This window comes from Rana temporaria, chromosome 11 (genome assembly GCF_905171775.1).
Source record: "Rana temporaria chromosome 11, aRanTem1.1, whole genome shotgun sequence".
In the NCBI taxonomy this organism is placed as follows: Eukaryota; Metazoa; Chordata; class Amphibia; order Anura; family Ranidae; genus Rana; species Rana temporaria.
In genome coordinates, this window is record NC_053499.1 from 118,860,688 (window position 1) to 118,921,635 (window position 60,948).

General features: G+C 42.6%; 1 long non-coding RNA gene across 1 annotated transcript; it reads left to right on the top strand.

The window, feature by feature from the left end:
* Positions 1 to 28,836: 28,836 nt before the first annotated feature.
* On the top strand, positions 28,837 to 39,618 carry LOC120916928. Its single transcript, XR_005744143.1, has 3 exons — positions 28,837 to 28,905; positions 29,005 to 29,062; positions 39,547 to 39,618. It is a non-coding gene; the product is annotated as an uncharacterized LOC120916928 (long non-coding RNA).
* Positions 39,619 to 60,948: the final 21,330 nt, after the last annotated feature.

Here is a 60,948-nt window from a genome sequence, read left to right on the forward strand (position 1 = left end):
TGTCTGTTGAATGCACCATACTAACCATCCGAAAATCCACAGACAGCTCGTCTTCAGATTTTTCCCTTCTGATTTTCCTACCGTGTGTACAAGGCCTTAGAAGGACCGAAAAGGGGGCTTTTGGTCAAGTCAGTTCCCTAAAGCCTCACACAAGGCTCAAAACACACATGGCAAAACACACAATGCGAAATTTGGAAGGGGATTGTCGTTTAAAAGGCTGTTGTCGGAAATTCTTACTGTTAGTATGCTCCTTTCGACAATTGTTTTCCAATTTTCGGAAAACAAATGTTGGATGGCAGGCTAGTAAATTTTTGGCAAACGACAGCTCCACATCTGATTTTCGGATGGTCGGTACACAAATCCGTCACACAAATGTCGAAAGTACAAACACGCATGATCGGAACCAAGGAACGAGGAGGAAGCATTCGGTTTTGTAAACTAGTGTTCGTAATCGACAAATGTCGAAATGCAGTGCACATTCTCTTTTTATTTAATGGGATGATAATGAAGCTGCTTTGCTGGTGATACTAATGGAGTTATGCCAAACATATTTTAAAAGGCATTTTTTTTCTAGTGATATCAATAATATTATTATTTTTATGCTTGTTGTTTGATTTTTTAGCCAAGTTACCACAACACCATTATTCCTGAGTTTTTAAGATCAAAGATACAACTATGTTGGTATCCCTTGTTAATTTTACATTGTATTTTTTTTAATGTAACTGCCTACTCCCAAACTGTCATTTGAAGAAAAAACACATAGCCAAGTATTATGCTACAGAAAAAAATAAAAATAACACAAATTCAATTAGAAATGCTATCTGCCATCCAAATACAAATAACTTAACAAAGTGCATTCCATGCATCCAAAAATATAGAAAATATAACAAAAAAACATTATTCCAAAAAACACAAAATAATAGAAATTAGTAAGGGGGGATAATCCCCAGACCAGCGGGGTTGGGTGGGGTGGCTGTGGTGGGTTGACTGTGGAGGTGGTGTATGTGGGCCCACATTAATCACACAGGTGGGTGATGGCATAGATGATGGGGAGCTGCAGCATGAGACCCTTGCACCTTCTTCTCTGGTCACCGGCCATCCCCTTTAACCTATTGGCCATCACCACGCCAAATCCCTCGCACTCATCTGGGTCTGTCCGGATGGCAGTAGTGGCCTGGCTGAGGAAGGCAGCTGTGGCCTCTTCCAGATTCCTGCTCTTCCTGGCCCTTTTAGCAGGAGGGCATAGGGGAGGGTTCTGGGACTGGCTGCTGGCTCCTCCAGACTAACACTTTCCTGTGTATGAAAATGGGACATAATTCGGGATTTTCCTAGCTAATAGGACGGAAAATCTGAGTTATATGATGACAGGAGGCGAGTATCTTGCATTAAATCTTTCTTTTAATGCCCATAGCAGAAAAAATCAGAACATTCATTTCTTTTAATAATAGAGAAAAAACTTCTTTAGAACTACAATACCCAGCAGCCCCGGGGTCCCCTCCCCTAGGCCATAGTCCCTATATAAGGGGCTGTCTGGGTCTCCTCCTCCTCTTTCTTTGTGCGATCCTGGAACCTCACGTAACCTCTTCGCTATGGACCTCGTTCAACGTTGATCGGGGACTCCTCCTCCGACACTGGAAGCAGGGCCAACTGGGCCATTTTCAACTATGTTCAACTGATCGCCTTCTATTCGATTGGAACCGTGTTCAACTGGAACAAAATAGAATAACCGTCATTCGGGAACTCCAGAACGTTTCATTATCGTCCGAACAGACGTAGACTCCACCCCTCAATAAGCTGAAACGAGAAAACATATCGTGATAGGGGTGGGTAGGGTGGGAAGATACTCGCCTCCTGTCATCATATAACTCAGATTTTCCGTCATATTAGCTAGGAAAATCCCGAATTATATTTCAGACAGGAGGCTTCATGTCTTGCAAGTTTAAAGCTAGCATACATTGTACAATACATGCAAGTATAACATTAAAGTATCGAAGTAGAGACATGGTCTTGTGGTCGGAAATAATACTGTCGAAAAGTCGTTTCCGACGACCAATCTGCCGCTAGTAATAGGTCCGAGAGTGAACGACCTGACGTGACCACCTTGGTAGCCATGGCACCCCTTGAGGTATGAGCTCCAAAGAGCGAGATGTCGATCCCGGCCATTTCCATGGCCGTTCTCACCCACCTGGCCAACGATGCCGAGGACACTGGGAGGTGAGGTTTCACATATGAAATCAATAGTTGGTTATGAGCGGTTGACCGTAGGGTTGCAGTCCGAGACTCGTATTGCTGCAAACATCGAACCACACAAATGTGTGGATGGTCAGGAAAAAAGGGATAAAACACTGTATGAATTCCCGTTTTCGTCCTACGAACCACGGAAAACTGCACTCCTTCTGGCGAGAATTGACGCCGGGATATGTCAAGTGCCTTAACATCTGAGACCCTTTTGATGGAAACCAGGCATAAAAGGGTAGAGAGTTTGATAGAAAGATTCTTCAAAGAGAGGACGTCATTGTCCTCCCAAGTGGCGAAGAGCTCCAGAACCCGGGCGACATCCCACGTAGACTGGCATCTAGGACGAGGGGGGTGTTTGAACTTTACCCCTCGGAGGAGCCTACATACCAAAGGGTGTTTACCTACAGGTAAAGCTTCCACTGGACAGTGATAAGCCGAGATGGCAGATCTATAGACATTCAGTGAACTATAGGATTTACCAGCCTCATAAGAGTCTGCTAGATAGTTCACTACAGCTGATACAGGTGCATGAACGGCATCAATTTGCCGTTGATCACACCAACGAACCCACAGAGTCCAGGCAGATCTGTACGCCGATCTAGTCCCTGGGGCCCAGGCCAAGGCGAGGAGGTCTCTAGCCGATTGTGAAATAGTGTTATCGGCGTCCTCGACCCCGAAACCAACCACGCTAAGAGAGGAAGGCTGCCGTTCAGTATCAGTGGGTGATAACCCTTGGTCGCGTTCGACAGAAGATGAAGGGAGAAGGGGAGTAATCGGGGGTAGTCGATCGACATTCCCAGGAGAAGGGGAAACCATGGTTGTGTCGGCCACCAGGGGGTGATCAACACCACCGTCGCCTTCTGACTTGCCACTTGAAGAAGGGCTCTGGTGATCATATTGAACGGAGGGAACGCATAGTGCGTCCCCCGCGTCCAGACTTGTCGGAACGCATTGACTGCTGACGCCTCCGGGTCCGGCCTCCAGCTGTAAAAGTGGGGTAGTTGCCGGTTGAGGCGCGAGGCGAAGAGGTCCATATGAAAAGGACCCCACAGGGTTTGTAGTGTAAGGAAGACCGTACGATCCAGCGTCCAGTCGCTGGAGTCCGTAAGGTAGCGAGAGTTCCAATCTGCAACTGCGTTGGATATCCCGGGGAGGTATTCCGCTACTGGGGTGGTATTTACTGAAAGACAGAATTGCCAAAACACGGACGCAATGTCCGCCAGCACCTTGGATTTCGTGCCTCCCAAGCGGTTGACATACTGCACCGCTGCCACGTTGTCCATGCGTAATGCCCCGTACACACCATCACTTTATGTGATGAAAAAAAACGACACTTTCTGTGAAGTAAAAAATGACGTTTTTGAAACTTCAATTTTCAAAGACGAAGTTGCCTACACACCATCATTTTTCTCACAATGATCTTGCAAAGTGAGGTTACGTTCCACCACGTTTTACCATTGAAGCTTGCTTCTGGGCATGCGTGGATGAAAAAACGTCTTAGAAAACGACGTTTTTTGCTACACACGGTCAATTTCTGTGAAGTAAAAAGTGCACTTTTGAAAAACGACACATAAAATTGAAGCATGCTTCAATTTTTTTTGGTCGTTTTTTAGAAGACATAAAACGACGTTTTCCCCCACACACAGTCAATTAAAGTGACGTTTTTAAAAACGTCATTTTTTTTCATCACATAAAGTGATGGTGTGTACGCGGCATTAGAGTACGCATCTGTTGGAAGTATGAGGGAGAAAGCTTTTGATCGCAAAATACGCTGCCAGGAGTTCTAGGGCATTGATATGGAGGCGAGATTCCTCTACGGACCATTTCCCTCCGGTGGTAAATTGTCCGCATCGGGCACCCCAGCCTTGGCGACTCGCATCGGATTCTATGATCATGTCGGATAGGAATTGAAGATTGTTCTGCCGTTCCATGCCACGGCGTAGCGAAGCCACCACAGCAATTCCTCTATTGCTTCCGGGTCTAACGGAACTTCGTCCGCGTATCGTAGCCCTTGGCGTAAATGGAGCGTTTTGAATCTCTGTAGAGCCTGGTAGTGTAAGGGAGCTGGAAATATTGCTTGGATAGAGGCCGACAAAAGGCCTACTATGCGAGCAATCAAACGTAGGGATACTAGACCTTTGCGTAATGTGGCTCTGATTTCCTTGCGAATCAGAGCCAGTTTCGATTTCGGTAATAGAAGCATAGCCTGTTTGGTGTCTACTAGAAACCCCAGGAATTCCATCTCTTGAGAGGGATCCAGGACGGATTTCTTGTAGTTGATGAGGAATCCGAGTTCCATCAATAAGGAAACCGCCCATTGGCTGTGTAAGAAGGCTTGTGTTCTGGAGCGTGCCAAAATAAGCAGGTCGTCCAGATAGATAATGAGGCGTACACCTCTGCTCCTCAGAGCGGCTACTACCGGTTTGAGTAGTTTGGTGAAGCACCAGGGGGCCGATGACAATCCGAATGGGAGGCAGGTGAACTGCCACATTCGGTCCTTCCACTGAAATCTTAGGAAAGACTGAGATTCATTGTGCATAGGGACAGTAAGGTACGCGTCTTTTAAGTCTATTTTTACCAGCCAGTCTCCCGGCCAGAGGAGATCGCGTAACAGGTGGATACCTTCCATCTTGAAATGGCGGTAGGCCACGTGCTGGTTGAGCTCTCTCAGGTTTATGACAGGGCGGTAGCCGCCGTCCTTCTTCTTTACTAAGAAGATGTTGCTGATAATGCCGGGTGAGAGGGGGTCTACTTCCCGAACCGCCCCTTTGGACAGGAGCTCCTTGAGCTCTTCGTCTATCAGCTCCACGTTTTGGGAAGAAAAATGGATGGGGTGGGGTATCACATTTAGGGTCGGGAGAGAAAAGAACTCTATCCGGTAGCCTGTCACCGTATTGAGGATCCATGCGTCTGCCGAAATCGTGGACCAGACGTGGGAAAAATACATAAGTCTGCCCCCCACCAGTGTATGTGGAACCGAATGTGGGAATGTACTCACCGGTCGGTGGTCTAGACCTGGGAAATCCACGTCCTCCGCGTCCTCTCCAGGGACGTCCTCAGGGGGGAAAGAAGGGAGCTGGTTGGGCCACGGGATGGCATATGGTTGCGGAGTAGGGTTGAACTGCTGGCTTGGCAGTCTCGAATAGGACCTGTATGGGGCTGTGCGGCCGGTAGATCGCCCTCTGCTTCTACCGGCCTTCCCAAAAACCTTGCCAGGTTGTGATTTCCTCAGAGAGGTTTGTGCCTTATCCAGGCTCGAGAAAAGGCTGACAAATTTATTAATATTTTTAATCAGGTAGTCCCCGAACAAGAGACCATCGGCGGAGGGTCCTGGTTCATTCTCCGCTAGATGGCTAAGTTGGGGATCTAATTTCATCAAGATGGAGCGGTGACACTCCACTGAGCAAGTGGTATTTGCGGTACCCAACAAACATATCGCGCGTTGGGCCCAGCCCCTAAGTTGCGTCAGGTCGATAGGTTGGGCCGAAGAGGCCGCTTGCTCCGACAAATTTAAAATTTTAGTGAGCGGGCCTAGAAGATCCAGTATGCGGTCCTGAATGGCTTTAAAGGACCTTTCAATACCCTTTTTAGAGTACTTTCCGGACCTTGTAAGATATTTGAGGAGCACCGGGTCTATTTCCGGGGTGACTGCAACCTTGTTCGCCACATATGGTCTGGGGCATTCCGCACGTAATTTGTTGCGGTTCATTCTGTCCAAGGACCGTCTGGTCCAAAGTTCAAGGTATTGAGCCACATGGGGTAACGGAGCCCAATCCCCCGAGCGAGGGTGTGAAATTTCGTCAGGGTTAAATAGGGATTGACCCTGAGAGTCTAGGATGGCTGCATGTTGCACCTCAGTGCTGGCGTCATGGTAGTCCGCCGTAAACCCCGCATCATCCTCGCCATCCAGGTCCGAGTCAGAGGCCTCGGCCCTGTCGGACTCGTCGTCAGACGTTTCAAACGAGTCCGGTTTAATCCGTCTGGCGGATCTTTGCCTTTTTTATTCTCCTTGGGGCTCAAGGGTCGAGTTTGATCAGGTACATGCGGGGTGCGGCAGACCGGTTCGGGTCCTGCCTGGGGCATGTTATAAACTTCCCCTGCCGGGGAGTCGAGGTGCACTGTTAAGTGCTTTAGTTTTTGGGACGCCTTACCCTTAGAAGGGGCGCACCCCGAGGTGGAAGGCACGGGCAATTGGTTTTTAGCATTGGCAGCCAAAGCTGCTTGAATGGATTTATTAATCAGGTCCTGGATTTGGACCGTGGATAGCAGATGCGAGGCATCCAAATCCACCACCTCATTGGTCAGTCCGGAGAATCCAGAGCAGATATTGTCAGCTGCCATTTCGAGTATTAGAGATATATATATATCTATCATTAAATGATGTAATAATTATAAGATCGTCAGGGATAAATCACTGACAATCAAATTTAGGGTAATTATTAAATTATTAAGCTTAGAAGTCTGCAGAACACTGAATGTGGGTCCAGGCAGAAGTATGTCAGGACACTGTATGTTGGTCCAGGGTTGGCTGGGGAAAAAACGTCCCCAGGCTAAAGGTAAGGTACCTGAGGGAAGTGAGAGATCCTAGGGGAGTAGGAAAGTATCTGGGGGAAAACAGCGATGGACGTCCCAGCCAGCAGTTTCAGCTCCCTCTCCGTCAGAGCGACAGTGAAGGAGGGAGGAAACGGCCAGCAGAAGTCCCCGACCGTAATCTCGCGAGACTACGGCCGGGAGCGTTCCGATAGGACGCCTGAGAGCCTGAGGTGTGACGTCGGGGAGCGCGTCACTCAGCCGCGCCCCTCTACTGCCTGAAGCCCGCGAAGCGCGGCGCATGCGGGGGGGAAGAGGGGAAAGCGGCAATATTAGAGAGGAGACATGGCGGCTGAAGAGTGAGTACTGAGGTACTCACAGATGCACGAAAAACGGACCGGAATAGCGGGATTACCGCAGCATCTCGGTCGCAGAGGAAGAGACACAATTTAGAGATTACAGTAAATTACAGTACAAGAAAATTTACAGTACAATCAAAGTTATATACAATTTAAAGTGAATCAGACAATACTTATCTCATGCCATGAGCAGAAAGAAAGAGGAGGAGGAGACCCAGACAGCCCCTTATATAGGGACTATGGCCTAGGGGAGGGGACCCCGCGGCTGCTGGGTATTGTAGTCCTAAAGAATTTTTTTCTCTATTATTAAAAGAAATGAATGTTCTGATTTTTTCTGCTATGGGCATTAAAAAGAAAGATTTAATGCAAGATATGAAGCCTCCTGTCTGAAATATAATTAGAATCTTTTTATTGGTTTGGTCACCAATCACACACAATTGTGATCTCCTCACTGTTGCAATTTGAATGTGGAGAAAAAGAAAAGACTATTAGCCAGATTCAGAGAGAGTTACGCCGGCGTATCAGTAGATACGCCGACGTAACTCGGAATCTGCGCCGTCGTAAGTTTAAGTGTATGCTCAAACTGAGATACACTTAAACCTAGCTAAGATACGACAGCCTGCACCATCGTATCTTAGGGTGCAATTTTTCCACTGGCCGCTAGGTGGCGCTTCTGTTGAGTTTGGCGTAGAATATGTAAATGCCTAGATACGCCGATTCACGAACGTACGTGCGCCCGTCGCAGTAAAGATACGCCGTTTATGTAAGGCGTTTTATGGCGTAAAGTTAGTCGAGCAAATAGCTGGACTAGTCAATGTTAAGTATGGCCGTCGTTCCCGCGTCGAAATTTGAAAAATTTTACGTCGTTTGCGTAAGTCGTCCGTGAATGGGGCTGGACGTAATTTACGTTCACGTCGAAACCAATACGTCCTTGTGGCGTACTTTGGAGCAATGCACACTGGGATATGTACACGGACGGCGCATGCGCCGTTCGTAAAAACGTCAATCACGTTGGGTCACCTAACATTTACATAAAACACGCCCCCCCATCCTCATTTGAATTAGGCGCGCTTACGCCGGCCCCATTTACGCTACGCCGCCGTAAGTTAGGAGGCAAGTGCTTTGTGAATACAGTACTTGCCTCTCTGACTTAAGGCGGCGTAGCGTAAATACGATACGCTACGCCGCCTTAAAGATGTGGCGTCCTACCTGAATCTAGCTATATCATTCTGACCCCAGCATTTTTCATTCTTGTTCAAATCATTTTTGGTCCCTACCGTCTATTAATATGGAACCCCCTTTGTTATGGCAGAAAAGTTTTCCCAATAACGACTAGTTATCATTATTGTATTTTTGGATACAAATATGTTTAATAATGGGTCAAGCTGGGCTCCTCCACATCTTCATCTTCTGCATCAGGACCTGTGCGGTCCTCAGGACGTGTGCGGACCTCAGGAGCTTTGGCCTCAGCAGACGTAGAACCCAGTGATGGCCTGAGTTCAGTATGGTCTGTCAAAAACCACAGGCTGTCGTAATACCACAGCCTGGGGACATATAGGTCATCCGCTGCTGCTTCAGATCTCTCAGAGTCCAGGACCTTGTTCAGCAATCAGCTCCCTTTTAAATGTACTACAAAGGTTGGCAATCTTTTGCCTGACGTAGTTGGTGTCTTCCCTGGAGCCCTGGGTTTGCACAACTCTACCAGTTTCTCAAAAGCTGCCTTCCTTAGTATTTTATTTGAGTAGTCTCTACTCTTCACCCTCCAGAGACAGGGCAGCTCCCGGTACATGTCAATGAAATGGGGGAGAAATTCTGGCGAAGTGAATTTATCAGTCATGATGATATGATGCCTGCAAGACAAAACACAAGACAAACCATGATGTCTGGCTTAACCCATAAGCTGGTCCCAATATAGGCCTCAATCTAAGCAGTATAGGCCACTAACCACCTATGCCCCAATTTCCAATTGTTCCTTTGTTTTCTGCTACTTTCATGGATTGGCGATCGATCGTCCTCCACTCCAAGTTCGTTCCTATGGCAGCTTCTCAATAACCAAGTGCAGGGCCACCTGTGATGTGGACGGGTGACCCCGCCCCCCTCTGGGGTTTCCCGCGGTTTCCCTATGGGGAAAGAGCTGTCAGATGGCTCGTGCATCATTCGGCCGGGCGCCTCCTATGGAGGCTGTATCATTCGTAGCGGTGGGTCATAACTCATAGAAGGATTACAGCGCAGGAAATGTTTTATTTTTTTATTAAAGGACTTGTCCCAAGCTGTGTGTGTGTGTGTGTGTGTTTTTTTACCAGGTTTGCACAACTCTACCAGTTTCTCAAAAGCGTCACAGGGGGGGGCAGGGTCACCCATCCTATGGAGGCTGTATCGTTCGTAGCGGCGGGTCATGACTCGTAGAAGGACTACAGTGCTGGAATTTTTTAAAAATCTTATTAAAGTACTTGTCCCAAGCTGTGTGTGTGTTTTTTTTTCATTTTTTGTCACTCTTCTTGTGAAATGGTAGGTATTTGGTCTCCTGTTACCAATTCACATGGGGAGGCCGGGATATGGAGGTCCCCTTTGTTAAAGGGGGCTTCCAGATTCCAATAAGCCCCCCGCCCACAGACCCCCACAACCACCAGACAAGGGCTGTGGGGATGAGGCCCTTGTCCCCATCAACATGGGGACATCCTCCCCATGTTGAGGGCATGTGGCCTGGTACGGTTCAGGAGGGGGCCACACTCTTGTCCCCCCCCTCTTTTCCTGCGACCTGCCAGGTTGCATGCTCGGATAAGGGTCTGGTATGGATTTTTGGGGGGAACCCCGCGCCATTTTTTTTATTTCCCTTAAGTAATGGAATTTGGGGTACCCCCACGCTTTTTTTAATTTTGGTTTGGGATTCCCCTTAATATTCATACCAGACCCAAAGGGCCTGGTAATGGACTGGGGGGGAACCCATGGCGTTTTTTTCAATGACTTTTACCTGTATTGCAGGGACCTGACAATTCATTATAGCTGCGAGTGATTTTAAATTACTTTTTTTTCTTTAGAAATGTCATTTTGTGCAGAGACTGTTATAAACACAGGAAACAAGCGCTACTTTACAGGCATACTATAGACACCCCCGAGGTGAATATTTCACTTTCATTGTTTCACTTTAAGCATTATTAAAATCACTGCTCCCGAAAAAACGTCTGTTTTTAAAACTTTTTTTTTACATTGATACATGTCCCGTGGGGCAGGACCCAGGTCCCCAAACACTTTTTATGACAATAACTTACATATTAACCTTTAAAATTAGCACTTTTGATTTTTCACGTGTCCTCTGTAGTTTGCACCTAAAGCTACTTGGTGTGTACTACCCGTGTCCTCTGTAGTTTGCACCTAAAGCTACTTGGTGTGTACTGCACATGTCCTCTGCAGTTTGCACCTAAAGCTACTTGGTGTGTACTGCACGTGTCCTCTGTAGTTTGCACCTAAAGCTACTTGGTGTGTACTGCACGTGTCCACTGGGCACTTAAACCCCCTTCCTAACCAGACCAATTTTCAGCTTTCGGTGCTCTCACAATTTGAATGACAATTACTCAGTCATACAACATTGTACCCATTTGAAATTTTTGTCCTTTTTTTCACACAAATAGAGCTTTCTTTTGGTGGTATTAGATTACCTCTGGGTTTTGTATTTTTTGCGCTATAAAAGAAAAACGACAGAAAATTCTGTAAAAATAAATAAATAAAAACTTGTTTCTGTCATATTCGCAGGTTATTTCTCACACACAGCATATGCATACCACGAATGACACCCCAAAACACATTCTGCTATTCCTCCCGAGTATGGCGATACCCCAAGTGTGCGACTTTTACACGGCGTGGCCACATACAGAGGCCCAACATGCAGGGAGCACCATCAGGCGTTCTGGAGCACCCAGGCCAATTCTGACATTTCTCTCCTACATGGAAAAAATCACAATTTATTTGCTAGAAAATTACATAGAACCCCAAAACATTATATATGCAGAGTATTTGGGTATTGCGAAGTATTTGGGTATTGCGGAGTATTTGGGTATTGCGGAGTATTTGGGGCATTGCAGAGTATTTGGGGCATTGCAGAGTATCGCGCAGGGTATTGGGGTATTGCAGAGTATTGGGGTATTGCAGAGTATTGGGGTATTGCAGAGTATTGTGCAGGGTATTGAAGAGTATCGGGGTATTGCAGAGTATCGAGGTATTGCAGAGTATGGGGTATGGCAGGCAGAGTATGGGGTATGGCAGGCAGAGTATTGGGGGTATGGCAGGCAGAGTATTGGGGGTATGGCAGGCAGAGTATTGGGGGTATGGCAGGCAGAGTATTGGGGGTATGGCAGGCAGAGTATTGGGGGTATTGCAGGCAGAGTATTGGGGGTATGGCAGGCAGAGTATTGGGGGTATGGCAGGCAGAGTATTGGGGGTATGGCAGGCAGAGTATTGGGGGTATGGCAGGCAGAGTATTGGGGGTATTGCAGGCAGAGTATTGGGGGTATTGCAGGCAGAGTATTGGGGGGTATTGCAGGCAGAGTATTGGGGGGTATTGCAGGCAGAGTATTGGGGGTATTGCAGGCAGAGTATTGGGGGTATTGCAGGCAGAGTATTGGGGGTATTGCAGGCAGAGTATTGGGGGGTATTGCAGGCAGAGTATTGGGGGGTATTGCAGGCAGAGTATTGGGGGGTATTGCAGGCAGAGTATTGGGGGGTATTGCAGGCAGAGTATTGGGGGGTATTGCAGGCAGAGTATTGGGGGTATTGCAGGCAGAGTATGGGTTATTGCAGAGTATTGCGCAGGGAAGGATGGCTGGATCTGTGAATGCAGTTGTCACAGATCCAGCCACAGCACTGCTGACACCCCGCGCTCCCCCCCTCTCTGTAGCGAACGGTACAGAGAGGAGAGGGAGGAACCGGCGTCATCAAATGACGCCGGTTTGTTTACAAGTGATCGCTCCGTCATTTGACGGAGCGATCACGTGGTAAACGGCCGCGATTAGCGGGAATTTACCGTCATCCGTGATGCGCCGGGTCTTCTAGACCCGGCGAGCACGGACACTTCCGCGAGCGCGCCCCAGGGGACGTGCAAACGTGGAAGTGCACGAGGACGTCCCAGGGACGTCCTGTCAGAGTAACTCGACCGCGCTGTAGCAGTATTTTTGCTATAGCGCGGTCGGCAAGTGGTTAAGCAGGTGGGAGAATGGATGGACAGCCGCACTCCAAAAAGTCTTGTTGAAAAAAGACGTGCTCTTTATTGTAAAAAGGAAAAAATGCACAGCACACAACAGCATACAGTGGGATAGACAGCTGACGCGTTTCGCATTAACAACTAATGCTTAGTCATAGATAAGCTATGACTAAGCATTAGTTGTTAATGCGAAACACGTCAGATGTCTATCCCACTGTATGCTGTTGTGTGCTGTGCATTTTTTCCTTTTTACAATAAAGAGCACGTCTTTTTTCAACAAGACTTTTTGGAGTGCGGCTGTCCATCCATTCTCCCACCTGCTGAACTCTGATCCAGTACAGGTGTTGGTCCTCTCCCCTAGGCCAATTTAAGCTAACCTGAGCAGACAGCCATCGCTCTGCCTGGGAAACACAGAGAGTGCTGATCTGTGAGAGAAAGGAGGTTGGTGAAAACTCTTAAGCCTTTGTTGTGGAAGCTGACAAGCTGTAGGCTTGCTCAGCCTGATAGTGATGGGCCTAGAGATATTGTATAGTTAGAGCCAAGACGCGGCTAGGTTTTTGTTTAATTACTTTTGTTTTGTTCATTTTCTGCACACTGTACAGCACCTGTAAATAGATTTTGTGTATAGCACCAATAAACACCTCTCTGTTTTCACTTATCCCATGGATTTGGTATCTGTGCCTGCTCATCCCAGGGAGCTTTTGTACCTGCTACCTACCCCCCAGGTTACAGTACATAAAGGTATACACGTGTAGATCACCAGGCACGTATTTTCTATCTTTCATTAGAGGGTTTTTTCACATGACACTCCCATTCACTGATTGGTTTGTCAACTAATTAGACAATGAGACACCATCTGTTCTTGGGTCTTCAGTCATATGGTCTCATTAAGGTTGTATATATATATATTTGCTATCATTTGTTGTATTTTTTAGCTATGACTAAGCACTAGTGTTAGTGCGAAACGCGTCAGCAGTTGGGTTTTATTTTATTTTACTTTGCTGTGACTTGTAGTGCTGTCCTTTTTTCAATAAAGGCTGCAATTTGTTCAGTTTTCGGCTATCCAGAGACAATCTTTGTTCCTGTTTTGCTAAGTGCATTGCCTGCACCTGAGTTGTCTGCAACGGTGGATGTTCGTCTGGGTTCCCACCTGGAGTGGCTATTCCTTTTCCCCTTGCACCGCTGCATTGTTTGAAAGAAGAAAAAAAAGTACAACAGTATGTACAAACTTACCTGCATTATATTACTTAAATTTACCACTCCTGCTATCCACATAAATAAAAGAAAAGTTAGATATACATGGTTAGACTTATTATTGCTGATTAAAACTGTCCTGCTGCAGGCCAGATTTACACGGGTATATCCTCTGAAGTATCTAAATTCTTGTAGAAAAAATACAGTCTGTGCTCTTTGTCTCCAGTATGTTTGGTCCTAGCCTTATTATATAAAATTGTACTGCTGCTAGACAATTTTACAGAGCCGTTTAATTTGCAGTATGTTAGTTGTAGTAAGACACTGCAGTTTATTCATTCTAAAAAAAATAACTCTGCTTTTTCCTAGGTTCACATTGGAGCGATTTGTCATGCGATTTGAGAGATTAAATCGCATGACAAGATGGCGACAACGGCACTGTTCCAATCGCTGCGACACCGATTTTGCGGCGCCGCACTGATTTGCAAAAGTAGTTCCTGCACTACTTTTGGCGATTTCAGGTGCGATTACTATAGACATCTGTGTATGAAGCCACACAAATGTCTATCAAGTAGCACCTGAAATCGCGCTGACCTTGCTACTTTGAAATCGCGCTACTTCAAGTAAAGTAGCACGATTTCAAAGTAGCATCAGTGTGAACCAGGGCTTTGTTGAGGAAAAAAAATCCAATGTACCAATGTACAATGCAAGGAATTTAACAATTTAACAATTTTTGTTGTAGATTCCCACTTGTTTCTGCTCTGAAGAAAAAGCTGTTTGTTTAGTGTTGCAAAGTGAATATGAGTGGCAAAGACTTTTTTTCATTATTAATCAACTGATGCACTTGCAGTGTTCTAACAAGGAAAGATGGAAGGACTCCATCCAGTTGGAAGTAATTAACTATTTGGGAGTATCTCACCAAAAATGATTTCTTTTGCAGAGAATGCCTGAAATGAATGCAGACCTGTTTTAAACCCCCCTGGCGGTGTTCCCGAGTCTGTCTCGGGGTAAATTTCCGTGCTGCGATCGGTAACCCCAAGTCAGACTCGGGCTCGCCTCGCTGAATCCACAGGCATTGTTTACTTACCTTGTCCCTGGATCCAGCGATGCCACCGCGCTGTTTGAGCGAGCGGGTCCTCGCTCGATTCACACAGTGCCTCTGTGTGCCGCCGATCTCCGTTCCCTGCGACGTTACGACGCACGGGAGCGGAGAACGGCGCCAAATTTAAAAACGTAAACAAACACATTACATACAGTATACTGTAATCTTATAGATTACAGTACTGTATGTAAAAAATACACACCCCCCTTGTCCCTAGTGGTCTGCCCAGTGCCCTACATGTTCTTTTATATAATAAAAACTGTTCTTTCTGCCTGCAAACTGTAGATTGTCCATAGCAACCAAAAGTGTCCCTTTATGTCAAAAATGGTTTTAGAGCAGCTAGAAAACAGCGATAATAAATTATAATCACTTGCAGAATCATGCGATAGCGATTTGTGGGGAAATTCGTCATAAAAAAATAAAAGTAATGACAGCGACAATTCTGCAACTGAGCATATTTCAGTGATTTTGATTTGATTACATTATTGAATAATTTGTATTATAATTATATTATTACTTGTTATAATTATTTATAATTATTTATTATATTATAATTTATAATTTTGTTTTTAAAAAAAATTCATACCCGGGATGCCTACTAGACTCTTGTTTGGTCAGATTTAAATGAGTTATTCCTAAGAATTGCAGGCCTACAATATAAAACGCCAAATTTCCTTGCAAATAATGGTACCGCTTTCAGCACCTTTTTTCTGAAAGAATCATACCGCCAGGGAGGTTAAAATCAGTGAGCAAACCACACAAGCAGGAAATTACATTTCTTTGGAAGTACTGTACACCAACTGTGTACAGAAGGCCTCCAGGTTGCCATATTGAATTTTTTATAAAATGACTGCTGCAGAAGGGTATTTTTAATAACACTCAATTACAATATGGCTTGTATATGCTATATTATTTTTTTATTTGCATTTTTTTCCCACAAAAGTGGAGTTACCCTTTATTGAGACCTTGATAAAGATCAGCCAGTGCAAAATAATTTTGCAGCAGGAACAGAGAAAGTCACAGTAAACAAAAAGGTAAGTGCCCACCTTTCCCCAGGAAGAAGAATAGTGGGAAAAGGGGATTTTAAGGTGCAAAAACAAAAAGGATGTAACACATCAGTGCATTATGGTATACATTTAACACCTCTTTCTTGAGAGGAGAATTAGCCTTCACACATTTTAAAAAATTGGTGCTCTGTTGTGCTTTTTATTAGATGGCGGATAATTACTATGGTGCTCTGTGTCAGGTTATGTACTTCTAAGAAAATGATTTTACAGGTAAGCTGTTATAAAAATACGATTATTTTGCTCAAAGTTCAAAACTATAGTACCTGACCATCTGTTCTCAGAGCTGCCTTTTGTCGGTTGCACTGCTGCATTGTTTGAAAGAAGAAAAAAAACAGTATGTACATAAACTCGCCTGCATTATATTACTTAAATTTACCACTCCTGCTATCCACATAAATAAAAGAAAAGTTAGACATACATGGTTAGACCTATTATTGCTGATTAAAACTGTCCTGCTGCAGGCCAGATTTACACAGCTGTATCCTCTGAAGTATCTAAATTGTTGTAGAAAAGATACAGTCTGTGCTCTTTGTCTCCAGTATATTTGGTCCTAGCCTTATTATATAAAAGTGTACTGCTGCTAGACAATTTTACACAACTGTTTCATTTGCAATATATTAGTTGTAGTAAGACACTGCAGTCTATTACGGTAATTCTAAAAGAAGAACTCTGCTTTTGTTGACAAAAAAAATTACTTTTTTGGGTGACCAATGTACAATGCAAGGAATTTAAAAAATGTTGTTGTAGATTCCTATTTGTTTCTGCTTTGAAGAAAAAGCTGTTTGTTTGACGTTGCAAAGTGAATCTGAATGGCAAAGACTTTTTTTCATTATTAATCAACTGATGCACTTGCAGTGTCCTAACGAGGAAAGATACAGGGTCTGCATCCTGATGTAACACATCAGTGCATTAAGGTATACATTTAACACCTCGTTCTTGAGAGGATGATTAGCCTTCACACATTTTGAAAAATTGGTACTCTGTTGTGCTTTTTATTAGATAGCGGGTATCTATTGGCACTTTTTTTGTTGCTTTTAATGAACATTGATATACCTGTGAACATATACCTTCCTGCTTGACTGTGGCTGTATGAGGCATGATGAATCCATGTTATTCCTGTGGTCAACATCTCAGGTATTTGAGAATTTCTGAACCTGATGTACAGTAAGTAGTCCTCTTCATTCCTATTTGCCTCTGCTGTTTGCCCCAATGTGATGACTGTAGCGCCTGTGTACTTTCTGTACAGGTGCTATCTTAAATTTAAAGGGGATGAGAGAGTTAGTTGGCTCTCATCCAAGTGATTTGCACAAATTGGTCCTCTGTTTCAGCTGGGCTGTACTGTGGGTTCATTCTGTGTTCCTGAGGTGCTTGTCCACCCCGGGGCGGCAGGTGGCAGCAGTGAAGTCCAGGCTGGGGTGCCTCTTGCCAGCAGCCAATCAGGAGGGTCTTCCCCTCACGGAGCATGCTGGGAGAGGGTACTTCTGGAGCAGACGCCATTAGGCGGGAGTCTTGTTCCGGGTGTGGCACCCACCTTCAGAGTGACCACACATCACGGCCCCCGGCGATGCGGCCTACCAGGCCAGGGTGCGCGTGCCACGAGGCGTTCTGTTCCTGGTTCCGGGACCATGTTGGCCCGGAGCATTTGAAGCTATGGCGGGGCCCCAGTAATCGACTGGGTCCCCAATTCTGAGGAGATCCCAAGCGAGATAGCTGTTCGGTGGGGAGTCCGTCTGAGGAGCGCCAATGAGAGGCTGGCGGTCCAACAGGGCCTAGACAATCCACCGGGGATCGAGGTAACCGGACATTGAGGGGTGGATGTTAGCCACCTGTCAGTCGGTAACCTAATTGAAACTACCTGGGCAAGATTCAGGCAAGAAGAAGTTTACTGAGGAGAATAGTCTCCATAACCTAAGTTCTGAAGACAGGTCTGTGGCAGAGACCTGTGTTCCTCTCAAGATTCCGAGTGATATCCTGGCTGCCAGGTCGATGTGAGAGGCCTGTCCGGATACTCTATACCCACTCCAGCTGGAGTGGCAACGAAAGTGAAGTGTTGTTGGAAGCAGGACTGCTTCCGTTCTGTTAGGCCTGAATCTGCTAATCCTCCTCCTCACCCATCTTTGATCTATCTACCTCAAGTTTTACTGTTGCCGTGTTGGGCAGAAATAAAAGCACAAGAAAGACACCTGCTGTTTGGACATTCCATCATTGCTGCTCTCATCATCATCATCTACCCCTAGACGCTCACAGAGGTAACACGCCATCCATATTCTATCCAGCGGCTCCTTCGGGGGTGAGCGCTACACGACTTTATAACGTCCTCTATAATGTTTTAGATCCCCCCCCCCTTCCCTGACGTCATTTTGCAGTCCGGTTCAGAAACACAGAGGAGTTTTAACACATGAGCCACCAGAAAGGTAAACACACATCTTTTATGAGGTGGCTTTAGCTCAAGCTTGCAACCCAAATGACAGGGTTGCTTTAATCTTTTAATATGAAAAGAAAAAGTTAAAATATTCCTAAACTTAAGAACACAAAACAACTTTTGCCTTTCAAATATTCTTTGTGCCCATGGTCCAAAATGAACTGGGGACTAATTGGGCAATCTCCTTTTCAGAGACATAAAACATTGTGAATTTTAAATAGCCAATAGTTAATGGCTATTGGAGAAAAAAATCTCTGAATGTGTCATTGTGTTTTTTTATTATCCCATTTAAAAATATTCCTTCATATTTAACTACATGTCCCAAATATGGATATCCTAACTGTACAATAAGATGTGTAATGAATGGCTGTATTTTTTAATTTTATACACACCCAGAGTGCCATATACCATGACGTCACGTACTGCCCACAGCAAAGGCATGGACCTGCACCACTGCTGCATAGCACAGACGCAGGAAGATCACCACATACTATTCGTCTGGCTTCGGAACTGTCCATGCCATGCCTGCGGCCATATTTTTTCATGGAAGCCACTGTCCTCCACAGACATTTATGGACCGTAAATTACTGTCCGTAATTTATAGATGGTTGGCGAGATCAGGAACGCAGTTGCTGGCTGTACCGGTCTGGTGACATTGGGACTTGTGTAACAGTGATTTGGAGCACTATTGCTGGCGTACACTGGTCTGGTGACACTGGGGAATGTTGTAGTAGCAATTAGGAACACTGCTGCTGACTTACACTGGCCTGGTGACACTGGGGCTGGAGTGGCGACAATCAGAGACACTGTTGTTGGCTTAAACTAGTGTAGCGACACTGCGACTGGTGTAGCAGTGATTAGGAACACTCTTGCTGGTGTACACTGGTCTGGTGACTCTGGGACAGGTGTGGCAGTGATCAGGGACAATATAACTGGTGTGGCGATGATCAAGGAAACTGTAACTGGTGTGGTGGTGATTAGGGACTATATGACTGGTGTGGCGGAGTTTAGGGACACTGGGACAGGTGTGGCGGAGATCAGGGACACTGTAACTGGTGTGTAGGTGATTAGGGACACTATGGGGTTGATTTACTAAAGGCAAATCCACTATGCGCTACAAGTGCACTTGTAAGTGCAGTTGCTGTAGATCTGAGGGGAAGTTCTGAAATTAGGGGAAGCTCTGCCGATTGTATCATCCAATCATGTGCAAGCATAAATGCAGTATTTTTTTCCCTTGCATGTCCACCTCAGATCTACAGCGACTGCACTTCCAAGTGCACTTGCAGGGCACTTGTAGTGCAAAGTGGATTTGCCTTTAGTACATAAACCCCTATGTGTCTAAAGAGATGCATATATTCCCTTAACTTTGGAAAGTTGGCATTTGCAATAGCACGCATTGGATTTGTGATTTTTTTTGTGAATGTTTTGGACACTATATATGTCTTATATACATATCTTTAGAGTACTAATACATTAAAGCAGAGTTCCACCCAAAAGTGGAACTTCTGATTAATCCACTCCTCACCCCCTTACATGCCACATTTGGCATGTCATTTTATTTTTTTTGGGGGGGGGGAGTGGGGGCTTCAGGAGGAGGGGGACTTCCTGTCCCACTTCCTCCTTCCGCCCAGGGACCGCTAAGGTGATACGTCATATCGCCTTTTGGCGGCCCCTCCCTGTAGGCAATCGCCTGGGACAGGTCCCAGGCGATCGCCTGTTCAATCAGGTAGTGCAGCGCCGCTCGCGCATGTGCAGTGAGTGCCCGGCCCTGAAGTCGAAGGCGGTCACGGCCAGGTGCCCACAGTTTGGATTAGGCGCCGGCGGAGAGGGGGGGGGAGGAGCGGAGCTCCGTGCGTCGCGTTGCTGGACAGTGAAGCAGGTAAGTGTATGTTTGTTAAAAGCCAGCAGCTATGCTTTTTGTAGCTGCTGACTTTTAATTAACATCAAAAAAGGCTGGAGATCCAAATAGTCAGATTAATTTGAGTTATATATACATGTTTATTTTTATTTTTCTGATATGAGTACTACATTGATATTATTATTGGACACAGCAGCCCAACCCATAATTATTATTGATTTAGTATCACCACAGTGATCATAGTTTATTTTTATTTTACACTAATATTGCTTAATATTTTTTACAGTGATGATTACTGTAAAAGCAATCTGTTTTTAACTGTGTTTGGCATCCATTCATGATGCCATTGTTTACTACTGTGATAGCTGTGATTGACCTCAGCGATCACATGGTACAGGATCGGTGTGCTTGGCCCTGTACCATGTGACCAATCACAGAAATCACAGTGGTAAGCAATGGCATCATGAATGACAGATATTGTTTACTAATGCTCATGTGATCACCATGATTGGTCACAGTGATCCCGTGGTACCAGGGGAAAAAAACAGCCAGTATCCCAATAAGGGATCCAGTTATGACAATGTTGCATGGCTGTGAGGCCATGCACAAGTGCCAGAAATTGGGAGGACGAATCAGTGCTTCCTACAAGAATGATGCTGCTCCTGCCTGGGTGGGAGGTGGTTAAGCTACTCCATAGTGTATGCCCCATGCTTCATGTTACAAAATATTAAAAGTTTGAATCCTGACATTTATTTCACTTGTTGGCACTGTGAGTGGACAGAGGGAGATAATGACTGATTTGGACTGGTTCCAAGATTTCAGCTTTCTGGCAAGAGTTGGTGGATTGTGTCAGGTTTGTAACAATGGTCCGCCTTCCCAAAGGAGTGACTCTTGGGCCTGATAAAAGACCTGGCCCCTACTGCTGAAAGGACACTACTTGGTCTACTCCAGTTCTATGTGCAGAAAGCTATTGCCATGTGTTGGGAAGAACTGGACCTCCCATTTCTTTCCTTCTGGTAACAAATGGTGAACTCTAATGCCGCGTACAGACGAGCATACATGTACGATGAAACCGTTTTCACCGTACATGTATGCCCGGGGATTTCTGTATGGTGGCTGTACTCACCATCATACAGAAATCCGCGCGTAAACAATACGCGGGGCGTGTCCGCGCCGTCGCCGCGACGATGACGCGGCGACGTGGGCGGCCCTGCCAGTTCAATGCTTCCACGCATGCGTCAAAGTCATTCGACGCATTCGAGGGATGGCGGGCGCTCGGACATGTATGGTAGGTCTGTACAGACAACCGAACATGTCCGAGCGGGCAGGATTCCAGCGGTTTTAAAACATGTCCGGAAATATTTGCCCGCTGGGAAAAGGCCCGGCGGGCAAATGTATGCTGGAATCCTGTCCGCTCGGGCCTACACACGACCGAACATGTCTGCTGAAACTGGTCCGCGGACCAGTTTCAGCAGACATGTTCGGTCGTCTGTATGGGGCCTAAATGGCACTATATTTGCATACCCAGGCAAATAGGTCAGGCTAATAAATTTGAAACTGTATAGGCATCTTGGATTGACAACTCCTCAACAGGCATATATTCTAAACTATTGTAATCCTACAATAGTCTGATCACAAGGTGCCCTATTGTGCCCGGGATCGATTTATCGTAATTTGTTGATGTTACTGTGAATTGTCCATCCAACTGGAGGACCCCCCCACCCCCCCCCCCCCCCCCCCCCCCCCCCCCAGGACTGAAGGGGCCAATGTATTCCCTATTTTCCATACTCGTCATTTACAAATACCACACATGAACCAACTGGATTTAATATCTGTTATCCATCAAAAAAAAATTGAAATAAATCCAAAAAGATTTCAAATATGCTACTGTTACAATCCACAGCTTGAATGTGCCCCAAAAAAGCAAGACAAATTTATTTTATACAAAAAAATATAAAATAAAAAAATATAAATAAAAAAATATATATATGTGCTAAGAAAGTCCTTAATAGATAATTTCTTGCAGTGATACCCAGTTATGTTTCCACCTTCACCGCAAATAGTGCCTACACCGTCACCGGATAAAATGGCCACTCACCAGATGGACCCAGAAATCTGCCTTTGGTTCATATGGATAACCACTCCCTCTCTCAGGTTTATCAGCAATCACTCCCAATGCTTTGGCTGTAGTGTCGTTCTATATCCACTCATGTAACATATAAAAGACTATCATGGTGAAGTATATCAAAGAATTTATTATGATTAAAACATATATAGTTATTCCACTCACATGTAAAAGTGCCTGGGAGCTGGCCGTAAATAGGAGTATACAAATGTACGAGTGTGTCCTGGTCCGCACTTGTGATGCCTCACTTTGTCGCCTGCGTTCCCAGCCTCGTTATACTCACACTGGACATGACGAGCTGGCAATGGTCCCGCAGCCTCTATGCAACTTAATGCGTCATCAGGGCTTCCAAGTTGCGAAATGCAAGAAATGATCTATTAAGGACTTTCTTAGCACATATATATATTTTTTTATTTATATTCTTTTATTTTATATTTTTTTGTATAAAATACATTTTTCTTGCTTTCTTGGGGCACATTCAAGCTGTGGATTGTAACAGTAGCATATTTGAAATCTTTTTGAATTTATTTCAATTTTTTTTGATGGATTGAGAAATTCATATGTTATAGTTTGGCACAGGGCACTGTATTGGTATTTATTGCACACTATTTGTTGATTGTTTGCACATTAATTAATAATCATAGACACATGTACATACTTTTTGTTTTTTGAGCAACAAGTTCACAGGATAAGTCGATCACTTTTTATTGCAGCAAGACTTAATAAGAATATTGATATTATCTTGGCACCGGTAACACACACAATTTTTTCTAATATCTGTTATGTAAGAATTTTTTTTTTATTTCCCGGGGTCTCTCTTTGTAAACACAGACTGGCAGCTCTCCAGCTACTACAATTCCCATGAGGCATTGCAATGTGACAGTTACAAGTATAGCTCCCACAGGCAGAGGCATGATGGCAATTGTAGTTCCACAACAGCTGGAGGGCCGCCAGTTTGACACCCCTGCTCTAGAGTTTGTGAGTTTGTAATCTCTTACATTACTAAAAATCGTCAATGAAAATATTTTTAAAGTGTGCTTTAATGCCCTAAGCAAAAACATGCATTTAGTCCATGGAGTTCAGGTTTAGATTAAATATTTTTTAATGAATATCTGATCTGAAGATGCTGAAGAAATAAAGAAATGGTGGTGGTACACAGTAAAGCTACTTTATCGTAATTATTTTAAACATATTATTTTTTTTATTTGTATACTCTAATATTTGTATTGTCTAATATTGCCTACACTGAAAATATTTTAAGTGCTTTAATGATAACATAATATAGAAATATATTTTAATTTATTAAAAAAACACCAATCAATTTCTTATACATTTGACATTACTATGGTTTAAAGAGGAAATTTATGAAACTTGACACATTTCTACTAATGATACTTGTTTGTTTTTTCTTTTTCCTCTACCTATCCTTTTTAATTATATTACATAGTTACATAGTTACATAGTTAGTCATGTTGAAAAAAGACACAAGTCCATCCAGTTCAACCACAAAAAATAAACAAACAAAATAAAAAACACAGTACAATCCCATACACCCAACTCCATACCCACAGTTGATCCAGAGGAAGGCAAAAAAAACCAGCAGAGCATGATCCACTTTGCTACAGCAGGGGAAAAAATTCCTTCCTGATCCCCCGAGAGGCAATCGGATTTACCCTGGATCAACTTTACCTACAAATCTTAGTACTCAGTTATTTTATGTACATTTAGGAAAGTATCCAGGCCTTTCTTAAAGCAATCTACTGAGCTGGCCAGAACCACCTCTGGAGGGAGTCTGTTCCACATTTTCACAGTTTTTACTGTGAAAAAACCTTTCCGTATTTGGAGGTGAAATCTCTTTTCCTCTAGACTTAAAGAGTGCCCCCTTGTCCTCAGTGTTGACCGTAAAGTGAATAACTCAACACCAAGTCCACTGTATGGACCTCTTATATATTTGTACATGTTGATCATATCCCCCCTAATTCTCCTCCTCTCAAGAGTGAATAGATTTAGTTCTTCTAATCTTTCCTCATAGCTGAGTTCCTCCATTCCTCTTATCAGTTTGGTTGCCCTTCTCTGCACTTTCTCCAGTTCTCCAATATCCTTTTTGAGAACTAGGGCCCAAAACTGAACTGCATATTCCAGATGAGGTCTTACTAATGATTTGTACAGGGGCAAAATTATTTCTCTGTCTCTGGAGTCCATACCTCTCTTAATACAAGAAAGGACTTTAAAAAAAATAATAGTTGTATATTTTGTTATGCATCATTTTTATGTTTGTATTTAATGTAAGCTTGCTATGATTCATAAAGTAAACATCAATACAGTTCATTGCTATACCAACCAAACCCAATTTGATTTTACATTTTCAAATGGTAGCACTTTATCAATTTCTGTCAGATGCCCCTAATTTGGATGATTCCAGTATGTACAGTATTTATTGGCGTATAACATTCACTTTTTTACCCTGAAAATAGAGGGTTAACTGTGCCTGCATGTTATACGCAGGGGGCTGTGCAAAGTTTTTTTCCTGAAACTTCCCTCTTAAAATTAGGGTGCGTGTTATACACCTGTGCGTGTTATACGCCGATAAATACGGTAAATATGTAAACTCCAGACTTTATACTGCAATTCAGTTTATGAGTGAAAAGGTGTGAAATTGAGTGACATAAGAAATATTTCATTAATGATATTATATAATGATATTATTATTTATATTATTATTTATAATAATGGCAGGACCATATATGGCAGACTAAAGTCAGGTAAAATAGTTTTTCATGGTATTAATCAAATATTGTATACGCCAGCTACTTTGTTATGGGAGTTTATTTAGAAACAGTTACCATATAAAGGTCATAGGTTGTATTTAGTTACTTATTTTCTTAGATACTTCTTCATGATTACATTTGGTAAGAAACAATTTAGCCTAAAAAAAATAATGCTGTAAGCTTTGAAGAGAAGGATCACTAAACAATAATGCAACAGTAATAATAAAAAAAAATAATACAACTCATTTCATACCACTGGAATTTGCCAAATAATAGCCAAACACATGCCCATTAAACTACTTTCAGTTGGGTTTTAGCAAAAATTCCTAAATAGATCAAATCAATCTACCACCAGATATCTATACCAATATCATAAGAGAATCCAAGCTAGTCGTGGTAAACTACACTGGTTCATTTGATCCACTCAACAGCTGAAATAAAATTTCTGGAAAGTTGCCATGTCAAATGTCTGGTAACAATCTTGTCAGATTCTACTAGTTTTTGCTCTTAAAGCTGGCACACATAATCACTTCCCAGTGCCCTTGCTGTGTATGATACAAAAAAAAGCAGCAGTATGCCGTACGGGTTTCCCAGCGGACTTTTAACCGCTGAGAAACCTGAGGGGAAAGCCGAGAACCTCCTCGGTCAGTCTTTCCCCCTACACTAGGCCGGGTTTCCCGGCCAAAAGCTGTCATGGCAGTTTTCACAATGGGAAAACTGGTCATGTGTACGAGGCTTTAACCACTTCCCTACCGGCCCATAGTAAAATGACGTCCACAAAGAACCTCTGCCGTTCAGAGTGGACGTCATATGACGTCCTGGGCTTTGTGGGGGGGATATCTGAATGATGCCTGCAGCTAGAGGCATCATTCAGATATCCTTCTCTTGTGCCGGCGATTCTGCACAACGTAAGAACGATCATAGCGGCGGTTCCGCCGCTAGATCGTTCTTACAGGCGGCGGGAGGGGACACCCCCCCCCCTCCCGCCGCCATCCGGTGCTTCTCCGGGCTCTCCCGTGCCATCGGGGGCCCGGAGAACGAATCGTCCGGCTCTCGCAGGAAGCATAGAGATGACTGGTGACTAGGGTTGCCACCTCATCCCTTTAAAACAGAACACATATGAATTACACAGGTTCTGAGGCTAATTTAATAAAGGTAAGGCACCAAATGAGTCTAATTACCACCTTAATTAGCCATAGAACCTGTGTAATTAATATGTGTTCTGTTTTAAAGGGATGAGGTGGCAACCCTACTGGTGACCAGATGGTCACCAGTCATCTCTATGACCGTCGGAGGACCCGCGCGCGATGTGATGACGTCACACCCGGGTCCCCGTAAGTAAACAAAGCCGCGATTGCGGCTGCTAAGCAACGGTAAACATGAGATCTGTGAATTTTTTTTCACGATCTCATGCTTTCAGGCCTGGAGGAGAGATGTGGGGTCTTATTGACCCCGCATCTCTCCATAAAGAGTACCTGTCACACACATTCCTATTACAAGGGATGTTTACATTCCTTGTAATAGGAATAAAAGTGATAATAAAAAAAATAAAATAAAATAAAAAAGTGTAAAAAAAGAAATAAATATGTAAAAAAAAAAAAAAGAAATAACATTTTTTTTTTAACGCCCCTGTCCCCAGTAGCTTGCGCGCAGAAGCGAACGCACACGCAAGTCCCGCCGACATATGTAAACGCCATTTAAACCACATATGTGAGGTATCGCCGCGTGCGCTAGAGTGCCAGCAACAATTCTAGCACTAGATCTCCTCTGTAAATCTAAACTGGTAACCTGTAAAAAAATTCAAAGCGTTGCCTATGGAGATTTTTAAGTACCGAAGTTTGGCGCCATTCCATGAGTGTGCGCAATTTTAAAGCGTGACATGTTAGGTATCTATTTACTCGGTGTAACATAATCTTTCATATTTTACAAAAAAATTGGGCTAACTTTACTGTTTTGTTATTTTTTTAATTCATGAAACAATTTTTTTCCCAAAAAAAGGCGTTTGAAAAATTATTGCGCAAATACCGTGCAGAATAAAAGGTTTCAATGACCGTTGTTTTATTTCCTAGGGTGTCTGCTAAAAAAACATATATAATGTTTGGGGGTTCTGCGTAATTTTCTAGCAAAAAAATAATGATTTGTACATGTAGGAGAGAAGTGCCAGAATAGGCCCGGTATGGAGGTGTGTATAAAAGCCCGGTATGGAAGAGGTTAAACAATTATCTGATTTGACCAGGCACCAAATATAAATCCTGCTTAGTACAATAAAAATGTCTAAGCTAGAAGGTCCATCCTGGTCATTTGTAGCCTTCTTGCTGATTGTACTTTACAATAAAAATCCATAACTGTTTTGAGGGTACCCTGCTAAGGACCAGACCCTCATGGTAAACTAGCACCTAGAAATGGTAAAACAGAGTGTCTGAAGAACTCTAGAGCCTTACTCTAAACCTATATCTGTCTTCTTTAAGGAGAATATTAGAATTCTCTCCCCACTGCTCTGTTCCCTCAGTAAATACTTAGGGGTAGATCCACGTACAATGGCGCATTATTGCGCCGGGCGTAGCGTATCTAAGATACACTACGCCACTGTAACTTACTTTTTTTGTTTCAAATCCTCAACATATTTGCGCCATAAGTTACGGCAGCGTAGTGTATCTCTTGCGGCGTAAGGGCGCAGAATTCAAATGGATATAATAGGGGCGTGTTTTATGTAAATACGTCGTGACCCGACGTAAACAACGTTTTTTTTTAACTGCGCATGCGCCGTCCCTGGGGGTATCCCAGTGTGCATGCTCGAAACCGGAACAAGCCAATGCTTACGACGGTGACGTCATTCTACGCAAATTCCTATTCGCGAACGACTTACGCAAACAACGTAAAAAATTCAAAATTGTACGCGGGAACGATGGCCATACTTAACATTGAGTATGCCACCATATAGCACCTTTAACTATAAGCCGGTAAAAGCCGCTCCCAGATGCCGTCGTATCTTGTTTTATGGATACAAACAAAGATACAACGCGGGAAATTTAAAATTACGCCGGCGTATCAATAGATACGCCGGCATAATCCTTTTGTGGATCTGCCCCTATGTATGAGGGAGCAGGATTGAAGATTATCAAGATTTGAAGATTATCAGGCCCCAACACTGTCATCTGACAAGGAAAAATAAATTAAACCTGTATGTTCTCCGACACCATCCAACGTGGAGCTTACACAGGGTAAGAACTCAAAACTCCTATCGAGGAACAGAGCAGTAGGTGAGCATTAAGTGGAAGGGGGGTTCTTACAATAGAACTTATTATATCTCCCTAAACTGCCTAAGGTTATAGTGAAGATATCAAATCAAGAACATCAGCTAAAAAAAGCAATAGCAACATGACAATGACCAATGCATAAAAGTACTACAATTCTTAACTAATGTTTTTTTATTAGTGTGACAACTCTTGTTCTAATTCATAGCTATTTTTAAATACAACTATCAAACATAAAAAAAAAAAGAATGAATGAAGTCGCTATTGAATTAATGTAGGGCTATGACAGGTTGCCTAATTCACTTTGGAAATGGGGCCAGGTTGATGTCTGCATTTATATTTTGGATATATGCCCAAGATTTCACAGGACATTATCATTGTGTAGTTTTGAATAAAAGAGCCTGACACAGTTCTAGCGCTTTGATGATTACTGGAAGATAAATGTACTTAATTCCCTCATACCATGCAGTGTTGTTATTCAACAAATAGGTGAATGGAAGATACATGACTAGAAGACGCTCATCATATTGTATCAAGGGTTTGCATTACTTATATTCATTAACAACACACCGGAGCTTCTGTTTTGTTTCTGATGAAGAAAACGCTATCAGATAGTGTTACGCTACAACATCTATAATGGTAAGATAAAATGTTTTATATTCAGCTATGTAACCTGATATTGGTGCTGTATATACTGGTCCTTATTTTTTTTTCTATTTTAGCATAGGCGAATAGTGCTGTACCTTACCTGTACTATATTCCTTTTAATTCTTTCTGAATCACTGTCTGCTCCTAAGGTAATATTGAACTCACATTTAGATATATCCAATTTGCTGTCTTATACTTAGCTTAAAGTACATTTGTTTGATATTTTACTTGTTTCTGTGCACTTTCAGAATAAGTTAATGGCAAGAAATTGGGGCCCCCAGTCCATGTTGTATCTCAAAGGCAGACGTAAGCTTTTTTTTTTTTTTATAAAAACTTGTGTTTCTTGTTGTCACTATTTTAGGATGCAATTATTTATCTCCGTTCTTTAATTATTTGAAGAGAAAGTGTTGAACAGAATAAAACGAAAAAATGCTATTGAAATTCTAAAGCAGATTTATTATCTTTAATGTTAAATGTACAATATGTAGATTTATGACAAGCTAGATACAAAATCCTATAAATTGGCTAAGATGGGTAGACAAACAGGAAATACAATAGACAATTGATAAATACTTTATAAGACTTAAACATCCACATTGTTTGTTAAAACCTAGTATTGCATTAAAAGCCATCAGAGTGTTTGAGTACATATTAAGTATGTTTTTTTTTTAGTGTATTTTTTTTAGCTGTGTTCTTAAAATATCTGGAAAGTTACACTTTTATGGGTCATCTTTTTGCATTTATTTAATGCGATATTATCACAAACCTGGTAAATTTAAGCTGAAAATATGCTGAGGCTACTTTGATTGGAAATATATACTGTAAATAAGATACTGAAATATATATAATTAAAGACATAATCATACTTGATTTTCCTTGGAAAGGCAGAGCTTAAGTAAACCTGTTGTCCAGTTGGACAAAGTAACAGGTTCATCAAACTTCCACCCTTCCCAGCCGCACTTACTTTTCTTTTTAACCCCCACCCTGACTAGTCCAGTTAGCTGCAGGAAGCAGGAAAAGTAAGCCCTGTTTCAGCTTCAAGACACTCTAGTCAGAGCTTCTACAAGGCTATGGATTACATTCTTGCACCACGTGAGAGCGGTAGACCATTTACCAAGCACCAGTGCTTTTACATGAGTAGAAGGGGAGTAAGTCACATGCTCCTTCAAACCCAGCAGTACCAGAAATTTCTCTTTTGCTCCAAGCAGCTGAACGGAGCAGTAGTGAAGCAATGTGAGCTACAATATTTTTTACTAGTTGCTCTAATAAATAGCCCAATTTAAAAAAAATATAAAAAATTTCAGTTTAGGCCGATACGTATTCTACATATTTTTGGTAAAAAAAAAAAAAAAATCGCAATAAGCGACTGGTTTGCGCAAAAGTTATAGCGCCTACAAAATAGGGGACAGAATTGTTTTATTTTTATTTTTATTTTTTTACTAGTAATGGCGGCAATCTGCGATTTTTATTGGGACGGCGACATTATGGCGGACAGATCGGACACATTTTTGGCCCCATTCACATTTATACTGCGATCAGTGCTATAAATATGCACTAATTACTGTATAAATGTGACTGGCATTGAAGGGGTTAACACTAGGGGGTGAGGAAGGGGTTAAATATGTTCCCTATATAGTGTTCTAACTGTAGGTGGGGGGGTGACCGATCTGTGTTCCTATGTACAAGAGACACAGATCGGTCTCCTCTCCAGAGACAGGACGCTGTCTCTGTGTGAGCCGGCAATGAGAAATGATCTCATATGTTTACATATGAGATCATCTCTCATTGGCCGCACAGATCGCATAGCAAACGGCTGATTGGCCGTTCGCCGCGATCTGTGATTGGCTGTGTCCAAGGGACACGGCCAACACAGTGTTTCCCCACTGCGCGCTCGGGAGCGCGCGCCGGGAACGCCAAAAGGGGCGGACGTCAATTGACGTCCACTTGGATTTTCAGGTCCGCGCTGTAGCCGTCATTCGGCTATAGCGCGGGCCACAGGTGGTTAAACCCAAAAATAAACATTTATTATATTGCAATTCACCAATGCATAGATATGATCTCTGCATTAGTTTTCTTTTTTAGGGTTTCGTTACTTTATTTTTACTTGGTGATCTGGATACCAAGTTTGTTGATTTTCAACAGAACAAGCTGTCCTGCAGTTGTAACAACTAGAGAGTTAAGCTTTATTTATGTAAAACCTTTATCCCTTAGACCCCTTTCACACTGAAGCGTTTTTACAGCGTTAAAAATATCGCTATTAAAAAGCTCATAAAACACTCTCCATGCATCTCAATGGAACCTTTCACACTGAGTCCTGCAAGCAGCATCTTTGGAGCAGCTTTTGGGCGCTGAAAAAAACGCTCTAAAAACGGCCCCTTTCCATTGAAATGAATTGAAAGCGCTGTAAAAACGTCTTGCCCTTTCACACTGAAGCGTTGCACCGGCGGGGGCATTGAGAAAAGTCCTACAAGCAGAATCTTTGGAGCAGCTTTTGATGCTGAAAAAAACGCTCCAAAAACGCCCCTCTCCATTGAAATGAATTGAAAGCGCTGTAAAAACGCCTTACCCTTTCTCACTGAGGCACTGCAAAAATGCCCTAAAACTTTAGGGTCTTAGCGGTGCTTTACCAGCACATTGGGATTGCAGATGAGGCTTTGCTCGAATAACGCTCGAATAACGCTCGAATAAAGCTTGAATAATGCTCGAAAAACGCTTGAATAACGCTCAAATAACGCTCGAAAAACGCCCCAGTGTGAAAGGGGCCTAAAGGAACCAAACTGTTGCTGTAACTGCTTAAAAAGTGTTAGCTGGAGTTTGGTTCAGTTTATCTAGTGTATCTAAATCTGATAGCACATCTAACACTCTCCTCCCCCCAGACTGACAATGCTGCTGTCCAATTGTGCCCCTGTACTCCCTCAACCAGAGTGGAGGCACTCCAATACAGGAGGTGGGTTGAACGGAAAAAAAAATAGGCCGATTCCCCTATCCACACATTTGATGTGGATGGGGGAAATTATTCCCGCTGATCTATTGTATTCTCCATCAACATAATATAATGTTGCCGGCTATAGCCAGTGGCACTGATCTTCAATGGGCTGGTGATAGATAGACTTGTGAACAACCAGCTAGCCCATACATTGATCAAAGCTTGTCTGGTACCTGCCAAACCAGTCAAATGTTGATCCATTTATGGCTGGCTTCACTGGCCAGATCATCAGGTGAAAACAGAGATAAAAAGTAAAAAAAAAAAAAGGAACTAAACAAATTCAGCCACTACATCTAGTATTAGTATTAGCATTAGTAAGCTACAATAAATAAAAAAAATTGTTTTGGGTTTAATGCCACTTTTATGTAGCACCCCCTTACTTTCAGTATGGGCACTATGCACGTTAGTGGGGAATGGGAGAGTTGCTCCCATTCACAATTTTCTAAATTTGGGCTGCTGTCATTCCGGAACTGTCCTGTAGGTCAGTCTGCGCTCCAGGGATGCAATCCCATCCCTGGATGACAGTTGGCGCTAGAGGGGTTCTGGCAGAGCCGCTTTTCCCCAGCAGCCAATTAGAGGAGTTTTTCCCTCGCGGGGCATGCTGGGGGAGAGTATATCTGTGGCGGACGCCATTCGCGGGTTCCAGGTTCCAAGTGCGGCACCCACCTTCAGGGTGTGCGCATCCAACGGACCCCGGCGATGGCCTTCCAGGCCGGGGTCACATGCTACGCGGAGCTCCATGTTCCTGATAGGGGCCCCAGTGACTTACTGGGTTTCCAACTCTACTGAGGCGATCGCAGTCTGTGTGCCGTTCGATGGGGGGTCGGCTTGAGGAGAACCCGGAGGCAGGTTGTCCAACAGGGCTTGAACGAACCATCGGGGATCTGGTGACCGGGAAATTGACAGGTACACTTCAATTGTCACCCGGTGACCCTAACTTAATCTACTGGGAGGATTCGCTCAATCCGTTCACCTCATTCAAGTATTAGGCCTGTGGCAGAGGCCCTAGAGCCTCCCAGCAACCTAAAGTGACACTTCGGCTGCCAGGCTTGTGGCAGAAGTCTGTCCGGAGGCACTTCACCCACTCTGGCTAGAGTGGCGACGAACTGTACCTACTACTATTGTGCTACTGAGAGCAGGATTGCTCTTTCTCATATCCAGGCCTGATACTGCAAAGTTCTCTCTCTCGCTTCATCACCTTCTTGCTCTGCCTCATGTTGATGTTGGCCATGTTGGGCCTGGAAATAAAGCATTTGAAAACCTTTATTCATTGACTTGACATTCGCTCACTACTCTACTCATCAACTACACCCCTAGACAACACTGAAAGGTAACTTAATATGCCGATCCCAACAACAACCAGCAGCTCCTGCGGGGTTAGCGCTACATTAGCAGTACTTTTTCATTTAAATTAGGAATGAAATGTGGATTTGCCACTTTAATGGGTTAGAGGCAAATCTTTCATGTTCAAAATCCACAGTCTCAGCAAATGTATGAAAAAATTGGCCATGCAAGACAAGTCTTTGTAATTATCATGCACTGCCTGGCCTGTAGGGAGATTGTTATGTGTCAGCCCCTTTACTAGAAAATGGTGGGTTCCTTGAAGTCATTTGTCAGTGTGTGTTGGAAGAGTATATTGAGGGCTGACAGTCTGTGTAGGAACAGTTAGTTACTATACAGTGCTATTCTGAGCTAAGTTGCTGTGGATTGCAGTGTGGTGAGCTACATATTCTTGTGTACCCTCTCCTCCCCTTTATTCACAGTTCAGGAAACCAACTGTCCTTTTTGGGACTTTTTTTTTGTGTATGTCAGGAACAACTATAGTTGCTGTTTAGCTGCTGGGACCTCCCTTTTTTATTTTTAGTCTTTTAGTCTTTTTTAGTCTTTTTTATTTTTATTGTTTCACTGTGTTTTCTTTTAGGTATTTTCTTATTTTATTTTTTATCTTATGCTAGGTAAAAAAAAATTGTGAGCGGTTTAGTTTCATTTTTTTTTATTATTTTTTTTGGGGGGGGGATATTGTTTTTTTACTATATTTTAGTTTAATATGGTCTTTTTTTCATGTTCCATAGAATACATGTGTTGTTTGAAACATGTCACCATATGTGTGCAATAGTGTGCGCCAAAGCCCAACATATTTCTTCCCCTATTAATTTAGACAATCACACGATCACTGATTGCAGGAGGATCATCTTGGTCATGCACAAGAATTGTTCGCTTTAGATATTGAGGATCAGGAAGATAGTGCTAGAATGATAGAGGGAGGTCATAACAGGCCGTTAGCATCACTTAAGGGGAGTGTTGTTGCTGGGTAACAGATAACTTTAGGCCGATTGGTATAGGGTATAAATAGTCTGGTGGATGGAGTTTAAGCAGGAGAGTTTCATAGAGTTTAAGTGGAGAGGGGTTTCTGTTATAATAGGTTAGCAAAAAGGGACTCCGTCATGCTCTGTGAGTACCCGTTTTTTCCGGAAAAAATGCCTGGGGAAAATAGTTTCAAAGTAACCTCTATAAGAGAGTGAACACCCGAGTAACCCTGAAAAAAAGGAAAATATGTGCTTTGTTTGTCTTGTTAAGCTACTGTGATTGAGAAGTGTCTGTTTAACACTGGAAGGACTGTACTGTTTAATCTCTTCCGTTAACTGAACCCAACTGGACATCATTTTTTTTTTTTTGAGCTGGAAAATTAAGAGAAAGCAAGATGCTTAACATTGAAGTGGGTTGTGTTCATGCAGTGAGAGCAGACACGCCTGTTGTTGTCTGTTCTGTTCTAGGAAAAGGTAGTGAATGCTAACTTCTACACTCATGAGCTCTGCCTGAGTTATTTGGGGTGCAGAATCCAAAATACAAAATCAGAATCCAAAAATGCTTTATTTTCGTATCCATTATATTTTCGTATCGTTGCGACAACAGTTCGATATAGATAGAAGATTCGACATGATGGTGACAATAGTAATCTGTGTCTATCGAACCTGCAGTTGAATGTGCCTATCCTAACTCTATTAGTCCAAGATTATTCGACATAGAGAGAAAAGATTCGATAGTATAGAGACATGAAGATTAGACGAAGCAGCTAAAAACATACGATCGCTGTGAGAGGACATTTACGGTCAAATGCTCCACCCATAGGCTATAGAAGAATTCTAATGTTGTTTGACTAGTAATAATAATAAAAAATTATAATTATTACTAGTCAAACAACATTAGAATTCTACTATAGCTTGTGGGAGGAGCATTAACTAGATCAACTAGAAATGTATGATCACTGCGTCATACAGTTTAGCTGATTCGTCAAATCTTCTTAGAACATCTGACAGACTCCTGCACTTTGTGCATTTTTTAACAAAACAAAATCAATAAAAATGAATTTCGGGAGTAACTAAATTAATTTATTTTTCGGACTAAACCAAAATTACGAAATATTTCAGTGTGCACATTCCTACTGCAAAGCAGTGATTTTCAGCTTTTTTTCACTTGTGGCACCCTTTAAAGGAAGAAAAATATTGAGTCACTCCAGTCTATAATGTAAAAAGCATAAAAGTCACTTATCGATGGCAAACCTGGGACAATGTACACAACTACCTTGATAAAATCAACTTCATATCAGAACTTCCCCTACACATCAGAAGCACTGCATCACATTAGAGTTCCCCCATCATGGCAGAGGTCCCCCATCACATCATAGTTCCCCCTTGATGTCAAAGCCCCCTATACATCAGAGGAACCCATCACATCAAAGTGGTCCTTATACATCAAAGGCTCCCTATACATGAGTTTCACATCACATCAGAGTGTGGTTGAGAAACACTGCTGTAAAATATGTTATTTTGCTCTATTACTCTTATTGTTGTTAGTAATATGATTTACTACTGACCGTCTCAGTCAATTTACTGCGAACTGTAAATGTCAAAGAGATATTGTACTGATTTGGGTATTGGATACTCAGTCGGCGTGGTGGCTTGAGTGCATGCCATACAAAACATGGGAGGTGTAACAGGGTGTTAGGGCCCCTTAAAGTGAGGTTCTTCCTTTTTGCTGCTGGGTAGCAAGGATGTCACGTAAGGCACTTTGTTATATAGTCTAAATAGTCAGGTGGATGGAGTTAAAGCAGGAGAGCATAGCCTGTTTAGTGAGTAAAGAGGTGTTTTTGTTAGTATGGGCTAGCGAAAAAGGTGTCATGCTCTGTCAGTACCCTTTTTAAAGGGTTATGGTTTTGAACTATTTATGTGTATTCTTCTTGACAATTTATTAAACTCTTTTAGACAGTGTGGTACAGGAGCTCACAATCTAAATTGTTGTACCACTGACCAATCTGAACAAATTTGAGGACTTTAACTTCATTTTTTATGCATAAACTTTCCCTTAGTTTTTAGATCTGTTGTAGCTGCTGCTTCCTTAAATTCAGACAATTACCACTTTTTTTTCCAACTGGAAATGAATCATATTGTGATTCTGTTAAAACCTACATTTTAAATTTTAACAAAATTAATCACAAAGGTAAAATATTTTCAATGCCAGAATTAATTGTCAGTGATGCTGCCCATGACAATCCCAATGTTCTATAAAACATCATGTACAGCATAGTATTAAAGTGGTTGTAAACCATTTACAACCACTTTAACCTACAGGTAAGCCTAGATTAAGGCTTACCTGTAGGTGCTTGAAATATCTCCTAAACTTCTACGGTTTATGAGATATTTACTAAAATCACGGGTGTCTCTGTCTACAGTGCATGCGTCGTAGACAGTGGCCTAGGCACACTGTAGCGTGCCATTCTTGATTGAGGCTGTGCCATCACTGCCGGCTCCAGCGTGCATGCGCAGGGGTGACATCATTGCGTCTCCGGCCAATCTCAGCGCCGGAGCCGCGATACCCGGAAGTAACCCCCGGGCAAGATGTCGGCTGCCCAAGCGTTGGAAGAGGATGGCTGCGGGAGCAGGTGGTGTTTTTTTTTTCTTTCATAACTGGGTTTACTTCCTCTTGAAGGTAGCTTCCACTTTAAAGAATAGTTTTTTTTTATGTTGGCCTCAACTTCATCATTAAAAAGACCCTCTCCCTGCTTTACAGTTCATGGAGAAATGCTGTAAAGTAAGGGTTAGAGTCAGGTGTATGATTAATCAGTTTACCAAGCAGGGGCGAATGATAATCAATTTCATATGTAAATGGAAACACAGTCATTAACTGAAACATAAACAGCTGTGTAGGAGGCTTAAAACTGGGTGAAGAACATCCAAACTCTGCTACTAAGGTGAGGTTGTCCCAAGTCATACACCATGGCAAGGCTGAGTACAGCAGCAAGACACTATGTAGTTATACTGCATCAGCAAGGTTTCTCACAGGCAAATATTTCAAAGTAGACTGGGGTTGCAAGATGTGCTATTCAAGTTATTTTGAAGAAGCACAAAAAACGTGCAGCGTTGGGGACCATAAATGCAGTGAAGGAAAACTTAATGCAGCAGATGAAAGACACATCATGCGTACTTCTCTTCAACATCGGAAGATGTCTAGTTGTGCCATCAGCACAGAACTGACTAGTGGGAACCAGGTATACTGTCTGGAGAAATCTGGATAGAAATGGTCTTCATGGAAGAATTGTGGCCAAAAAGCCATATCCCCAATGTGGAAACATAGCTGAGTGACTCAACTGTGCATCAAAACATGCACTGGGGTGCAAAAAAATGTCAGCAGGTGCTCTGGACTGAAGAGTCAAAATTTGAAAAATGTGGCTGTAGCAGGAGACAGTTTTTCATTGAAGGGCTGGAGAGCAGTACAATCATGAGTGTCTGCAGGCAACAGTGAGGCGTGGTGGAGTTTTTTTTGCAAGTTGCAAGAGGCTGCATTTCTGCAACTGGAGTTGGAGATTTGATCAGGATCAATGGTGTCCTCAATGCTGATAAATACAAGAAGATACTTATCCATCATGCTATACCATCAGGGATGCAAGTGATAGGTTCCAAATTTTTTATGCTGCAGGAAAATCACTCCAAACATACAGCCAATGTCATTAAGAACTATCTTCAGTATAAAAAAAACAAAGAATCCTGCAAGTGATTGTTTAGTCCCCACAGAGCCCTTATCTCTTCATCATCAATTCTGCCTGTGATACTTAAAGCGGGAGTTCACCCGGAATTTTTTTTTAACATTAGATTGATGCTAATTTTGTCAAGGGGAATCGGGTGTTTTTTTTTTAAATCAAAGCAGTACTTACCGTTTTAGAGATAGATCTTCTCCGCCGCTTCCGGGTATGGTCTTCGGGACTGGGCGTTCCTATTTGATTGACAGGCTTCCGACAGGCTTCCGACGGTCGCATACATCGCGTCACGAGTAGCCGAAAGAAGCCGAAAGTCGGTGCGGCTCTATACGGCGCCTGCGCTTCGACGTTCGGCTACTTTCGGAAAATCGTGACGCGATGTATGCGATCGTCGGAAGCCTGTCAATCAAATAGGAACGCCCAGAAGCGGCGGAGAAGATCCCTCTCTAAAACGGTAAGTACTGCTTCGATTTAAAAAAACCACCCAATTCCCCTTGACAAAATGAGCATTAATCTAATGTTAAAAATTTACTTTTTGGGTGAATCTCCACTTTAAAGAGACTAGAGATAGATGGCAGCCTACACCCACAGAAGATCTGTGGTCGGTTCTCCAAGTTTTTTGAAACAACCCACCAGCCGAGTTCCTTCAAAAACTGTGTGCAAGTGTACCTAGAATTGATGCCGTTTTGAAGGCAAAGGGTGGTCATAGCAAATATTAAGATGATTTGTAGACATATGCATTCCTTTTTGTCCGAATGCATTTTCGTCCGAATTTCAGGTATTTTCAATATCGTTTTAACAAACGAAAACGAACGCGCAGATTCCGAAATCCGAAAGATCCGACATGTATTATTTTAGTTTTCTTTGCTGCAACAGTTCAATACAGATAGGAGATTCTACATGACGCTGACAATAGAAATCTGTGTCTATCGAATCTGCGGTTGAATGTGCCTAACCTAACTCTATTAGTCCAAGATTATTCTACATAGAGAGGAAAGATTTGACATAGAGAGAAAAGATTCGACATTATAGACACAGTGTTGGGGTAGACCATTCGACATGAACGACGAAGATTCGAAGAAGCAGCGAAAAAAATACAAATGTCTAATCTGCCATTCGACAAGCAGCTAAACTGTGCAACGCCACAATCGTACATTTCCGGTCAAATTCTCCTCCCATAGGCTATAGAAGAATTTGAATGTTGGTTGACCAATAATAATAATTTATAAATATAATTATTACTAGTGTCATACAACATTAGAATTCTTCTATAGCTTATAGGCGGAACATTCGACCGAAAATGTACAATTGCAGTGTCGTACAGATTAGCTGCTCCGTCGAATCTTCTTAGAACATTCAACGGACACCATAAGCTTTCAATGACAAATTCGACCTTAATTAATTAGTTTTTTCGGACGAACAAAATAAATAAAAACACATTTTCGGGATTAACTAAATTAATTTATTTTTCGGACAAAACAAAATTCCAAAAACGAAATATTTCAGTGTGCACATGTTTAATGATTTGTATTTCTCTTCTGCTCATTTACTTTCTATTTTGTTAATTGATAAAAATAAACTATTAGCACTATTTCTGAAAGCATTCTTAATTTACAGCATTTTTTACACCTGCCTAAAACTTCATCATAGTATTCTGCTAGAATCTTGGGAACATGCACATCTGTAATGCTTTAAAAACATGTAGTTATGATACCAATAGATACCAATTAGGTTTTTAACAATAATGGCATTTTGTTCAATCTTTCACTACAGATGGCAGAAGATTTGTATCAGACTATGAAGAGCAGTATCAGAAAATACATTTGGATAGCTGGAATTCAATTCTTAAGCGTAAGTGAAGACATTTAGAACCCTTTCTCCACAGATATACTCTTAAGACCTATGCTAACTTTTAACCAGATACATTAAAAGAAATGTAGGGCAGTTTAGTATAAATTTTCTTGTTATATTTGTTATGTTTGACATAAAAAATACAATATTTACCATTTAAACTTAATATAAAATTTTTCATATGAATATTTAATGTTTTTCAAATGCAGCCAGCAAGTTAAGCTCTGGGCTCCTACTAACTTTTTCCAGGCATTTTTAGTCCCTCTGCTGAAAAACACACCCTGTAGTTTACAGAGCTCAGTAGTTCAATGTTAACCACTTCAGCCCGAGGGGATTTAACCCCTTTCTGACCGGAGCACTTTTTGCGATACGGCACTGCCTCGCTTTAACTGACAATTTCACGGTCGTGCAATGTTGCAACCAAACAAAATTGACGTCTTTTTTTCCCTACAAATAGAGCTTTATTTTGGTGGTATTTCATCACCTCTGCTGTTTTAATTTTTTGTGCTATAAACAAACAAAGAACGTACATTTTGAAACAAAGAATGTACTTTTTGCTATAATAAATATCCCCCAAAAATATATATAAAAAAAAAATTTCTTTCTCAGTTTGGGCCGATATGTATTCTTCTATATATTTGTGATTAAAAAAGTTACAATAAGCGTATATTGATTGGTTTGCACATTTTTATTATGATTTTATTTTTATTAGTAATGCCAGCTATCTGTGATTTTTATCGTGATTGCGACATTGCAGCGGACAAATCGGACACTTTTGACACTTTTTTGGGACCATTGTCATTTATACAGCTATCAGTGCTATAAAAATGCACTAATTACTGTGTAAATGACACTGGCAGGGAAGGGGTTAAACACTAGGGGGCGATCAAGGGGTTAAGTGTGTCCTAGGTAGTGATTCTAACTGTGGGGGGTGGTCTCACTACAACATGACAGAGATCACGATGACATGTTGCTAGGCAGAACAGGGAAATGCCTTGTTTGCATAGGCATCTCCCCGTTCTGCAGCCTTGTGTCACAATCGCGGACCCAGGGCGGACATCGAGTCCGCGGTACTGACAGGTATGCTTAGGGAGTACGCGGTGGGCATGCGCGGACCCCCTGCTGGGTTGCTTACCAGTGTGACGAGGAGTGAGTAAGAGGAGGTTTTCAAGCACAGGTCATGCAATGCTCCAGTTAATGGCCCTCCCCTTTTGGGGAATGCTGCCCCTCCCTTAAGGGAGTGGTCCCCACCAGAATAGCTGGTAGATCATTGCAGAGGAATTCCCTGTTAATGGGCAAGAGAACAGAACTTGGCCACTTATTAAAGATGGGCCCATGTAAAAAAATATCTATTTTATCTTAACCTTCATGCGGTAAAGAGAAGTCAATGATGGTTGTGGACTGCATCTCATCATTCGTGTGTATCAGAGGGTAGCTTATACTTGGGATCAAAGTAGTGAGGGTTGGTCAGCCTGGTGGTGGTGATGGCAGGGGATGGGTTTTCTCATGTTTTGCTTCACAAAATGCCAAAATGAAATGTGTGTGATTGCTTATTGGAATCTGGAAGCCCCCTTTAACAAGCCCCCAGACCCTGGCCCCCCTATCTAATTGAGTATGAGGTACATTGTACCCCTACCCACTCATCCCAAAAAAGATAGTGTAGTGTAAATAAAAACAAGAGCCAATTTTGACAAGCCCTTTATTAAAAATCAACGTGTCTTCTTACTTCGGTCTTCTCCCTCCGGAACATGACATCACAAGGGGTGGGCCCCCTGCATGTATTAAAAAACCAAGGGGGAAAGGAGCAGGCACAACAATGGGAGCCAACAGCAGAGATAACAGCAGCAGCAAAGAAAACCAGAGGAAGAACACCAGAGAAAGAACACACCACTGGAGGGGAAAAAACGGAGGAAGAAGACATTGGATTTGTCAAAACCGAGTCTTTTTATTTACACCACACTGCCTTTTTTGGGGGTGAATGAGTAGGGGTACAATGTACTCCATGCTTATTCACATAGGAGAGGCTGGGATTTGTGCACCCCCTTGGTAAAGGATTGTCGGGAAGAAGCCCTTGTGCCCCCCCAAAGCACCCACCCTCCCCATGTTGAGGGCGTGATGCCTGGTATGGCCCGAAGGGGGCGCTTGCTCATCCCCCCCCCCCTTTCCTGACCTACCAGGCTGCATGCTTGGATAAGGGTCTGGTATATTTTTTTAACATGGGATTTTCCCCTCAAAATCCATATTAGACCGAGTCTGGTATTGTCTTGGGGGGACCCCACACCATATTTTCTCATTTTGCCGTGGAGTTCTCTTTCAAGATCTATACCAGGCCTTTTGAATCTACTATGGATCTGGGGGTCCCAGTTGCATGCTACAAGTCGGATCATGATGATCCGACTTGAATGCGACTTCCATTCAAATTAATAGTCTGAAAATGGTCAGATCAATTAAGAAGACTCTCATAGGGTATCACTGATTTTGACATGTCATATGATGTGTGCTCTGTAGTAAGAGTAGAAAATAGAAGAGGCTGCTAAACGTGGCTAAACGCGCATTAATGCCAATGCAAATCGCTACTAAAAGCTTTTTTCTGGCATTGGTAGTGGCTTTGCAGCTCATTTTTTCTAACACCCTGTGTGCATGAGGCCTAACTGAATGAATGAATGAATGAATGAAAAACTTATATAGCGCGGCACATGCGAACTGAATCGCCTCTGGGCGCTGGTTGTTTGTGTCTCATGCCATCAGAAAAGCAGGGTTTTGATCTGCCTTCTGAAAGACAGGTGGTTTTGCTCCAACCGAATGCTGGTTGGTAAAGCATTCCAAAGCCTGGGGCCCTGGAAAGCAAACCTTCTTTCTCCTTTGGACTAACTATCAGCTAAACCTGCTGACTATTTATTTGGAAAGTTTGGTAGACAATCCCACATTACATGGGTGTAAATTTTCTAACTACTTTTGTATTGGCAAACATTTCCTAAAATTTCCTGTAGAAGGCACTGTTGTATCATACATGCCATAGATCATATATGTCAAAAAGGTCAAGCTATGTTGACCTCATTACCTGAATGCATTGTAAAATCAGAATTACTGTAAAAACAATGGGGTAAATTCAGAAAGAATGTATGCCGGCGTATCTATTGATACGCTGCGTAAATTCAAATCTGCGCCGGCGTATCTTCTTTCTGTATTCAGAAAGCAAGATACGCCGACATTAGCCTAAGATCCGACTGGCGTAATTCTCTTACGCCGTCATATCTTAGGGTGCATTCTCACGCTGGCCGCTAGGTGGCGCTTCCATTGTTTTCGGAGTAGAGTATGCAAATTTCTTAGATACGCCGATTCACAAACGTACGTGCGCCCGGCGGTAGTTTTTTACGTAGTTTGCGTAAGGCTTTTTACGGCGTAATTTTGCTCCTGCTTCTATGAGGCGCACGCAATGTTAAGTATTGACGTCGTTCCCTGCTTCGATTTTTGAATTTTTTACGTCGTTTGCGTAAGTCGTTCACGAATAGGGCTGGACGTAATTTACGTTCACGTCTAAACCAATACGTTGTTGCGGCGTACTCGGGAGCAATGCACACTGGGATATGTACACGGACGGCGCATGTGCCGTTCGTACAAAACGTCAATCACGTCAGGTCATCATCGATTTACATAAAACACGCCCCCCCTTCCACATTTGCATTCCGCGCGCTTACGCCGGCCCCATTTACGCTACGCCGCCGCAACTTACGGAGCAAGTGCTTTGTGAATACTACACTTACTCCTGTAAGTTGCGGCGGCGTAGCGTAAATACGATACGCTGCGCCGCCGTAAGCTAAAGCACAGCTACCTGAATCTAGCCCAATGGAAACATCCATGTGCCAACTGACATTGGCCCAACATGCAACAATATTTCATTATTTTAGAGGACCGCTTTTGTAAATGTTTTTTTAATACCATTTGTTTGAGAAAGTGTCCACTCAAACACTCAAATTAACCTAATTTCTGCTTCTAATACAAAAAAACAAACAAAAATATGCTTCTTTGTAACGCACATACATGTTAATGCAACACAGCTTACTAAAGCTATATTTTTATGGCTAAACTTTAGCTTTAAGGTCTCCTTATTCATACCATGTGCTGTAGTCATAGGCGTGTGCACAGGGTGTGACGGGTGTGCCTGGGCACACCCTAATCACCCCATGTGCATTAGCATTATCCAGGAGCAGCACCAGGTGGGTGGTTGGGGGTGCCAGCGGCCAGTGTAAATGCCCCCATTATAATAAAGTCTAGGTTCAACTTTAGGAACACGTTACACCCATATTTAGTGTGTACTGTAATATGCTCTCCCACCACCAGAGCCCCCTTCCTGTGACAGCAGGTGGCATTAATGTGTGTTTGAACTTTGGGGTGCACACCCTAATGCAATAGGCTACGCACACATATAGCTGTAGTTAAACCATTTTAGATTAAAAGTCTGAACTAAGATTAGAGCTAAATCTCATTGGAACTAATAAAGTTTAATCTTCAGTTTAAAATACTAAACAAGAACTGTAATTAATTGGCTGCGAGTGGCAGAGTCCATACTTTGTTTCAAGTTTTCTGTTCTTTACAAATCAGTCCCACTTCTGAAGGAGTTGTAGGTAATCTCTGAAACTCCCTTTCTTGGTTTAGGTGAAACTAGGGAGCTGTTTGGGAAGGGCTGTCATGTTCTTACAAGTTCAAAAGCAAAACTTTTATCTTGTATAAATACTGTCTCTTTTGCAATATGTTGCTTTACTTCTTTCATGTTTTGCAAGTGATGCATAAGTACATATCTATATTTTTTAAAGGATACCTTTTTCTTTTTGGAACTGAAAAATGGTACACAAAGCTGTGGAAAGTGAGCCTCAAGAAAAAGAAAAGTCAATCATAGGTATGAAAAAATAAATAACATTTTTAAAAAGTAAGTACACAGAACACAATCAGAAAAAAGCATGTTTGCTAGAATACTTTCATGAGGGCGTTCAAAGATAATTGATTTATCCTAGTGATTATCTATATACTAGATACTTCAGTCTTTCTGAATGACTGGTGATATAAAACCAGCCAAATACTGCAAAAGCTACTAATCAGGAAACAGCAAATATAGGGCCAGATCCACGTACAGTGGGCGCAACTTAATTTTTGGGATTTAAGTTACACCGCCACAAAATTTCTACCTAAGTGCCCGATCCACAAAGCACTTACCTAGAAATTTTCAGCGGTGTAACTTAAATCCGTCCGGCGCAAGGCATGCCCAATCTAATGGGGCGAGTCCCATTTAAATTAGGCGCGCTCCCGCGCCGGACGTACTGCGCATGCTCCCGACGCGATTTTCCCGAAGTGCTTGGCGCGAAGTTACGCTGCGCCGAGTTTTGTGAATTGCGCCGGGTAAAAAAAGTTGCGTCGGGAAAAAAAAGAGATGCGGCGGGAAAAATATATATTTTTTTTTAATTTTACAGCGTCGCAGGAAAGAAGGGTCTACTTTTACATGGTGTACTAACTTTACACTTTGTAAAAGCAGCCCTAATTTTGCATTTGCAAACTAACAACTTACGGAGACTTCACGAAGGGAAACTGCTTCGTGGATCTCCGTAAGTGCTAATTTGCATACCCAACGCGGAATTTCGACGAGAAATGCCCCCAGCGGCGGCCGAGGTACTGCATCCTAAGATCCGACAGTGTAAAACTATTACACCTGCCGGATCTTAGGAAAATCTATGCGTAACTGATTCTATGAATCAGCCGCATAGTTAGAAACAGGGATACGACGGCGTATCAGCATTTTGAGGATCTGGCCTATAGTCTATATCTAGGATATGTATAGGCAAATGTGGCTTTTCTGTGTAGTTACAGTATACTGCATGATCACAACCCATAAGGGAAAACAAAATATTTAAATATTAACAATAGGGATGAGCCCGATGTGCGAGTCGAACATAAGTTTGACACGCACATCGGGCATTCGGCATTGTTTGCCGAATAGCAAACAATTTGGGGTGTTCGCAAAGCCGCGGAAACTCTTTAAATGTCTATGGGAGACATCAAAAGTGCTAAATTTAAAGGTTAATATGCAAGTTATTGTCATAAAAAGTGTTTGGGGACCTGGGTCCTGCCCCAGGGGACATGTATCAATGCAAAAAAAGTTTTAAAAACTGAAGTTTTTTTCAGGAGTGATTATAATAATGCTTAAAGTGAAACAATAAAAGTGAAATATTCCTTTAAATTTCATACCTGGGGGGTGTCTATAGTATGCCTGTAAATTAGCGCATGTTTCCCGTGCTTAGAAAAGTCCCTGCACAAAATGACATTTCTAAAGGAAAAAAAGTAATTTAAAACTACTTGTGGCTATAATAAATTGTCGGGCCCCGGCAATTCAGATAAAAGTAATTGAAAAAAATTACATGGGTGCCCCCTCCCCCAGTCCATTGCCAGGCCCATTGGGTTTGGTATAAATATTAAGGGGAACCCCGAACCAAAATAAAAAAAATGCATGGGGGTCCCCCCAAATTCCATCACCAGGCCATTCAGGTCTGGTATGGATATTAAGGGGAAACCCGTGCCAGCTCATTGTGTCAGAGGGGGGCGGGGTCACCCGTGATGCCACGGGAAACCGCCGGAAACCCTTGTTGCGTCAGAGGGGGGCAGGGGCATCCATCCACGTCATGGGTGGCCCCACCCTTGGTTATTTAAGAGCTGTCAGACGGGTCGCACGTCATTCGGCCAGGCGCCTCCTATGGAGCTGAGCAGGGCGTCTCCCCACAGGGATGTAGTCCCAAGGGAGGGGGCGAGCACGCTGACTAACCCCCAGCCAGGATGTCTCGGATGATGGGGAAAGCTTAATGAGGGGGAACAGGAAGTGAGAAATTCAGACAAAGAAAAAACATTTAGGTAAATATAAGGAAAAGGTAAGTGAACCAACAATGCACTAGCTTAAAGGAACCTATTTAGAAAATAAAAAACAAACCTTTACAACCCCTTTAAGCAGTTGCAGCAACAGTTCCTTTTTTCTTTTGGAAAAACATTTTTAAGCCCCATGAATAAAAGCTGACCGTTATAAGCAACCCCCACCAGTGTTATATGGTTTGTTCCAACCCTGTAACTGTCACTTTGGCACTTTTGACAACTTGGCCTTTTACGGGTAGTGGAAAAAAGCAGATCTACCTGCAGGTAGTAGTAAGCCTATTTTACATGGGCAAATTTTGCATATTTTAATACAAGTGACAAACTGCATTATATATGTAATGATTTATTTTGATCATAGTTATATTGTAACCTACATGCACATCACTTATACCATATGATTTTAAAAAAAAATGTATGTGGCCTGAAAAGTGTTCCTTCTGGGTTCATGTCAGGTGGGTTTTATTTTTTGTTTTTGTTTTTGTTTTTTTATACAAACAACATAGCCAGCTTTTGTCTCAAATGCCATTCCAAAATGTGCTGAATTCCATGTAGCTTTAAAGTATAGCAGGTGTCTCTAAACTACAATCCTTAGGGTACAAGTTTTTTTCTGGCCTGGTTTGTGGTATAGTATATACAATGTGCACAGATTGGGGACTATCTATGGTCTTCGATTCAAGGTCCCCCCCCCCCTGCAACCCCCAAGAACCCCTTCGACCCTCCCCTCTTACTCCCACAGTTTTCAGCTTAGGTTCCCCCTGCTCCATTGTCATCATCCCTGTCATTGGTTGCTAGGACTGCAAGCATCCTAGCAACCCATAATGTGCTTGCATCAGCATTTATAGAAGGATGGAACTTCCTCTGTCCAGACTGTTCTGCCTCCCACCCTGCTTCTAAAGCCACATGTACAGCTTACAGTGGTAAGTAAGACTCTGAAGGGGACCCTGATGTAAGGACTAGGGGACTCTGATGGGACCCTGATGTAAGGGGGAACTCTGATGGGCACCCTGATATATCGGAGGAGTCTGATGGGGACATTGAAGTAAGGGGGGGGGGCTCTGTGTAAGGAAGACCTCTATGGGGACCTTGATGCAAGGAGGACTCTATTGTAAAGAGGAACTCTGATGGAGATCCTGATGTAAGGGGGACTCTGATTGGGATACTGAAGGGATAAGGACTCTGTTGGAAGGGAGACCCTGATGGGGACTCTCATGTAAGGAGGAACTTTGATTGGGAATCTGATAATCAGATAGGGATTGTTTTTGTGTAAAATATACAATGTGGCCTTTGTACTGAAAAGTTTGGAGACCCCAGATATTAGCTATCATTCACAAAATTTTATATTTCCCATGTTGAAATGAAAATGAAAAAATGCTTCTTGGCAAATAAATTGATAATAATAATAGAATTGGTCGTACCATCATCCAGAAAATTTAGTATATAGAAATCGGAGGATTGGTCCCTTAATCAAAACTCTGAAAAATAGGGGCGTTACGGGCAGTTGGACTATCACGGTACAGATAAGCAAATAAAGTAAGGTATAAATGCACATATGTAAAAAAAATAACTAAATTTTATTAATAAAAAATTAATAAAAGACAATAACATTCATATATAATTAAAAACATTTGGTGGCAGACCACACATATCACCAATAGAAGAATCCCCAGGTGGGGGAAAAATCCCAAATGGGACATGGGTCGCGAAGGGCATCTCTACTAGTTTTGCGGTGTGAACCGCTTCGTCAGGAGAATGTCTGCAAACGATTGATAATTTAATCAGAGAACTATACAATGAACAAATTCAGAAATACAATCTCATACATAAAAACAAAAATCAGTGTATAATTAGGGGAAAATGTTATCAAAGCTGCTTACCTAAAGCCCATAATAGACCCGGGACACTGAATTTTCCACAAATGAGGGGTCCCCCGCGGCGGACATGGGGGGACCCTCACTTGCCCCTATCCTTTGGTTATCTATATCAATTGTCTTAATAATGACCTACATCCTCTTTTTACCATTTGGACAGTTAGTCCATCCATGGCACGTCCCCCCATGTCTGCCGCGGGGGACCCCTCATTTGTTGTACCTTCAGTGTCCCGGGTCTATTATGGGCTTTAGGTAAGCAGCTTTGATCAAATTTTCCCCTCATTATACACTGATACTTGTTTTTATGTATGAGATTGTATTTCTGAATTTGTTCATTGTATAGTTCTCTGATTAAATTATCAATCGTTTGCAGACATTCTCCTGACGAAGCGGTTCACACCACAAAACTAGTAGAGATGCCCTTCGCGACCCATGTCCCATTTGGGATTTTTCCCCCACCTGGGGATTCTTCTATTGGTGATATGTGTGGTCTGCCACCAAATGTTTTTAATTATATATGAATGTTATTGTCTTTCATTCATTTTTTATTAATAAAATTTAGTTATTTTTTTACATATGTGCATTTATACCTTACTTCATTTGCTTATCTGTACCGTACTGCCCGTAACCCCCCCTATTTTTCGGAGTTTTGATTCGGGGACCAATCCTCCGATTTCTATATTTCCCATGTTGAAAACAGCAGACATATGCATACCATACAGTATTGATGAGATGAATGCTTTATATATTTTCTCCTTAGGTTGTTTTCTGGGAATATGATGAACACTAGAAGATAGCCTATTTGGTTAACAGAAGAATTAGAAACAAGAAATACATGTCATTTTGCCATGTGATCAATGTAAATCTACATATATTAAGGCATGATATGTCTCATCCCCTACTGAAGCTGTTAGTTATTGATTGCAGAAATTTTCGAAAAAGGCTATGAATTGTTATATGCTAAAATGTATTGAAATAAATGATATTGAAGCCATATGTTAGCCCCAGGTGGTGTGCAGAGATTAAAAAATATCTTCCTACATAAATTGTACCTATTTATCTGCAGCCCTCTAATCTCTACATCTGTTCAAAGTTCATAATTTACACAGTATCTCTCAGCTATGAAAATTGGGGGGGGGGGGGGGTTGAGAGCTGATTGGAGGGAAGGGACATAGGACCAGAGCTGGAGCTCCCTCCCCTGACACGTTTTCACCTCTTAGTGTCAGAAAAACCTGTCAGAAGTGACTAATGCATGCAGATATGCAAGTACAGGAACAATGAAGTAGAAAGAAATGGCACTTAGTGCTCTGAACTGAGACAAGCACACAGTATAGGGGGATATGGTTTGTTCATATTCCATGTCAGAGGTTTACAACCACTTTAAAAAAAACTTTACAAGTAAAAAATAAAATAAACAAAAAACATATTTCTAGTTAACTCCCTATTAACCCTTAGCTGACTTGAATACACCTGAATTGACTATATCTTTCTCCTCCTAAATATTTTTCTAATTTTACTATTTTTTACCATTAATATTTATTAATTTCCATCCATTATGGGGTTTTTCCAGTGCCACATAAAAATTACTCAAACTTTCTTTTTCTTTTACAAAAAAGTTTCATTTTAAATGAGTCAACTTATAGAATAAATTGTTTACTTTAAATTACATAATAACATTTTACACTTTATTTAACAACTACTTTTTTATTTTAAACTAACAATGGTCAAAATAGAAAAACAAAACAATATTTTTTTTTAAATAATTTTAGCAAGACAATATTGTCAAAAAGTCTTGATTGTACCACAATAAACAATGGGGCAGATCCAGGTACATCTGCGCCGGGCGCAGCGTATCTAAGATACGCTACGCCACCGTAACTTATATTTTTTAAATGGAATCCACAACGAATCCCCGCCATAAGTTACGGCGGCGTAGTATATCTATCGCGGCGTAAGGGCGCGGAATTCAAATGGCTGTGATGGGGGCGTGTTTTATGTTAATACGTCGTGACCCGACGTAAACAATGTATTTTTGGAACTGCGCATGCGCCGTCCCTGGGGTATCCCAGTGCGCATGCTCGAAATTAAACCGGAACCCGCCAATGCTTACGACGGTGACGTAATTCTACGCAAATTCCTATTCGCGAATGACTTCCGCAAACAACTTAAAAAAATCAAAATTGTACGCGGGAAGGACGGCCATACTTAACATTGAGTACGCCACCATATAGCAGCTTTAACTATACGCCGGAAAAAGCCGAACGCAAACGCCGGAAAAAAATGCGCCGGGCCGACGTACGTTCGTGGATCGCCGTAAATAGCTAATTTGCATACTTAACGCAGATTTCGACGGAAACGCCACCTAGCGGCCGCCAAAATATTGCACCTAAGATCCGACGGCGTACGAACATGTACGCCTGTCGGATCCATGCGAGATGCCGTCGTATCTTGTTTTGGGGATTCAAAACAAAGATACGAGCGGGAATTTTGAAATTACGCCGGCCAATCAGTAGATACGCCGGCGTAATTTCTTTGTGGATCTGCCCCAATGTATGTATTGCTTTGTTATGTTTGGTAATGTAATTTTTGTTGCCAAAGAAACATAGTGGTTACAGAAAAGGAGCCGCACACCGGCATCACTTGGCTCAGTCAATTTTTATTCAGTCATGAATGCAACACAGTTCATCCTCACCAGAAGACCGTCCATAGTGGAAACATAGAAATGAGAAAGTTGAAAAAGTATGAGAGGTTAGGGATTAATTAAAGTATGCCATTCAGTAGCTCTAAATAAGGAATTTTAGTCAGTCTGAATGCAAAATTTTCAACATGCAGCAACACTAAATTCTTTCAAAAAGCTCAACCTTTCATCATTAAAAAGTAATCCTTGGTTATCATTCAGTGACTTATGCCTTGTACACACGATCGGAATTTCCGATGGAAAAAGTCAGACGGACTTTTTCCATCGGACATTCCGATCGTGTGTAGCCCCATCTGAGTTTTTTCATCGGATATTCCGATGAATTCCGTCTGAGTTTAGATATAGAACATGTTGTATTTTACTCCAATGGAATTCCATCAGAGATCCGATGTCATTTGGCCGGGCAAAAGCCCGATCGTGTGTACAAGGCATTAGCTAAATGATATCATCAGTCTGCTGCAAGCAAGTGGAAGTGTTGTCTGTTGCATTCTGATTATGTTATGGGATCACCCATAGGATTGTATTTTATACTTTACATCCACTTTAGTCTCTAGCAAACAAACAGTGTATGCAAACTTTCAGATGAGTCAGCTAAACTAATGTGATTGAAACATTGAATTGTAAAATAGTATTTTACTGTTACACATGGCTGATTTTATTGTGGAAATAAATTTTTGGAACATAAAGATATTTCAAAATTACACAGAGCACACTATGTTACAATAAATATATTATGGATGAAACCTTGTTTGTTTATGCTTATAAGATTTTTTTTAAAGCCAACTTTTGAAGCTAGGAAGATGAAATTCCTGCTTTCAACCATTGCAATATAACAGTATTGTGTATGTTATAACATGGTGGATATGCAGTACATAAAAGTGTAGAAACAAAAAAATTAAAAAAAAAAAGCGTACATACAATGAGAAAATAAAAACTCCTGATCAGTTTTCTTTCAGCACAGGGATGAGGAAACATGCAAATCTGCTTTTCTTATAATCTGTTTAGATTGGTGTTTCTTAACCTTTTTTTTAGGGCTGTTACTGATCAAAATGTTTGTGTTCGATTAATCATTTTTTTTTATCGATTAATCGACTAATTTTGATTAATTATAACGCACATACAGATCCAAGTACTTTTAGCTGATCTCCTTGCAGGCTGATTCCCAATGCAGCTACCAACAACTGGAAAATGGATAGCAGGATACAAAAAACACACAAAGGCAGCGCTCGATGGGAATAGCATTAAAACTTTTATAGTCTTCAAGTAGATAAGAAATTAAATATGGCACTGGAGATAAAATTGATGTAGCTACATAAACTGTAAAAATGGTGCGAGTAATACCAAACGGTAGCAAAAGCAGTCATAAAAACATGTAGCTAAGTATGATACTGGTATAAAAATGTGTACAACGATGCCACTGCTGAATCCAGATGAGGAGAGGTTAACATCAGTCCGTTGGCATTTAGATGTCCCGTGAAGGGAACTATCACAACTCCCAGTGGATGGTTGTAGAATCCCAGGTTGATAGAGGGAAGTGATAGAGGGAAGTGTAACAGCCCTTGTGTGTGGCAGATCGTAAGGTCCCGCCGGCATGCAGATATGATGGCACAGCAAAGGAGCCCTTCAGATGGACACGGCAAGCCCCGCCGGTGTCCGTGACATCACCAGATCTCCGACGGAACTCCCTGAAGGCCTGGAAGCCGGCGGAGAGGTGAGTACCAATCAAAAGAATTTTAATCGATCAAAAAAATTTTGATCGATCAAAAAAAATTAAAGATTAATCAATGAATTAATAGTCAATTTCCACAGCACTACTTTTTTTCAGTCAAGACACCCTCAAGGCACCCTTTAAAATAATAGACAATCTCAATGCACCCTTTAAAATTATAGACAGTCTCGAGGCAAACCATTCTAAAATGTAAAAAACTAAATCTAAAGCAAATACACTTTTGCACACCGGTACTGATTATTATTCCAATGTTTCTCTTCTCCCTCAATGTCTCTCCTTCAGTCAGCTAACTTGACACCAGTGCTGAGGGAGAGGAGCAGAGGAGGGTCAAACAAGGATGCTGTGGAGGCAACGGACATCCTCTTTATCAACTGATGACGTCATTGGTTGTTAGGATGCCAGTGTCTAGTTTTACTGGTGCATAATAAAAATCTGTGGCTTTGTGTAACTAAAGGGCAGGCTTATTTTACCTGCTGGCTTGTTTACAATTCTTGATAAATTTTTAGGCATTTTGCCAAAGCACCCCTGAAGAAACCTCAAGGCACCCCAGGGCACCCTGGTTAAGAAAGTCTGGTTTGGATTATGAAAACTGCATCAGTACTAAAGACTACAACCAAGGCTAGACCAACTCAGAGACAGATGAGACGCTCACCTTGGGCACTACAGCAAGGAGTGCACAGCTTGGGTGCCAGCCCCAATGCCTGCCGCATACTCATTGTTGATGTTTACATTTCCCCCAGCCCTGAATGAGTCATTCACTAGGCAGCGGTGGAGATACAGAATGGCCCCAGCCTTCAGTTATCCAGAATGAACAAAGTTGGCTCTGTTTTACCGTGTGTCTTATAATAAATCATAACAAAGTTTATTGAGCCATGTTCACTTTAAATAAACCAAGGCCACTTTCCATTTCCTAATTAGTATTAGGAGAGTGAATTTCTGTTAGAAAGGGGGTCCCACGATGTCTCTCGCGGCTCCTCCCCGCAAGAGCTAACCCCCTCTGGGAAGCTCTCTCCCAAGGGGGTTTGCTTGCGGGCGTGCTCCTGTGCTATACAATCGGCATCCATAGCCACCAATTTTATGACTCGGCCCCGCCCCCCGGCGGCCAAATATTCGGATTTGATTGACAGCAGTGAGAGCCAATGGCTGCGCTGCTATCAATCTATCCAATGAAGAGCTGACAAGATCTGGGGGAAAGCATTGCAGGATCGCGCCCACAGAGATTCAGGGTTTAGGTAAGTAAAACAGGGGCTCGGGGGGGGCCGGAGAGTGCAAGGTATTTTTTCAACTTAATGCATAGGATGCATTAAGGTGAAAAAACACAAAGCTTTACAACCACTTTAAGGAAGTGTTAAGGCACACTGTGCTTGTCACACCCCTCCTGGATGAACCTACGGTGTTCCCCAACATGTTTCCATAATGTGCATTTCGTCTGACCAACATATAATAGGTTACAGGATCAACATAATACATACAATACATACTCCAATGAGCAAGTAATGAACTGTTTGTTGAAAAGCGGTTTAGTTGTCCTGAACAAGGTGGATTATCTACAAGAGTCTTACCGTCTCTTGTCAGACAGAAACGCCTACAGTTGTATAAAGGTAGACCCTCTACCGGAATATAAACGGGCGTTAAATCTTTTGGTGGGGGAAGCCTTTAAGGACAGAGTGCTGGTTAAAAACAAAAAGCAGGTTTTATAACTCGTGGAGTGCAGCATCCTGTACTTTTATCATCCCCCAAAAGCATACAAGTCAGTTGAGTGACCCCCGGAAGACCCATTTCAGCCAGTAAAATAGTTTTGTTAGTGGTCTTTCACATTATCTAGATCAGATGTCACTAAATGGTGGACTGCAGTCCGGACATGGACCAAGTGACAGTCCTGTCTAGACCATGGCCGCACTACTTAGCTGCCTTAGTGGACTCCTCTCCTGCCACCGCCGCTGCTGCTGTTAAAATTGACAGCATGGTAGAGGGTGGGAATCACAACAGGCTGGATTCCTCTTCTGTATATGTATTTGCCTGCCTGCTGCCACCGCCACTGTTGTTAACCTTGCAGCAGGGAAGAGGTCGGCAGATATGTCAGGTTTACATGAGGAGCAGAAGCTGCCCAAGCTTTCACTTGTTACGAAAGTTTAATAACAGGCAAATACATATACAGAAGAGGAATCCAGCCTGCTGTGCCTCCTGCCCTTTGTCATGCTGTGTTAAGATAGAGCAGTGAAGGGGGAAGAGCTGTGATTGTATGGGAGCACTGTCTTTGGAGGGAGTATTGATATTGGAAGGAGCTGTGATGTTAGAAGGGGAGCCGTGGTATAGGGGTTAGGGGACACTGATGTGAAAGGGGGCGGGTTCTGGGGTTTGAAAGAGGGGACTGAAAATGTAAAGGGGGCTGCGATGTAAAGAGGGTGCAGGGCTGTGATGTGAGAGGGGGAGCTGTGATATAGGCAGGGCCGTCCTTAAGGCAGGGCAAAAGGGGAAGCTGCCTTGGGCCCTGTCATTGTTGTGGGGCCCAAAGCAGCTGCCTCATACTTGCCTGGTTTAAATTCCCTTGTCCCTTGAAGTTTTAGTCCTGTGCTGTGTCCCAATATCTCAGTGTGAAGTGCTGTTACTAATGCTGCCCAGCTCTGCCCTATTGTTGTGTACGGATGACTCACATGCAGAACCTGTGTTTACATATAAATAACCAGCATTCATATGCAAATAGTGGCAGCATTCATATTTAAATAGCGAAGGCCAGAGGCATTGATATGTAAATAACTGTGGCATTCATATGTAAATCATGACCCCTGAGGTCATATCCATTATAACCTGAATGCTGCCCATTGGGGAGGTAAAGGGGCTTGCTTCAAAGTCCTGCCTGCAGCTGTGGTCATTAAACTTAACTTTAACATTAACTTAAACTTAACATCCACTGTTCTGCAAAGGTAAGCAAATTGGGGGGGGGGGGGCTAGGGTGGGGTAGGAAGAGAAGGAATTACAGTTTGGGGTGCACTGGTAAGCAAGGAGGGGATGTATAGAGGTAGGGATGGTGGGTGCAAATATGAGCAGAGGAGGCAGGTAGAGTTAATGGGGGGAAGGTTGGAGTGGAGAGGATGGGGGAGGTTTGGGGTGCAGAGGTTGGCAGGGGTTTTAGGATGTAAGTCAAGGTCAAGTGTAGGGCAACCCATTCATTTCAATGGACTGCTCTACATGCTAGAAATGCGGAAGAAAGTCCCAAATCCTTTTTCAAAATCACAGGTTGCCAAAGCACATGTCAGCAGATGCATGAGCGTGTTATTCACAATTGATGGCACTGCAGTGTATCTGCTAAAGGGCAGCATGTTTCTGTGGTGTCAGAAAAGCGACTTTGCTTGCATTCCCAACATTCCCAACACACACAAATGTGAACACAGGCTAAATGTCTCAGCTACATTGGTGGTCTGCTGTTCATTGTATGTCTCAGAGAAGGTGGAGAGCGAAATTGCATGGGGAAGGGGGCCAAGAAAATGTTTGCCCAGGGTCCAATCTATATTTAAGACCACCCTGGATATAGGGGGCTTTGATGTAAAAGGGGGAGTAGTGATATCGGGGGGCTATGATGTGAGGAGGGTGAGCTGTGATGTTAAGGGTTTTGATTGCAAGGCGGATTGTGATGTTGGGGGGCTACAATTTGAGGAGGGGGGCTCTGATGTGAAAGGGGGACTGTGATGTTAGGGGGCTGTAATGTAAGGGGGGCTGTCATGTGAAGAGGGGAGACCGGGCTCTGATGTGAAAGTGGTATCTGTGATTTAAAAGAGGGGACTCAAGACTGAAGATTGGAGGAGAATCGGTTTAACTTTAAGCAGAGCAGGGGGTTTTTCACTGTCAGGGCGGTAAGAATGTGTAACTCTCTTCCAGAAATGGTGGTGTTAGCAGGGAGTATTGATATTTTTAAAAGACTCTTGGACATGCATCTTAAAGAATACAATATACAAGAATATGGGAAATAATTATGGACACTGACTCACGTACACCTACACATGTTGAACTGGATGGACTGTTGTCTTTATTCAACTTACCTACTATGGCCCAGATTCACAAAGGAGATACGACGGAGTATCTCAGATACTCCGTCGTATCTCTCAGAGTATCTATGCGACTGATTCATAGAACCAGTTACGCATAGATATCCCTAAGATCCGACAGGTGTAATTGTTTTACACTGTCGGATCTTAGGATGCAGTACCGCGGCCGCCGCTGGGGGGAGTTCGCGTTGTAAACCAGCGTCAGATATGCAAATTAGGAGTTACGGCGATCCACCACTGTTTTTCGCGTTCGCTACGTCGCTGCTAGACTAGTTTCCCGTCGCAAAGTTAGTCATCGTTTTGGGTGCCCTAAGTTTACACAGAACACGTATGTGCTGTATAAAGTATGGCCGTCGTTCCCGCGTCGAAATTTAAAAATTCACGTTGTTTGCGCAAGACGTTCGGGAATACGAAAATACGCTACGCACGTCGCCGTTCGAAAAAATGACGCCACGTTGCTCAAAGCACGGCGGGTAATTCAAAAGGGAGCATGCGCAGTAGGTCCGGCGCGAGAGCGCGCCTAATTTAAATGGCACAGGCATCTTTGAATTACGCGGGCTTACGCCGGAGGCCGCCGGTGTAGTTTTCATCGCAAGTGCTTTGTGAATCAGGCACTTGCGATGAAAACTTGCGGCGGTGTAACGTATCTACGATACATTAGGCCGCCGCACTTCGACCTGAATCTGGCCCTATGTAACTATGTAGTGTATGTATTAAGTTGCCCTTGCAACCTATTATATGTTGGTGGGACGAAACGCACATTATGGAAAATTTTTGGGGCACACCATAGGTTCATCAAGGAGGGATGTGACAAGCACAGTGTGCCTAGACACGTCCTTCATTTTCACAACAGTAATTTTAGGTGTTTGGAGGTTCTGGCCATTAAATGTATTTTGGATAAACCTCTCTCCAAAAATGAATGGTTCTCCCTCAGCAGAGGGGAGACATTGTGGATTTATAAATTGTGGACCCTCTTCCCTCAATGGTTTAAATGAAGATTTGAGCTATATAGTGTAGTATGACCTTTCTATTTCATCACTGCACCGTATTGATACATTTTTGCTGCCCTTCATTTATTTTCTAAACTTTTGTTGCATTTTTTCCTGTTGTTTTAATAATTGTTTTATTTATTTTTGATTATAGTGATAGGATCTGCTATCTTATTTGAATAAATAACATCTGAAATTTGACTAGCATATTTATTATTTGTTGTAGGTTATTATTTTGACCATATGGGAATATGGGACCTAATTAAACATTGATTTATAGTGATAACAAATTTAGTCTCGTATAATTACATCAAGGCCTCTATTTCTATTTTTATTTTGTTTCTATTTGTTTCTTTTATTCATTTTCATTTAGTCTTATTTTTGTTATCATGTTAATATCATTTTTTATGGCTGTGAATATTTTAACAATTTCCAACAGTATTGAATCATAGCAATAGTTAATCATTTTGATGTGGTCTGTATTGTCTGTAATGTTGTTAAGTGTGCTGGCAATGGTGTAAAATAGACCTGACGCCTTTAAGACGTTGATTCAGTTTGGTCCGCCCCCTTAAATTTAATTATCCTTTATATGCAGGGCCGTCGGTGCTAGGTCAAGTGACTTGAAAAAGTGCAGGCGCATTATCACAGCTATGACCCTGCTGTGTATGGCTGTGGTCTAGGCTCCACTAGCTCTTGGTTATAGGCAGGTTCATCCTGGTATCTTCGATGACTTGGTTACATCACTTCCGGCGAATTCACTTCCGCTGCGTGCAGCCCCAGTCCAGGAAGAAGGAGCACCTCCTGCTGCACAGAGTCATACAGGCTACATCTGTCTATTGAATAAACCCTTTGGTGTGAGACGATTTACATCATTGCTTCCCCATACAATGGTGCATGTAAGTGCCAGACCTGGTGCACATTATTAACTATGGGGTCTGTGTATGGTAAATTTAAAGTTTTATCCTTGATCAGCAAGTCTTTTGCCTGAGGAAAAATGTCATTGTGTGGATTATCATTACATTTTGTTTTACCTTTTCAAGTTGATGGTGGACTGTTTTATAACAATACTGAACCGAAGGTGCAGGATCATTCCAGTAAGAGACTATTAGTTCAGTACTGTGGGTCCTAAGCACTTCTGCATATGTTCTCTCAGAGCGGACTGAGAACTAAGCAATCAGTGGTCATCTGATAGCTCAGTTCTCAGGCTTAGAGCTAGCAGGAGACAGCTGCAGCATCACAGCGATGCTGCAGCCATAGAGGCGAGTATGTACTGTATGTTTGTTTTTTGGATTCCCACACATCTCCTTTAATAAACATTAAAAAGTCCACCCAATCCTTTTAAGTACACATTTATTCAAAAGCACTACTAAAACACAAAGAAGTACACGGAAATGATTATGCTGCCAAGTACATACTGTAAAGAGTCTCAAACTATGCAAAAACAATGACAAAAACTAAAATTGGCACTTTAATATGGTTATTTGAGTTGACTGCATAAACATACCATAAACACTTAAAAGGATACATTTTGGGCATTTATTCTGCAACATCGGTGTGATGCTGCAGTTGTCGCATGTCAGCACTAAGCCCTAGAACTGAGCGATCACATGACCATTGATCCCTCAGCTCTCAAAGTACAGAGCAGTGACAGTCAGTGTTCTCCACTGCCAGACAAGAAAGGAGGCAGGCGCAGCTTGCTCTGGCTCCCAGCCATGCACTGAGAGGCAAAGCCAGCTGTCAATCAGGCAGCCAAATGAATCCCCACAATATTGTCAGGATCCTTCCTGGACCGGCTCTGGTATATCAGCTGAGAGCAGGCAATAGCAGCAAATAGTCTGATCTCAGCTGAATCTGGGTTACAGGAGAGCAAAAGAAAGTACACTCTTGTGACCCACAAGCGAAGTATCACCACAAAAAGCTTTGGCCATACTTCTCTTTTTAACATGAGAAACTCTAGTTTTCACTTTAAGATACCAATAGTCGGTGGATGATCATTAGCTTAATATGCACATAGCTATCTATCACCATATCTCTTTTAGGCTAATATCACACTTGTGAGCATGTTGCTGGTAATACCTTTTTTTTATCATCCACCTGGTGAGGGAGAGAGACAAGCAAGTGTTCCACCTCCCTGATGTGTCCTCCATCCTGCTACTGATGGGTTCATGTAAGCAGCAGGATCACAAATGTAGCATAGCCCTTACAGTACCAACTTTTCCAGCTCCTAAATACCTAGTGATTTTTATGTGTAATATTTTTGGCAAGCCAATAAATAATTACTTTTTTTACTTCATATATGTGATAGGGTCAGCACAGTGGTGCAGTGAGTAGCAATATCGCCTAGCAGCAAAAGGTTCGCTGGTTCGAATCCCAACCACGACACCATCTGCCTGGAGTTTGCATGTTCTCCCTGTGTCTGCGTGGGTTTCCTCCGAGTACTCCAGTTTCCTCCCACACTCCAAAGACATGCTGGTAGGTAAATTGGATCTCGTCCAAATTGGCCCAGTATATATATGTATATCTGTGTGTATGACTGTGTGTCCCTAGCGACGATCCTACGGGGTAAAAATTACCACACCAGCCAAGCAGATACTGGCTGGAAAAAGCACCCAGAGGCGATTCAGTTCGCATGCGTTGCGCTATACAAGTCATTCATTCATTCATTCATATGATAATGTACAGTAATTTATCGGCGTATAACACGTGTTATATGCCCCAGGAGCCACCCATTGGAGGGGTGTCAGGCCCGCCTCTCCTGGCCCTGGGACAGCGTTCCCTGCATAGTGAAGAAAAAAAGTTGAGAAAAAAAAATCACTTGCCAGCCCCTTCTATACCTCCCCTCCTGTGTCAGTGTCATTGAAAAACAAAGCTTGTAAATAGCTCCACAGCTCCGTTTTTTCTGGCTGATCTCCTCCTCCCACTCCTCCTCCTCTGAGTGTAGCTTTAGATTGGAGGAGGAGAACGGTCACATGACCATCTGTGTAACATCAGAGGAGAGCTGTCATGTGACCAGGTCAGTGGGAAAAACTGAACTATTGAGGTATATGGAAGCTTCATTTTACAATAGGAGTGACACAGGAGGAGCAGT